We start from the raw sequence: 72,089 nt of genomic DNA on the forward strand, positions 1-72,089 counted from the left end.
GAAAATGACTCTTCTACCCAAAGCAATCTACAGATACAATGCAATCCTTATCAAACTACCACTGGCATTTTTCACAGAACTGGAACAAAAAATTTCACAATTTGTATGGAAAAACAAAAGACCCCGAATAGCCAAAGCAATCTTGAGAAAGAAAAAGGAACTGGAGGAATAAGACTCCCTGACTTCAGAATATACTACAAAGCTACAGTACCTAAGACAGTATGGTACTGGCACAGACACAGAAAACTAGATCAATGAAACAGGATAGAAAGCCAGAGATAACCCCACGCACATATGGTCACCTTATCTTTGATAAAGGAGGCAGGAATGTACAGTGGAGAAAGGACAGCCTCTTCAATAATTGGTGCTGGGAAAACTGGACAGGTACATGTCAAAGTATGAGATTAGATCACTGCCTAACACCGTACACAAAAATAAGCTCAAAATGGATTAAAGACCTAAATGTAAGGCCAGAAACTATCAAACTCTTAGAGGAAAACATAGGCAGAACACTCTATGACATAAATCACAGCAAGATCCTTTTGGACCCACCTCCTAGAGAAATGGAAATAAAAACAAAAATAAACAAATGGGACCTAATGAAACTTCAAAGCTTTTGCACAGCAAAGGAAACCATAAACAAGACCAACACACAACCCTCAGAATGGGAGAAAATATTTGCAAATGAAGCAACTGACAAGGGACTAATCTCCAAAATTTACCAGCAGCTCATGCAGCACAATCCAAAAATGGGCAGAAGACCTAAATAGACATTTCTCCAAAGAAGATATACAGACTGCCAACAAACACATGAAAGAATGCTCAACATCATTAATCATTAGAGAAATGCAAATCAAAACTACAATGAGATATCATCTCACACCAGTCAGAATGGCCATCATCAAAACATCTAGAAACAATAAATGCTGGAGAGGGAGTGCAGAAAAGGGAACACTCTTGCACAGCTGGTGGGAATGTAATTTGGTACAGCCACTATGGAGAACAGTATGGAGTTTCCTTTAAAAACTACAAATAGAACTACCATATGACCCAGCAATCCCACTACTGGGCATATACCCTGAGAAAACCATAATTCAAAAAGAGTCATGTACCAAAATGTTCACTGAAGCTCTATTTACAATAGCCCGGAGATGGAAGCAACCTAAGTGTCCATCATCGGATGAATGGATAAAGAAGATGTGGCACATATATACAATGGAATATTACTCAGCCATAAAAAGAAGTGAAATTGAGTTATTTGTTGTGAGGTGGATGGACCTAGAGTCTGTCATACAGAGTGAAGTAAGTCAGAAAGAGAAAGACAAATACCATATGCTAACACATATATAATGGAATATAAGAAAAAACATGTCATGAAGTACCTAGGGGTAAGACGGGAATAAAGACACAGACCTACTAGAGAATGGACTTGAGGATATTGGGAGGGGGAAGGGTAAGCTGTAACAAAATGAGAGAGTGGCATGGACATATATGCACTACCAAGTGTAAAATAGATAGCTAGTGGGAAGCAGCTGCATGGCACAGAGAGATCAGCTCGGTGCTTTGTGACCACCTGGATGGGTGGGATAGGGAGGGAGATGCAAGAGGGAGGAGATATGGGAACATATGTATATGTATAACTGATTCACTTTGTTATAAAGCAGAAACTAGCACACCATTGTAAAGCAATTATACTCCAATAAAGATGTTAAGAAAAAAGAAATTAAATGTAAAGTTGTGAGAGAAAAAAAAACAAAAATAATAAAAATAAAGTGACAGGGTAAACAAAACAAAACCAAAAAAAAAAAAAAAAGAATGGCAGAGAATGACCTGGCACCCAGTCATGGCCAAGTCATTGAACTAACCCAGGATCTGCAGGCTGACTTCCAGGATTCTCAGGTTATGCAAGATAATTCAATGACTGTACTGTTTAAGGAATCACACTTGGGGATTTTGGTACTGACCATCAAAGACTTACTGACCACCACTTTCCTCTACATTATCTTATTTGCTCATCAGTACACAGGTAGTTGCGACCATCGTATTAGGGAAGAGGAAGCAGGAGCTCAGGAAGTTGAAGAGGTTAGATGCCAGGACTAGTAAATAGTGGAACTGAAACCCCATTTATCATCTACCCTTCTCTGCCTGCTGGTATAAATTCATTCAGCTTTCAGATCCCCGAACTTCAGGAGCGATGTTGCAAATCTTCAAAGCTAATGTGTAAAAGTCCAATTCAACAATTCCAAAATATATCTGTGAAAGGAATGTCCCAACAGTTGGCTCATTCGAAACATGCTGCTATTATTATAAAGCTCTCCTAAACTTCTGCAAAATAAAACAAGAAAAAGAAAAGTGGAGAGATAAAGTGAGCATGCCAGGAAGTAACTATAAACTTCTTTGGTTTGCGAGCCAGGAAATGTCAAGGAAACAAATGTAGCTATGATTTATACTCCATCTCCAGTTGTGCCATGGGATTCAAAAATTGGCATTTTTATTAAAGCATACACCTTAGAGCAGTCCTGATAAGTGAAAAGCTGCCACAGAGGCCAAAAAAAGCTACATTTGATTCTGGGTTTTATGGTAACTTAACCAATATATATAGTTGATGGTAGGGAAGGAAAGGGCTTGAATTTTACCCTGAGTCTCTGTGTCTTTCTTGTTTTCAAACTGATTGGTCTGGAGAATGGAAGACCAACAGCCAACAATAAATCACTCGTAAGCTGAAAATAGTTTACTCTGAATACAACTAAATATTTCTTTAATTCTTGCATTAAAATTTTTGCTGTAGTAGAGCAGCTATTTTATTTACTCTAAAATTTAAGCTTTTGTAATACTGTAACTATAGGTATAACTAATGGGGGGGTTGATTACTGAGGCAAGCTCTTTAAAGCACTTTAAAAGCATAATATCATATGCTTGTTTTGCATGTATATTTTGGGGTCATACTGAAGATACTATTGTTAATGACTCTTGCTCAAAAATCTTGCTTTTATTTTCTGAAAACCATTTCTTTATTTTGTACCATGGGAAGGGTCTTTAATAATGATGAGTTATCATGAATATCCCTTTTTTGTAGCTTCTATATCTACATTATCAGGCACATCAGCCAGTCCCAAAGAAGTTATTTCACAGTTCTGTTCCCAATGGAACAAAAACAGTGGGTCCCATATTAACAGTGGCTTCTGTTGGCTTATTGTTTCCTTATTTTTTCTGACATTAAAGTTGTGTATGGTTGGTAAGGATTTCTATTCTCTGAAAACAAGCTTGTTGGTAAAAGGACAAGCTGCAGGCATCCTCACATACACAACTACTTCAGCACAGGCTGAAAGGATGCTTCACTGAGAACAAATTAGAACTGAAAAACATGTTCAAGTACAAAGGTTCTTTCTTTAAGAGATTTGCAGTTCATTATTTATTTGTCCTTCATACCGAAGAGTTTTCCTAAATTATCTTCACATCTATTTAAACCCAATTACCGACTCCCACTATGCACCTCCCATGAGTCCCCTCATCTCAGCCAGGGACTCTCAGGATCACTGGCCAGGCCATGCACATTTCCCATCCAGTGACATTTGTAAGAAGAATGGCTAGGAGCAGGAACAGATTGGTGCCCTGGGAAAGAGATGCCTTTTCAGAGGGACACTCAAACAGCCAGAAGCTGAACCCCAACTGCATTCATAGTGTGGCATCTCAGATGCTCCAAGTAGAGACTCCTCAACACCAAATTTGGTTAGCTAGTAGCACGAAGTGTTAAGATGTGTCCTATGCTAATGGTATAGCCTGCAGAATGGTATAGCGAATTTCAAGTGGAAATCCCAGGATTTCAAATTTTCCCTTCCCCTTACTAATGAAGAGGAAAGAAGTGCAGGGGGGGGCGGGGGAGAGGGGTATGGAGAGAGAGAGTAACAGAGAGGGAGAGAGAGGGGGAACACTCTGCCCAGTAACTCATTGGAAGCAGGATGAAGCCTCCTATGATCTGCATAGTTCAGGACTTGAAAATCTCAGCAGTAGCTGCTTTGCCAGGACTCCCCTCCTTATTAATGGACACAATTTGCAAGTTCCTTCTAAAAGGTTTTACTGGGATTTCTGATTTACTAAATCAAAGCTCGCAGTTTATTTTTTATTAAGTAAAAGTGGCCCCCCATTTGAAAGAACAGCCACAGTTATAGCACTAACAGGTAGAAAATTTACTGGCCCTCCATAAATCAATTCAACATCCTTGTCTCTCAGGATTTGCCAAAAGGTAATGGACTGCAATTATGAAAACAACACCAGGAGTTGCCAGCAGGGCTGCAGAGAGATTTCTAAAGTCTGCAGGCACTTTCAAGAGGAACATAGGAAATCATTTCATGAAGCAGCAATTTTGCCCAAAACCAAATTAGAAGAGATGTGATACTGGCTTAAATTAAAGTGACTAAGAAATAGGTATGGTGAACACAAAGGCATGGTACAGTCTTCTCCCATTCACCTTAAAGAATCTAAATTAACTCAAAAATGGATACACAGCTACAGTAATAAAGATCACAGCTGGGCACAGCTCAGGGGAAATGGTAGTAACAGCCCTGCCCATCCTCTCCTCTACCTTGAAACACTGTGGTGCTATTCATACTACAGTTGAGGATGCCCCTTTGGGGAGTATGCTTGCGACCTTGGGGTAGCTGCCTTTCCTAGGAAGAAGAGGATGGCTCAGGCAAGGGAGGCCAGCACAAACAGGGGCACTCTGGCCAGTCTACCACCACTGTTCTATGGGGAGGTGCCCTGCTGGAGGTTTTGATCAGCATGATGGGTGAGAGAATTGAAGTCCCAAATGTGGCTCCTGCTTTGAAGACACATAGCAGCAACCTTAACAGAAGTGTCAGAGAGTCTCATATGATGCTTCCAGCAAGGAAACTCAGCATCTGCTGGGTCCACAATGCCCAGGTGGCATCGCCTAGGTGGCGACGACCGAATCCAGAGTCTGTATTTTCTGGCCCAGACTGTTTTTTATTCCCCTCACCCTGCCAAGCTGATGTTGGCACCCCCTCAGGTCTGGGTTGCCCTGGGTGAGCGCTGAGCCCAAGCAACCCCAAGCACAGCACAACATCTCCAAGATGGAGCTGTTCTGAAACACTTTCCTGAGGGGCCGTAGGGTGGACAGGGCAGGTTGGATTGACCATGTCCCTTCAAGGGCCCGATCCAGGTTCTGACTGAGGTTTCCTGCCACCAGGAAACCGCCGGTCTGCTGGGGGCCCCACACATCTGCAGGTATATCAGCGTTGGGAACAGTAGCTGCTACCAGTGACAGAAGTCACCACACACTTCCCGCAAGAGCTTCTTCATTATCCCGGCACAGGTAGGAAGGCAGGCCCTTAATGCAGGCGGGAAGCCACCGGTCCGAGCGCACACACCCGTGGAGACTCGCCCCCAGATCTGTTATTTCAAAGCCCGCAGTCTTTCCTCTTCCTCCCCCTGCTCGTCCCCGAAACAGCCCTTCTAGGTTGTTTTTCACGTAGGCCGACCCTGAGGCTGGAGCAGGAACAGCAGGACCCCTCGGCCGCCAGCACCCGAGCCTCCCTCCCCACCCCACCCCACCCCCGACCCCGCGCAGGCTGCTCGGACGGACTCAGCCGCTCACGGCTGGCCGGCGGCCGCTCCGCACCGCGACGGCTCCCGGTGCACGGACAATCCCAGACCCATGCTCAGCGACTTACCTCGCGCAGCAGGTGCTCAAGTTGCGGCTCGGCCCAGGCGACCAGGGTGTCCAGCGACCCCGCGCGCCACAGCAGCTCCCGCTCTTCCTCGAGCGCCGCCACCTGGCCCTGCAGCGCGGCGGCCTGGACGCCCAGCAGCAGGCAGGCGACCGCTGAGCCGGCGGAGAGTGGCAAGCACAGCGCGCTCACCGCCCAGGCTGTGGCTGCTGTCGCGGGGTGCTGCGCACCGCCGCCGCCCGTCTGGCAGCCCTTCCGCGCGTCACCGCTAGCGCCCTGGCCTGGACTCAAGGTGAACTCATCGCGGGTGGACTCTCAGAGAGGACGGTGCACAGAGCCGGGGTCGCTGGCTGAGCGTGCTGGAGAGCCCGAGGAACGAGTTCGGCCCAGCGCGGGGCTTGGTCTCCAGGCAACAGCGGACTGTGGCGCACGCCCCCTTCCCTGCCACCAGCTCCTCCACAGCGGCCACTTTGGGCAGTTTCCTCTATGCAAATAGACCCTGCCAGAAGAGGGGCCGGGACCCACCCAGGGGAGGAGCGGCCAGGCCAGAACTGCGTGGCGAGGGGGCAGGGACGGAAACGGAGCTGGCTCCTCGGAGCCCCACAGCGCGTACCTGGCTGACCCCACGCGCAGCACGCACCTCCGCCCTCACCTGGACGCGGGGCTGCACCCACTCCCGCGCATGCACCTCTGCGACTCCGCAGCCCGAGTTCCAGCTGCGATTCCAAGTGGTCTGTGGTGCACCCAGAGACTCAGAGCGCCTTCTGCAGCCTACCCCCGGCTGCGGCATCATTCATTTGTTGGGAAAATTTCCCTCGACTTGTGAATTAACCTGACACTTTGAAGTGTCAGAAGTTTTGAAGTACGAAACTTCAAACCCTGTGGAAAACTTAGTGAATCCTTTCTAGATGGTGCCCTAGTGCCGCTTGGTGGTGGAAAGCGACCTCTTGTGCATTCATACTTACAGACGCAGTCAGGGTCGGGATTGAGCCTAGTGGAAGGATGCCTCTTAGAATATTTAATACTCTCACCATTTATTATGTGCCAGACATGCGGTGCTGGAAACAAATTGTAAGACCTTGTTCCTGACCTAGAGAAGTCTTTCATTTGAGAAAATTTAGGCTTTAACAAATGCAAAAGATAGGGGAAAAGAACTCCAACTTTTGATGAGCTGATGGCTTAATTCTGTAGTGGAAACACCACTTGGCCAAAAATAATCATCTAGTATGCACCACATTTAACCTATACTGCGATTCTGATGCAAATGCACACCCCAGGGGTAAAGTAGGAAAGCCTGAATGAGAATCAAATGGCCGGAACTGTCTTTTTCAAGAAAGGGGGGCAAGGCTGGAAGTCAAGCACATTCTCTGCTGGCTCAGATTCCTACCAGGCATATTGTATCCTAAAATGGGTCCCACATAACTCTCCCACTAACTCCAGTAATAATCAAATAAAAACAACAGACTTGCTTGGACCTTTGTAATTTGGGCAAATCCACAGCCGTTTTTGAAAACAAGACCTGTTATATCTTCCCACTCTCTGGGTATCTTTGGATTTATTAGCGTCTTTGGATAGATTACTTATCTCTTAACGCGGTTGAGGACCTTCAGCTGACATATTCCTCCTTAACTCCTGAATTTGGAGGGGAAAGTTACCTCCAAGATTGGAATAAAACAAATGGTTGGCATCTCACCTCTGCAACTTTGTAGCTGTGACCTTAGGTAACTTGGGGTCACAGTTAAGTGGTTATACAGTGATAGGTCTTGCTAAGATCTAGCATATGCCCAATAAATTGTCTGAAAAGTACTTGCTCAGCAAACTGGATTGTCTTCTTTGAAAAGAGGCCAACACCATGTTACAAGTGGGCACATCATTCTTGCTACAAACACATAGTTAAATTGCCCATCACCTGTAAAGTATTGTTCACCATATTCCAGAAGCTTCTGTGTATTAAACAAGCCAAGCTCCTTGGTCTCTTTGGCCTCTGCCCTTGCCTACAGCCTCACTATCTGGAATATCCTGCTCTCAGATCTTTGAGCAAGATCCTCCTTCAGGTCAAGGTCCTCAGGTCCTTAAACCTCACTATCTCCAAAAGACCTACCCAGACTGTCCAATCTAAGGAGGCTTCACTTGCAGTCCTCAGAAGGATTACTCAGGAAGTTCATTTATCACTGTTTGAAGTTACCTTTTTATTAACAAGACAAAGTTATCCATTTGTCTTGTTCACCCCTGTTTTCTCAAAGAGCAGTACAGGATCTGGCAAATATTTGTCAAGTGAATTACGGAAAGGCGAAAATAGGTTTACTGTCTACAGCTTAATTTAAAAGACAAGGCAGAAAATACTCTATTTTGTAAGCTGGGGTCCTGGAAGGAACAGATGGCATCCTCAGACTGAAGACAGTCTGATTGTAGAGACTGTCTACATGGTGGGGCAGATAAAGGGAAGTCAACAGGGGATGTTGAAGAAGCACTCTGGAGTATAAACAGTGGGAGGCCACTATCATCTCTAGCTACAGGGGGGAGAAGAACGAACTGTGTGGGAACCCTGTGAATGCTCGGAGCTCAACAAAGGTCAGCTCAACAGGAGCTGTGGCCTTTGGTCAAGGGATACCACCTCTGCAAAACCATGGCTTGGAAGGTAAGGAGCTGGGGTATAATCTCTCTCTCCTCTTACTCTCTGAACTGCTGGGCCTCCCACTGACCAAACCTACAGGGCAAGGGAGCCCAGATGATGCAATGCAAAGAGGTCAGCCTCATAAGGGCAGAGAGCTGAGTCAGAGTGGTGGAGAGCAGATCTGGGAGGTGGGCAGGAATCCACTGCATTCCCTAACATGCATATAGATTACCAAGGTCAATCTAGCTACTGCTGCCTCTGAAATGGCTAACCTGTCAGTGATAGGCACTAGTCCTCAGGGAGACCAACTGGCTACTTGGTGGCAAATCAACTACTTTGGACTCCCTCCATCCCAGAAGGGCCAGCACTTTGTCCCTCACAGGGGTGGATAGCTATACTAGGTATGGGCTTGTCTTCCCTGTTTGCAGAGCCTCAGGCAGCACCACTATCCATACAGATTCCCCATTCCACAGGTGTGGAGTCCTATATAACAGAGCATCTGACCAGCGAACCCTCTTTACAGCAGAGGAAGAGGGGGAGTGAGCCCATGACCATGGAATCCACTGGTTGTATTACATCCTGCACCAGCCAGAAGCAGCCAGCCTCACAGAACACTGGAACTGCCTTTTGAAGGCACAGGTGAAGCACCAACTCAGAGTATTCAGAGACAATATGCTAAAAGACTGCAGTGCCATCTTTCAGGATGTGGAATACGCATTAAATGAGGGACCTCGGGCTTCCCTCGTGGTGCAGTGGTTGAGAGTCTGCCTGCCGATGCAGGGGACATGGGTTTGTGCACCGCTCTGGGAAGATCCCACATGCCGCAGAGTGGCTGGGCCCCTGAGCAACGGCTGCTGAGCCTGCACGTCCGGAGCCTGTGCTCCACAATGGGAGAGGCCAAAGCAGTGAGAGACCCGCGTATCGCAAAAAAAAAAAAAGAAAAAAAAAGAGGGACCTCTACATGACCCTTTTTTTCCAATAATGCATGGGTCCAGGAACCAACGGGTAGAAGCAAGAGTAGCTCCAATCACCATCACGTCCCGTGACTCACTGGGGGATTTTGTGCTTGCTGTCCTCACAAAGCTGGGCCCTGCAGGATTGGAGGTCCTACTTCTCAAGAGTGTTACACTTGCAAGGGCACACAGCAGGGATCCATTCAACTACAAGCTATGGCTGCCCCCCAGGGCACTTTGAACTCTGTGTCCAGGGACCTGAAGTCTAAGAGTCACCATTTTGGCAGGAGTACCTGACCCTCAACAGTAGGGAGAGGAGGCTGCTTTTATACAGTGGGGACAGGGAGGAATATGCCAGGCACCTTCTGGCACTCCTTTGCCCATCCTAACTGTAAATAGCAAGTGCAGAAACCCAGCCTGATGTTTCTCAAGGGCTCAGACTCTTCAGAATAAAAGGGCATTATAAAATATTTTATTCAAAAAGCATTACTTGGGTCAGATAGGGTTGATAACCACTGTATAAGATTATAAATAATGTTGATAATGAAGAGGTTCAGACATATTCAAAATGCTCTGTTTAAGAAGGCAGGAGTACTTAAACATTTTTTTTTAATTTCCAACAAAAATGGTTCAAATTAAGCTTTAAGTCTTAAAAGGATAAGTTTCAATTACATGAGGAAATTGTTACTTAGAAAAGGCAGTATGATATTGTGGAAAAAGCGTCAGGTATTGATGTATAATGCCTAGATTCCAGTTCTGGTTCCACTAATAGCTCACAGCTACTTACTATTTCAGACCCCCAGTTTTCTAGTTTGCAAAATGGATATACCAACAGGGACTAGACTTACTCTATCTGAAACTAGAAAACTAAACAAACTATATGAAACGGCAGTTTTCAAGATACTAGACATCAGGCAATGAGGGACAGTGACCCTTGGGAGATGGTGGAAAAATGAAGTGAGCCCAAGGATTGTCCCACCTTACTCTATGGAGAGATGTTTTCAGGCCACAGTGCAGGGAGGGGGACCCAGGCAGAGCCACCCTAAGGTGAAGGAGCTGCAAGTCCAAAGAAGCTGAGGCAGTTAGAATTTGCAGGGTAGAGGACTGGAGAGCAGAGCTGCACACAGAAAGAGAACTCTCCGCCTGAGGTCATCACATTTGTGAGGAAACTACTGGGGCCAGGACAGAACCACTCAAAAGGATGAGACTCTAATTAGAGAGGAAGCAATCCCCACAGCCCACAGGCAAGGGAGATCTCTTCTTCCCACCAGCCAGCATGGAAAACCTTATAATTCAGAGGGCATTGGGTAGAGTACTCAAAAGATTTTGCATCAATAGTGGGCATAAACTAGCCCTAGACTAAATGCTGCTCTCGTCCTGCCTAATAAAGCTTAAACCCCAAACGTGAAAAGATCAAAATGATTCAAGTAATTTAATCATGTTCCATAATAAAGCTCAAGTGAATATAAAAATACCCAATAACCAACAAGGTAAAACAAAAAGCCAAAATTACCAGGCACACAAAACAGCAAGAAAATATGACCCATGATAGGAGAGACAGCAATCAATCAAAACCACCTCAGAAATGAAAGAGATGATAGCATTAGCAGATAAGGATATTAAAGGTTATACCTGTATTCTATATGTTCAAGGAACTAAGAGGAGAGACTGAACATGTTAAGTAGAGACACAAGATTTTTGTTAAAAGTCTAATCTACAGGCTAAAATGACAATGTTGAGATGAAAATTAAACTCTATGGGATTAAAGGTAGGTTAGACACGGCAGGAGGTTAACAAAGTTGCAGTAGATGGGACTTCCCTGGTGGCTCAGTGACTAAGAATCCACCTGCCAATGCAGGGGACACAGGTTCAAGCCCTAGTCCGGGAAGATCCCACATGCCATGGAGCAACTAAACCCGTGCATCACAACTCCTGAGCCTGCGCTCTAGAGCCCATGAGCCACAACTACTGAAGCCCGTGCACCTAGAGCCCATGCTCTGCAACAAGAGAAGCCACCGCATTGAGAAGCCCGCACACTGCAACGAAGAGTAACCCCCACTCATGGGAAATAGAGAAAGCCCATGCACAGCAATGGAGATCCAACACTGCCAAATAAATAAATATATATTTTTTAAAAAAGGAAAATATAGCAGTAGAAACTATCTAAAATGAAACCGAAGGAAAAAGCTTGAAAAAAAAGAAACAAAAAGGAGATGTATTATCTCTTTAAAAGATAATAGATGGTTTAAGGCAAAAATAACAATGTATTGCAGGGTTTTAACATATGGCTAAGTAAAATGTATGGCAAAATGGTATAAAGCCCAGGAGGGGAAAATGGTAGTTTACTGTTAAAAGATTCTTTTACTGTATGTGACATAGTATAATGTCAATTACAAGCATACTGTGATAAGGATGTATACTACAAACTCTAAAGCACATGCTAAACACACACACACACACAGACACACAAACACATACACACGGTTTAGCTAATAAACCAGCTAATAAAGTAGAATTATGAAAAATACTCAGTTCAAAATAAAGCAGAAGAAGGAAAATGGGAAGAAATGGGAAAAATAGAAAAATAGGAAGATGGTAATCTAAACCCCAAAATATCAAAAATCCCATTAAATATAAATGGTCTAAACACAACTAACAGGCAAAGATTGTGGCACATATATATAATGGAATATTACTTAGCCATAAAAAGAAATGAAATTGAGTTATTTGTAGTGAGGTGGACGGATCTACAGTCTGTCATACAGAGTGAAGTAAGTCAGAAGGAGAAAACAAATACCATATGCTAACACATATATATGGAATCTAAAAAAAAATAAAAAATGGTCATGAAGAACCTATGAGCAAGATGGGAATAAAGATGCAGACCTACTAGAGAATGGACTTGAGGATATGGGGAGGGGGAAGGGTAAGCTGGGACAGAGTGAGAGAGTAGCATGGACATATATACACTACAAAATGTAAAATAGATAGCTAGTGGGAAGCAGCCACATAGCACAGGGAGATCAGATCAGTGCTTTGTGACCACCTAGAGGGGTGGGATAAGGAGGATGGGAGGGAGGGAGACGCAAGAGGGAAGAGATATGGGGATGTATGTACATGTATAACTGATTCACTTTGTTATACAGCAGAAACTAACACACCATTGTAAAGCAATTATACTCCAATAAAGATGTTTTTAAAAAAAGATGGTCAGATTAGATAAAAATGCAAGACCCAAATATATACTTCCTACATAAAACACTTCATAGATAAATAAATAAATAAATGGATGGAAAATAGATGTACCATGGTAACATACAAATGGAAATAGTATCTATTTGTGCTCATTTCATATGGTTCCTACAGGACTAAAACCAAAAGGATAGGAAAATCATTTATAGACTATAGAATACTGTATAAATCAAGAATATAGGGTATAAATCAAGAAATGGTGAAAATAACAGCTACTTTATATAAATTACCTTATTTAATCCTCACAACCACTCTTGGGAAGTTAGGTATTAGTATTTCAAATCATAGATGAGACTACAGAGAATACCTAATTTGTCTACCTATACAGGGAATCCCAGGGTCTAAATTCAATCTGACTCTGCAGGCAAGCATTGTCACACAAGTCATATTGTTCTCACATGTGCAATTATTGTGAGGACACACAACATAACTTAAATGTTCCTAAAAATAATGGGAAAAAATATTAAAAAAATAATAGCAAGATCTTTAAAAATTAAACTCCTCTATTAATGACATGCTCTAATCATTTAGGCTGGTTATTATCAATCATTCTCAAAACTGTACCTACCCATGTTGCCTTTAGTTAAGAGTAAATCCAGCAGCGTTGAAAAGCACTGGGTTTTTTTTAAAAAGGTATCTAAATTGGAAGGGAAGAGGGAAAACTGTCATTATATGCAGATGACAATGATACTCTACATAGAAAACCATAAAGACTCCACACAAATGCTATTAGAACTGATAAATGAATTCAGCAAGGTAGCAGGATATAAGATTAACATACAGAAACCTGTTGCACTTCTTTACAGTAATAATGACATATCAGAAAGTGTAAGTAAAAAAAAGCAATTCAATTTATAATCACATCAAAAAGAAAAAACAATAAACAAAAAACCTAGGAATAAACCTGACCAAGGAGGTGAAAAACATATTTGCTGAGAACTGTGAAACATTGATAAAAGAAACTGAAGATGACTCAAAGAAATGGAAAGATATCCCATGTTCTCAAAGTGGAAGAATTAACATTGTTCAAATGTCCATACTACCCAAACCAATCTACAGATTTAATGCGAGCCCTATCAAATTACCCATGACAGTTTTCACAGAATTAGAATAAATAATCCTACAATTTATACAGAACCACAAAAGACCCAGATTTGCCAAAGCAATCCTGAGGGAAAAGAACAAAGCTGGAGGCATAACCCTCCCAGAATTCAGACAATACTACAAAAGCTACAGTAATCCAAACAGTGTGGTATGGGCACAAAAAAAGACATGGATCGATGGAACAGAATACAGAGCCCAGAAATAAACCCACCCACTTATGGTCAATTAATCTTCGACAAAGGAGGCAAGAATATACAATGGAGAAAAGGCAGTCTCTTCAGCAAGTGGTGTTGGGAAAGCTGGACAGTCAGCTGCATGTAAATCAATGAAGTTAGAACACTCCCTCACACTATACAAAAAAAATAAACTCAAAATAGCTTAAAGACTTAAATATAAGACATGACACCATAAAACTCCTACAAGAGAACATAGGCAAAACATTCTCTGACATAAATCATAGCAATGTTTTCTTAGGACAGCCTCCCAAGGCAAAAGAAATAAAAGCAAAAATAAACAAATGGGACCTAATCAAACTTATAAGCTTTTGCACAGCAAAGGAAACCATAAACAAAACAAAACTACAACCTATGGACTAGGAGAAAATATTTGCAAATGATGTGACCAACAAGGGCTTAATTTTCAAAATATACAAAGAGCTCGTACAACTCAATAACAAAAAACCCAACTACCCAATCAAAAAATGGACCTACATAGACATTTCTCCAAAGAAGACATCCAGATGGCCAACAGGCACACACAAAGATGCTCAGCATTGCTAATTATTAGAGAAACGCAAATCAAAACTACTGAGGTATCACCTCCACCAGTCAGAATTGCCATCATCAAAAAGTTTACAAAAAATAAATGCTGGAGATGGTGTGGAGAAAAGGGAACCCTCCTACACTGTTGGTGGGAACATAATTTGGTGCAACCACTATGGAAATCAGCATGGAGGTTTCTCAAAAAACTAAACTAGAACTACCATATGATCCAGCAATCCCACTCCTGGGCATATACCCAGAAAAGATGAAAATGAATTCTAATTTGAAAGGATACATGCACCCCAATGTTCATAGCATCACTATTTACAATAGCCAAGACATGGAAGCAACCAAAGTGTCCATCGACAGATGAGTGGATACACACAGACACACACACACACACACACACACACACACACACACACACACACTAGAATATTACTCAGCCATGAAAAAGGAATGAAAAAATGGCATTTGCAGCAACATGGATGGACCTAGAGGTTATCATACTCAGTGAATAAGTCAAAGAAAAATATCTTGATAACACTTATATGTGGAATCTAAAAAGATGATACAAATGAACTTATGTACAAAACAGAAATAGACTCACAGACATAAAAAATAAATGGTTACCAAAGGGGAAGTGGGGTAGGGATAAATTAGGAGTTTGGGATTAACAGATACACACTACTATATATAAAATAAATGACAAAGACCTACTGTATAGCACTGCGAACTATATTCAATATCTTGTAGTAACCTATAATGGAAAAGAATCTGAAAAGGAATATATATATATATATACACACACATATATATGTATATATATTACTGAATCACTTTGCTGTATACTTGAAACTAATACTTCAATAAAAATAAAATTCAAAGCTCATGATAAAAAAAAAGGAGCACTGTTTTTTTTAAGTTAAAAAAACCTTAATTTTCATTTATATTTGTAATGGGAAACACTTTAAGTCACTGGGAGGAGGGGGTGCATGGGAACTCCTCCAAATCTACAATTAATCTTTAATCTCATTACATGTAACTGCTGTTGATAGTATCTAAAGAACTAGACCTATGAGGTGTCTGCTCCTTTGCGATATTTAGGATTTAGGATTAAATATCCCAAAGGGACAACAAATTGTCCCTTTACAATTAAATCTATGCTAAAGTCTTTTAATTATATATAACTTCTCCCCAGAATTGCAACGTTTAAAAACAAACTAAAACCAGGAAAGGAGTGAATATAAGAAAATATATCTGAATTGTTGACCATTCTTGATTGGTTAAAAAAAGAAAAATTCTTTGAAAATTCTATTCCCCCTTCCAGTTTCAGTGAAATGTCACAATAAAAACTGCTATGATAGAGAGTCAAAAGTAGAATTCTTGGGCTTCCCTGGTGGTGCAGTGGTTGAGAGTCCACCTGTCGATGCAGGGGACGTGGGTTTTTGCCCCAGTCCAGGAAGATCCCACATGCCGCGGAGCGGCTAGGCCCGTGAGCCATGGCCACTGAGCCTGTGCGTCTGGAGCCTGTGCTCTGCAACGGGAGAGGCCACAACAGTGAGAGGCCCGCGTACCACAAAAAAAAAGAGAAAAAAAAAGTAGAATTCTTGATAGTTTTGTAATTCCTGGTGCCCTAAAGAGGAACAACCAACATTACTGGGAAAATTTAAAAAACATGAAGTCACCTGGGTTAAAGCATTTATAGAAAGCAAAGTAACTGCTATTTACTAGGGGTTAAAGCATTTATAGAAAACAAAGTACATAACTGCTATTTACTAGTGGGTCAACTAAAAGCCAGGTAATCTGCTAGACTAAAAAAAAATTAAATTTCTGGCAGTGTTGGGTCTTTGTTGCTGAGTGCGGGCTTTCCTAGTTGTGGTGCACGGGCTTCTCACTGTTGTGGCTTCTCTTGTTGCAGAGCACGGCCTCTAGGTGCATGGGCTTCAGTAGTTGCAGTGCGTGGGCTCAGTAGTTGTGGCGCACGGGCTTAGTTGCTCCGTGGCATGTGGGATTTTCCCAGACCAGGGATTGAAACTGTGTCCCCTGCATTGGCTATTAGATAACAGATATTATCCCTCAGTAATTCCAAGTAAGGAAGTACAGTTTTTAAGGTAACTTACTCCTCCAAACACAGAGAAGGCCTAGGACTAAAGTTGAAACCATGCTAGTAAGAAGTCTGAGCTCTTTTAATTCATTGAACTGCTACCCCAAAGAATTAACAGACAGGTAAGAAATGAACAAAAAGGGTTGGGATGTTTATTTATATTTCAATTTCAATCTACAGGCTTGACTAGATCCAAATTCAATGTTTTTGTTTTAAAGGCAGTGATACCCCACAGGTGCTGTGTATTTCCTATTGCATCACCTCAGACGCATATCAACACATCTATCTGGTTGCCAACCTGAGGTTCAGCCTGATCCCTTCATTTTAAAGTTCTCCATCAGTTTTCCCCTCATGGTTTTAGCATCCACTGATGATTGGTGCCCAAATATAATATTTCATAAAGAGTAGCAACACAGTGTATTTCTAAAATCCCTTCTGTATTTATCAGAAGGAATACTATTAAAAAAACTTCACTAACTATCAGTTTACAGGATAAGTGGGGACTAGAGGAAAGGACACCACTGCAATGAAATATTGAATATGGGAAATTCTCTAAAGACAAATGACCAAGTTTCAATTAGCAAAGAAATAAAAAGAGGAGAAAAAGGCACATAGTGATTAAGAGATCTGAGACAAATTAGCTATGTGTGGACCCTGACTCGGTACTGATTCAAACTAACTTAAAATAACTCTTTAGACAATCATGAAACTTTATACACCCTACCAGATAAGGAATTATTTTGTTAGGTGTGATACTCGCATTAGAAACTCATGGTAAAAGATATACAGTACAGAAATATGGATGAAATGGTATCTGACATTTGTACTTAAATGCAACAGGAAAATAAGTTGGGGAACTGATGAAACAAAATTTGCAAAATGCTTTTGATTTTTTAAGCTGGGCTATATATATTTAGAGGTTCATTATTCAACTTTTGCATGTTATTTTAAAAAATCACTAACATAAAACTGTTCGCAAAGGCTAGACTGGCCAAGGAGTTGTAAAGCCAACCTGACTTAAAACTTTACCTTCCCTCTATGAAATATGGAAAAAAATAAAACCAATTAACCAACTAATTGGATCAACTCTTTTAAGAATTAAATTTGTTTCTACCTATTTATTTGCAAACGTGCAATCTACTAAGCCAACAATTACTGACGCTATTAATACTGTTAATGACTCATGAATTCTTCTGTTCTATTTGAAAAGGTTGCCTTTTTTTGTTGTTGGCTGCTTGGCATGTGGGATCTTAGTTTCCTGACCAGTGATTGAACCAGTGCCCCCTGTAGTGGAAGCAGAGCCCTAACCACTGGACCACTATGGAATTCCCTGGAAATGCAGCTTGTTAAACGAAGTACTAGATGTTCAACTTTACAAATTTTTTAAAACTTATTTATTTTTGGCTGTGTTGGGTCTTCATTGCTGTGTGTGCTCTTTCTCTAGTTGCGGTGAGTGGGGGCTACTCTTCGTTGCGGTGCGCAGGCTTCTCATTGCGGTGGCTTCTCTTGAGGAGCACAGGTTCTAGGCATGCGGTCTTCAGTACTTGCAGCACATAGGCTCAGTAGTTGTGGCTCTCGGGCTCTAGAGCTCAGGCTCAACAGTTGTGGCACTCCAACTTAGGTGCTTCTGCCATGTGGGATCTTCGCGGACTGGGGCTCAAACCTGCGTCATCTGCATTGGCAGGTGGATTATTAATGACTGCACCACCCTGGAAGTCCTTGGATGTTTAAATTTAAAATAACTTACTTGCACCAAATTTTGTGGGAATCAGAAATTTCAAACTGGAAATGAGTTAAAAAGCCAGGCCACTAACTGACAAAGTGTTTCTTCATTCCAGGATGTCAAGGTAAGTTTAAATATAGGTTATCTGCCTATCTACTTAAAACAGAGTATATTTTCAAATTATCATACCATTTTAACCATTTTGATGGTTGAAGCTATGTATCAACTACTAAAGAAAAACGTGAGAAAAATGGAATCCAAGTAATTAAACTATTAGCCATTACATTCATTTCATCCCATTTCACAGAACCATGAACAAGAATCAAACTGAAGTTTTTAACTCAGTAAGGTGTATTATCACAAGAAGGCACAATGCTAGAATCTAGGATACATGAGTTTAAGTCACAATTCAGCCGCAATTATCAGGAGTCGTGGCTGAGTCATTTCTAATTTCTCTAGCATCAAGCCCTTCAAGATTATTCAGAGGAATAGTTTTCAGTTGTACAAACTACAAAACTCCACTGGGTATTTTTCTACTGTCAACTGCGTAAGTCAATTTTATTCGTCTACTCCAAAAATTTTGATGAATGCATGGATGAGAACACCTGAGCAAATAAGCAGTAGCAGAAAACACTGGAAATAACCTATTTAGCTGCACTTTTAAAACTAGGTTTGACGTCAATGGAATTTCTAGAAATAGTAAATTATGAGACATCAAATCATGAGGGAAAATACCCAGTTACAAATGATCCATATTTATACACTGGCCATTCTAAACCTTTCCTGTTAGTGCTGTAGCTCCCAACACTGTCAAATAAAAACCTGGTGCTTTCAGAAACTGAGTCCAGAAGTACAAGGAAAAAGGCAAATAAGAGTAGGAACCTGAGAGTTCACAGAAGATGGGAAGGAAGGTTAGCAGGAGACACTCATATGATACCAGAGGTACCATCCTCACCACTAAACTTTTCTTCTATCCTACCTAATTCACTGAAGTTTCACTTTAATTCCTAAACTTCCATGAATTGGGCCTGGGAACTAGCAAATGCCCTTAGTGAAGAATGTAAATACTTTTCAGCAGGGAAAGGGGTTAGCAATCATTAACTTCTTAGTAAGAAAGAGTGTGGATAGTTTTCTTTCCTCCTATATCCTGAGATCAGCTACTCCAAAGGAATGAGTTTCTGATGGGGGAGAAAGTAAACATTAATTTGGGAACCTGGAGCACTTGTAGGGAAAGGTCAGGAGGCTTCGGTAGTACAGTGGCACTAGCAGTATGGAAATGGAGAGGAAAATAAAGGATGGCTGACTTCTTAATCTCTATAACGAGATTGCTGTGTTAAGGAAAAACCTTTTCTTTACATCAAATGCTCCTTTAAAAAAAACCTTATAACATATAACATAGTTGAACTATATGTGGACTGCATCAGAGGCCTAAGAATAATTTAGGCAGTGATTCTATGGCAAAACTTATTTCGCTTTCTTAAATTCCTAGTCAACGTCAGGAACATAGCTTTACTATATGTGCAAATGCTACCAGCGGATCACGTAGAGAAACCCACTTGGTATCACCATTTGTCATACCAAAAAATTACATGCATCTTATGTTCAGAATGCAGATGAAACTCAAATTTTTGGTAATGCACTTCAGAAATGGGAATACTTTTAACAAAAAACTTTATCTGGATAAGCAATCATGAATTCTACAACAAAAAATATTTTTACCTGGCAGACTGATCAATAGTTTTGGGTTTTTTTTTTTTACTAAATTAACATTTACCATGTAGTTTTGTTTGTTTGTTTGTTTTTTGTTTTTTGTGGTACACGGGCCTCTCACTGTTGTGGCCTCTCCCGTTGTGGAGCACAGGCTTCAGACGCGCAGGCTCAGAGGTCATGGCTCACAGGCCTAGCCGCTCCACGGCATATGGGATCTTCCTGGACCGGCGCACGAACCCGTGTCCCCTGCATCGGCAGGCGGACTCTCAACCACTGTGCCACTAGGGAAGACCCTACCACTTAGTTTTTCATGTGTAAATAGGTAAGCAGAAAAAAATACCTACAGACAAACAAAAAGTTCATTATGTTAACCAATCAGGGTCTGGAAACTTCTGCAGTTTTCTTCCCAAGTGTTCTCCGATCAAATCATCTTTTTTTTTGTTTTCCTGTAAACAGTAACATAAATACAAATTGTTTAATAATAACCATAAAGTCTCAAAGGCTGAGGTTTAAGTATTTATACTTCATATGGTAAGGAGACAGACATTGGACAATTTCTAGACTCCTGAAGATTTGGCATTAAAAACAAAAACCTCAGTCATCAGAATTCCTATTTCTACATTTGTGACTAACTACATAAATAACCATTGCAAAACAGGACTTTCCAAGCTAACTTTCCAGTTAGACTTTAATCTTAAACGAAGTGTGTATGTGGTTTTATTAATCTATTACGATGCACAAGTTGGATGTCTTTCCATGAATGCTACTTACCACCACTGACATCAACCAATGAAACAGAACACAATACTTACAATTTAATGAAATTCCAACAGCAAACAGTTCCTATGCGTTTTGGTTTCTAATACCTGCCTACCTAAAGTTAATAATACTTATTACCTGTTCAACAATTACAGAAAAATCTTTTAAAGTTAAGGAAAGTTTGAGGTAAATAAAGAATATTCATTTAAGAATGAAGTAGTCAAGATTTCCTTTTACTCAAAAAAAACAAAAAACAAAACACAAAAATCACTTCCAAGAGTCAACCTCCATGTACAAAAAAGCAAGATCAATCACTAGACGCAAAGGATATTCCAAAGGTCTTTAAAAATGGTAATTAATCTCAAAAAAGGAAAATTAATTTTAGCTTTTATATTTCATTCATTATCAAGACCATATTTGCTTAACAAGATAATTATGCAATTGATACAAAACATACAGCATTTACACTTAACTGTACAAAATAATTTAAGGTTTATAAAAATATTAGAATGTTTAGAGTTGACTGACACAGTCTTAAATAATCTCTTCTAGAGAAGTATAGTAAAACCACTGATTTCCATTTTATTTCTTTTTTAATAAGTCAAAGAAAGGATGCTGCAATGCTTCATCCAAGGTAATTCTTTTCACTGGATCATATTCTAACATTCTTTGAATCAGGTCAAACAGTTTCTCATGTTCTTCATCATGACAGAGCATAAATTCCTGAGGGGAGAAATGACTTTGTTTAAGAAAGACAATAAAAAATAGTTAAAACAGGTTTTTTTGGTTTTTTTTTGTTTTACCTTTAATGGTTTGCAGTGTCTCGTAACATATCTACCAGCAGAACTATGTTCCTCCCAATCTAGCTGATTATGATGAAAATACTTCTGTTTCCTATAGGAAAGAGAAGTCTGGATTAAATTTTAAGAAAAAAAGAAACCCCAAACCCACATTCTTACCCTGCCCCAAACAGGGGATTGGGGGAAAATATGGAACCATAGACATCTCTCTATATATACATAAACATACAATTTCTAAAAATCTCAGCAATAATTATATTGGATACCTTATATGGTATTTTTCCTAATCTTGTACCCTCTGAAGTTTTAGTATCCCACCTAAGTTGTACCATATGTGAAACAATGCCAGCTTCAAAAACAGAGGTTCCTAGATCCATTCCTGTAAATTCTGATTTCACTAGATCTGGAATGGGGCTAGAAATCGTTAACAATTCCCTGGATGACTTCTGCAGTGAAGCTATGTTTTGAAACCACTTATAGTATTCTTGTCCAAAGACGTACATGTGGTTTGCAACAGTCTGGAATTCAAATTTAGATAGGACTCCAAAATCAAGCTCGTTTTACTACTCTATGTATTATTTTTAAATCAACCTAGGAAAACATTTATGCAAAGGTTAACCTGAGTATAAAAACACCACTTTATTTACTGGATCACAAAGTAAATATTGCATTACTTTTCAAAAACTTGACTTCATGAAAAATAATTCAAAATCAACAGTCTTTGGAATAAGCAATAACAACAAAGATGGGTTTTCTATAGTTTGAATATAGGCCACTGCATGTACACAATAAGGACTTTAATCTTAAAAAGCATACCTTGTTTTCTGAATCATGTGTGTTGGTATGGGTCCTAATATATGTTCCATCATTGCCAGGTGTTCTTTATCATCATTAGTCTAAAAAAATATGAAAAAGAAACTTAGCACTTTCCATTTCCCTACATGCACATAAAAGGATAACACAAGAAAACAGTGTGTCCGGGACTTCCCTGGTGGTCCAGTGGTAGAGAATACACCTTCCAATGCGGGGGACGTGGGTTCGCTCCCTGGTCGGGGAACTAAGATCCCACACGCTGCAGGGCAACTAAGCCTGCCCACCACAAGAGAGCCCACGAGCCACAAACTACAGAGCCCACACACTCTGGAACCCACACACCACAAGTGGAGAGAGAAAACCCACGTACCGCAACAAGAGAGAAGCCCACGTGCTGGAATGAAGACCCAATGTAAACCCCCCAAAAAAGTAAATAAATAAATGTTAAGAAAAAACCAAGAAAATAGTGTTTCCATAAAAGGACTAGATTAGACATCTATACAATTTATATTACACTCTACTTCAAAGATGGAATAAAACTGAATGAGCTACACTGATTGTCTGATTTCTGAAATGAATTGGTAAAGTTTGTATAGCTGATTGAGGAACAACTTTTTAAGTATATTTTACTGAAGTACAGTTGATTTACAATGTTCGAATAAGTTGTTTAATGTAAAACAGAACAGTTTTTCCTTATTTGTATTACTTGCACTGTTTAACTGAGGGATGACTGGGAAGATTACCAAAAACCTGGCTACTCATTTTATCGGTTGCTTAACTAACCTCCATTACCCAATGGATAGCAACTTTGTAACACTAATCCTAGACAATAAAAATACAGTCCCAATAACTCTTACAACAACCTTGAGCTAGGAATGTGGGAACATAAATTTCAAAGAGGTTAAGATACTAGCTCAAGCTCATATAGCTCATCAATGAGGAAACCTGAGCTGTGAACCCAACTCAAAACTCATATTCTTAAATTACACAGTAACAGAGCTTTGGCTAAAGTAGAATAAATTGTTAAACTAAATGGTAGACTCCTAAGCGGAGGCTGGAAAGCTTCTTCTATAAAGGACCAGATAGTAAATATTTTAGGCTTGGATGGTCACAGATGGTCTCCACCACATATTCTTTTTCATTTTTTAAAGCAGGCATCAGATAGGATATAGTTTGCCAATCCTTGCTCTGAAGAGCAGAGTCTATGTGCAATGCTTTTTAAATCCATTAACTACTGTGCCTAGCACACTGCTTTCAAAATGTTCTTAAGTCATGACAGGAATAAATAATACAAGCTCCATTATCTTCAAAAAGTTCCTTAGTTGAAGACTATTTTGGAGGGTGGAATTAAAATATAAACCACATCTCACACCAAAGTTAATAATCGACGCTTAAGATCTCAGAATGATTTACAATCATAAAACCATCTGAAGGATTTTATATGTGTCAGAATGAAGAAAGCATGCACTGTGCTCAACTTTTTCCTTGACCCTATAGCTTACTACCACAAAACCAGACACCACCCCCGAGAAATGTCCGACAGCTACGTTCTAGATATCAAACTTGTCTACAAACTCAGAGTACTTTTAACAGATCTCTACGGAGTAGACAGAAGTTTGGTGAGGTGCCCCATAGCAGTGAACACATATATTCTGCAACAGCCACCTAAGTGACTTATAATTCATCACAGCTTCCTCCCTCCTCATCCTGCATTGCCATAACCTCAAAGCAACCTTGACAGTATTAGCCAGGAACTTCCTAACCACCCTCACAACATCCAACAACACACCTTGATCAAATCACAACCCTCTTAAAGTTCTCCAATGGTTACACCACTTGAAGCTTTCAAGACTTTTAGTTTTCCGACATAAGCAAAATTATGAGGAAAACAAGTAGAGACCTAAATAACATTTTCTCCTTTTTGTTCTGCCAAGTAAGCCAATAACTATTATCATTTCATAGAAAGAACATTTTAATACCAAAAAAAAAGAGGAGAGATAATTTCTAAATGAAAGCCAGAACGGCAACCCTACAAAATCATTTTCATTTTAGACCGGTCTACATTTGGAAACCACTGACTCCTAGGATAAAACAAATACCTTTCTATGGCAAACAAGTGCACTATGTATCAGTACTTGCCTACTGACACCATTTTCCTATTTATCCAAGACACTCCAGCAGCACTAATCATCCTTCCTCAACTAGAGTAGCTTCCTTTATGCCTCTTGCATTTATGAATACCATTTCTTCCTGATATGGCCATCACACACTCTAGTTTTCTGACAAACTCTTACTCTTCCTTATAGCTTGGATTAAACTCCCTATTCCTCAGTGATGCCTTCTCGAAGGAAACTTAACCGTTCACCTTTTCTGGGTTCCCTTCTACATTGTTCCATTATAGCAAGTATCACATTGTACTGTACGTTTTCCCATGTCTATCCTGTGTATGTCTTCCTTGAGGAGAGAGATGCTGTCTTTTCATTTTTATACACATAGTGCTTAGAAATGTGCCTAGGGTGTCATACATGCTTAATACAACTTACTGTTTCTGAATTCTTTTAATAAAAGTGCAACATAACCAGAGCTGAATTAAAACTGACCATAGTAACACTAATGTAAATTTATGAAGGAGCATCACAATAAAATGGATCATATGAAGTCAATATGAACCACGTGTTTAAAAGCTCCACATGCAGAATGAATTATGACCATTCACTGAGAGTATTTCATTCGACTATGGTTTTAGAGAAGGATGACTATTTTGCACATGGAAGTTTACATCTTAAGAATAATGACACTATGGCAACTTTCCAATATGGAAACAAAAACTTTAACATGCCTTTAACATTAAAGCTCATTATGAATCAGTAAGTAACATTTACTAAATACATACCTGAAAGACTGTGAAACCAAGGTAATATTCAATAAGAATGCAACCTATGCTCCAAACATCACATGGCTGAGACCAACCTAAAGCTATTTAAAAACAAAACCAAACATTTTATTATGCAACCATTTTTAATTGCCAATACACAATATCTTTTCCTATGTGGGTGCTCTCTTTATATAGCCCATTTAGGAGAATATGATAGTAAATTCAGGGTTTACATTTTTAGTTTTATACCAAACATTATTCAGTATGCTTTCAGAGTCCTCCATATCCTTGTATCAAATTACAGTATTTTAACCTGGGGGAGGGGGCATTTTATGGAAAGTAAGAGGGGTTAGCAAATATTCCATAGTCTCTGAATTGCTTGTGCAATGAGGAGCACTGTTATACCCACTTAACGGTTGTTCTATGAAATTTTACATTTTATTAGTGCAAACATAGGTCAATAATTATCCTCAGAGTGTAATTACTAACCCCTTATCAATTACCATCAGCTTGATATCTGAGTTTATTTCTTCCATTAAAAGAAATAGTAGTGTCACATAAATTATGTAAGAATTATAATGGATATTATAAGCAGTGTCACCCATAAGCAGAATTATACAGATATTTAAAGTTCACATAGAGAGGTATCTATATATGTACTTTCAGGTTGTCTATACATGATCATATATTTTCTCCTTCAGAATTCTCAATAGTAACATTATTCAGAAAAGAAAAAACACCTAGCCTTAAGTCTCTATCTATTTAGAAAGGAAAAGAGTAAACCTAAACCATACAGATGTTTTAACCTTTTATAGATTAAGTTTTTAATAAAAAAATAATGTACAAATAAAACCTACTTTAAAAGACATTTCAATTACTTTCAGTAACATTACTGAATTTAAAGACAAGGGAAGGAACAATATATTCAAGGAACTTGACTATGATTTAGCCATTTTTATTAACCCTCATGGTACTTATCACTTGAACAAAAGGATAATGGAGCATGGTTTCTACTTACAGTAACACATACAAAATCTGCAAATGATAGAGCTTGGATCTAAGATGAAAGTTTTCTTTTCCAGCCACTCCTGTCTCCCAGTCCAGCTTTCTCCCAAGTGACTGTAAACTACCTCATTCTCTTATGGCTCAGCTCTCATACTCTTTGGAATTTCACATCTTTCACTTTTACCAACTTCTGTTTACTACCAACACCCAAGTCATGAGACCAACTGTCCTCCTCAGTGGTGGCACCTGACAACATCTTCCTCTTCAACCTAATTCTGCCTTAATCCTCAGGAGTAACACTTCACAAACACACAAAGAACCCTTCTAATCTTCCCATCTGTTCATTTCTTTTCCTAAACACCAATAACCCCAATTTCAGATTTATATCAACTATCCCCAGCCTGGCCACACATGGGACTGTATTATTACTAGGAATCACTGTATCTTACACAATCTAGGAGGAGGCCATTAACTAACTGTAAGATACACCACTGTTTTGTGAACCAATAACCAAGAAAAAATGCCGTTTTGTCCTATGTTTCCTCACATGTTAAAATGTGGAGAAAAATCTTCTTAAAATTGATAAAACACAGCAAGTTATCTCTTTTTAAGCTCTGAAAATACCTATCTGTCCACAATCTCCTCCCACACTCTTTTCTTTTACCTTCATTGCAGCCTTCAGACCTCAACCATGAATACACTTTCTAAACTACTGCAACATAGCAGCTTCTTTCAGACCATACTAAGCAGAAATCCTAGTAACATCAATCTCAAAGATGAGCTCCAAACCTGTGCTATCCTATGTGGTAGCCACTAGCCACATGTGGTTATTTAAATCGAAAAGTTTAATTAATTTAAAATTCAGTTCCTCAGTCACACTGGCTATACTGAACGTACGTACACAGTAGTCTACGTGTGGCTACTAATGGCTACGATGTTGGATAGTGCAGATATACAACATTTCTACCATCATGGAAAGTTCAACTAGCCAGCACTACAAACTATTCTTAATTTCCTGTCCCTTTTACTAATTCTTTACTCTAGGTAAACATCATTAGTTTGCTCTCACACTCATATTCTCAACTACCAAGTCCTCTTAGACAAAAGGTAAAAAGTGGAAAAGACTGATTCCACAAAGATGTTTTACTATCAACCTCGGTTGAAACTTACTTTTGGCAAAGTAATATGCTTATACCATTTACCTATCTCCCAATATCACCTGATCTGAATTTTTCCCACTGTCTCCAAGCCCCCAAATCCATCCCTGACTTCCTTGCTCTATCAACATGACTCGGTCTCGAACTTTTAAATTTTGAGGCATAAGATGTGCTCTCCCTCACTGAGTTCCCTTTTATTAATATTGAAAAACCCTGCACCTTAACTAATTTTCCTTTCCATGCTTTCCCATGTCAAAGATGATCAAAGAAGCTCTCCTCTTAGACTAGCCCCTCTTTCTTCTCCTCTTAACCTCCATCCACCCTACATCTAGATGTCTGCCAGCCAAATCTTTAGCATTTTCCCCAGCACCATGCTTTGTGATGAGACGAAAAGAGGTGCCCACATCGCTTCAAAATCACACTGCTGTCATGGACTTAGCCAATACAGCTTGTTCTCTTATGATCTTGTAAGACTGACTTGTTCAAAAAGAACCACCACCTGGAATATCTTTACAGATGATATCACATTTTTCCCACTCAGGAAAAATATTTATAGCAATGTCCAGACAGCTTTCATGAAAACAGAAAACATTTTCTGTACACTGCTAAGAAAATTACAGCTATCTCCCAACTACCTGCCCCCCAATAAAAGCTATAGAGAACAAAATATCTCTTTTTCAATTAAAATATCAGGAAGTCTGGTATCTACTAACCCAAAATGACCTCTGGAGCTCTGTAATGCCGTGTAGATACCAAAGTGCTATGATGTTCATCATCGTATGTTGCACTTCCTAAGTCAATAATTTTGATATCTGTGTTTTGCAGTGTGCGTTCATCACGTTTCTAGAGATACAGTTAAGTAAACACAAAGATCAATAAAGATATGAAATATTTTATAGCACTATCCAAAAGGCTTGCACATGAATTCTCTTTTTGATTTTCAAAATAACCCCATGAGAAAGGCAAAGGATTACCCTTTTGGGGTTAAACGTCAGGATATAATAAGCCTCAAAGGTAAAATTCCTCATCCAAGGATCACCAAGTTAAATTAATTTTAAAGACAACTACCAAAATTAAAACAAGTGTAACTTACCATTTTTGAATTATACTTGACTACATAGTCAGACTCCACAAATAAAATATTTTCAGGCTTCAGATCTGTATGGGTTAATTTATTATGATGCAAAACTACAAAAGAACAAAAAGACATTATTAGTTTCACTTACAAATTTAATCTGTACCGGGGGAAAGGAGAATTAGTAGTAGAGGTAGGGATCAAAAGTGGTTTCATCTTTACTTGCAACGTGCATTTTTAGTGACAATGGTTTGATATGTTGCTTGTCCAATAAAACCTTTAATTTACTGGTATTTAAAAATTTAACAAGTATACTTACAATTTATTGACTGACAGATCTGATATGCCATTTGCCTGATATGGTCAATTTGAAATGGCAGAAAGCTATTTTCTTTAATGAAATCATAGGTACTAAGTCCCAGGAGTTCGAACACAATACAAATATGACCATGATGATCAAACCATTCTAGCATCTGGACACATCGGCTGAAACAGATCAGAATACAAATAATTCAGTTCACAGAATTCTGATTATTTCATGTAACATAATGGATCACAGTTCCAAGTTTCTTACTTACAAGACATTATTGGGATCAGTACTATTTAAATATTCCAATACTTCGATTTCTGAATGAGCTGCTTCACGATATTGTCCCACATTTTTTATGATTTTCATTGCGACATGTATGCCACCCCTTAAAAACAAAATGAAAATGGTAAATGTACAGAAGCGCGTTGAAGACATGTATCCTCTAGAGCAGCTGTCACCAACCTTTTTGGCACCAGGGACCGGTTAAATGGAAGACAATTTTTCCATGGTTGAGGGGAGGGTGTGATGGTTCAGGTGGTAATGCAAGCTATGGTGAGCAGCAGATGAAGTTTCACTCACTCGCCCACTGCTCACCTCCTGCTGTTAGGCCCAGTTCCTACCAGTCCACGGCCCAGGGGTTGGGGACCCCTGCTCTAAAGCATCATCTTGTTAAGTACCAATCACTCTATGCTATTTTCCTAAAATAATCTTTCAGGGTATATTATAGCAGATCTATAAACATTTTTTTCAAAACATTTTGACAAAATATACATTATACAGAGTGATGATTTCTCTTAATACTTATGAACGTTAATGTTTGTTTCCAAAAGTTAAAATTTACCTAGATTTTATAAGTAGTTTTTTTTAAAAAAAAGGATAAAAATATAAACCTTGAACATACTACTGCTGAAAACATTCACTCATTCGCCAGGCTAGACCGAATGTGCCAGATGTTGCATTGGAATCACTGTTAGAAAGAGCTTGTTCCATGTACCTCACAGACTAATGGAAAAGACAGACACTTGAACAACTTATCATTAGGTTAGAAGTGCCTGGTATAAGGAATAGAGAGAAGAAAGAACCTAACCATCAGAGTTAGGGGAGCTCAGACTTCTTCAGAGAAGAAAGACAACTATCAGTTTGTTAGATAATTCTGGCAAAGGAGACACCAGCAATAAGTCATCAAGCCAAAAAAATGTTTAGTGCATTCACGGATGCGAATAGGTATAAATAGCAACAATGTAGGGTAGCGTGTTTTAGACCGGGGCATCTGTAGTACTTCCTAAAAAGTACAGAGGGAATTCCCTGGTGGTCCAGTGGCTTAAGACATGAGCTTTCACTGCCGTGGGCACAGGTTCAATCCCTGGTCGAGGAGCTGAGATCCCGCAAGCCATGTGGCGCGGCCAAAAAAAAAAAGCCATAAATGATTTTGAGGAAAAGGATTTCCAAATCTTCAGCTTCCTTCGGTCCTCTTTTCTAAACCTGATCTTCTTGAATACAAGCCAGCAGTCAACCCTGCATTTTTCACTATGGCCTTCCAACATTACAAAAGAGAACCCCATGCACGTGAAATTAATATGGCAAGGTTTGTGCACCAGGCTGTTTATAAAAAAGAAAGAAAAAATTCTTTGAGGCAAAAATTTTTCTAGTGGCTGGATAGCAAACCTATTCCAAACTCATTTCTTTTGACAAGGTCCCAGTGAAGTTGTGGTCTGATATATAATCATCAAAATAAATTTTTAATGATTTATCTCCCTATGATGTATAGCATATATGTCCAGACTTAAAAGAATTACTATAAAACTGCTGTGACAAAACTTCTTCTAGTCTCATCTATTTCATCATATGGACAAGTTTTCTAACTGCTAATAAGCTATAAAAATGAACAGTGCTAATAGCTATAAAAATGAAAAATGGATAATGGTGTTAGCTAATGCTACTATAGTAATCATATTGCAGTATATAAATGTTCAAACCAACATTATACACCTTAAACTTATAAGCTTACATATTACTTGTCAATTAAAAAAAAGAAAAATGGAAACTTAATGTTAAAACAGTAAGATTTATCTATGGACACAGGAACTCATTTTTCAAAGGCCCCAACCATCTCAATAAAAGATATATTTTCAATTACATTGTATATTTTAGGTCTAATAAGTATCAAAATTTGTAACAGATTTTTACTTGATCAATTGAATACTATTCATTGGAATATCTCAAATACTCAAGTCTTGGAACTTCAAGAAATTTTTAAAAGACCTAAATGGGACAACTAGTGAAATGTGAACCAGGTTGTAGATAAGCTGGCAAAACTTGAAAATGCATATAACATGTAAATATAGAGAATGATTAAACACTGTAAAATGTTAACATTTGTGGAATCTGGGTGAAGAATAGATGGGAATTCTTAGCAAATTTCCTAAGTCAAAGTATTTCAAAATATCTTAAAATTTTACTTTATGTTCACATTTTTGTCATAGAGAGGAAAGGGTGATAATAAAAGACACTTAGGATAATATTCTTTATGAAAAGAGAAGTAAAATTTAAGTTCAAGATAAAGCATTTCTAAGTATTCAAGAAAAGTTTGTTCATGGATGACAGGAGGTATCAAGCTACTGTATTTAGAGTCCCCCAAACATATTTAGAAAGAGAGATATGTTTTTTTTAAAAAAAATCTCCATTTACAATAAGCTGGAAATTACATCCTCAACTATTTTATGATGAAAAGTTGAGATGTCAATTTAGAAATGTGCAGTTTCCACTAAACTGTTGTAAGACGTTCACTTACAAAAAAATTTGCAACCGCAGAATAGAGATCCTAGAGGAAAACATGAAAATGAAGCAGAGAGGGTCAAATAACAAAAAGTTTAGTATAACTCGTTAAAGAATCTGGACTTTATTCTGTAGGCTTCAAGTAATATAATTTATTTATAGTTTGAGAAGCTAACCCTAACGTGCAAATATTATCCTTTGGAAATAAAAGTTTCTGAACCAAGAAGATTAGACATGCTAATTTATTGTCTCTGCAATTCAAAAGTAGGGTAAAGCACTCCAAATCTCTTATAGAAAGCTAAGGACCTAAGTTCTGGGAAAGTCTTCACTTGAACACAGACATTAATTTCAATGAACTCCATCTGATAAAAATTTTCAACATTCTTGGTCAAAATCCATACTTATGGTAAATAAATCATACACAGTCCAAGAACTTTTGAATACTTATACCTCCCAGGAAAACACATAGCTACCACTTAAATTCCATTTCATCTAAATTATGGATCCTTCTCCACCAAAAATATCAGAATGTTCAAAAAAGAAAAACAACAAACTTACATGCCATGATCAATGCACTCTACAACTCTGCCAAAGGTCCCTTCTCCCAAAGTGTTCACGATTTCATCTAAAGTGAGGGGGGAGAAAGAAGTGTAAGTACCTGAGTACAAATTATCAGTTATTCAAATAATGAATGCTTAAGTGTGGAATTTTTTCAAATGCTCTCTATTAAAGCATAATTAAGGTTCCAGCACTCAAATTATTTTATTTTCAGCTGCTACAAAAATAATTTAGATAGAGCTATCTTTCTTGCTCTAATCTCAAATTCCACTGATTATTTTGGAACTTTAGAGTAGAAATATTTAAACTCTATAGAAAAGAAGAAATACAAAAGAACAACAAACAAACCCACAAAAAAACAAAAAAACAATGAAGAGTTCTTTAGCCCCCCGCTGACAAACTATTCTTAAAAAGATTATTCTGTCTGCAAAGTTTAAAAAGTGTTGAAAAATATTCTATACATCTTGCTTTTAGAACGTCTCCACTTTGACAGATAAGGTAACCCTCTTCATCATCTTCTATACTCCTGGATCTTTTCCTTTGGTGGCTCTTCTGGAACGGCAAGTGGGCAGCACCAAGATCGTCCTGCCAATCAATATAGCAGAGTGAATTCAGGGCAGAATACGCAATTCATTCAGCGGGGAGATATTCAGGCATTCAGATAAGAACCAGGCCACGAACAGTTGGCAGGAGCAATTTCAAATTCAGTCCCCAGAAATTCACAGGACACAGTTTATGTTACAGAAGAAAACCATGGCAAGATTTTCAGATAAGTTACTTAAAGTGGCAATAGAAAAAACAACACAATTGTCTCTAAAATACTGACTTAATTGAAGTCTGAAATTTAAAGAATGCAATGTCATGATCTATTAATCTCGTTATAAAATAGCCTATGCTGTGAGTTGAAATGTCTAGTTTGGCAGGAAAATGTTTTAAAATGTCAAGATTAGTACAAATTTATACTTAGCAATATTTTTAAACATACTTATTAAAATAAAAGGGGAAAATAAAGGCTAATGTCAATGTTTGATCTAATCAATGATAGTTCTAGTGAAGAAAACTTGGGGAGGAAAATAATAATTCATAGTTTACTGCAAACAAGTGAAGATTCATGAGTGTAAAAAAAAAGGGCAGGCTTTCTGGACAATAATTTCCCCTTCAGCACCCACTTTCAGAACTCCAATGGAACTAATTGCAGATTGTGCTATACACAGGGTAAGTATCCACCAGTGCAACTTTCTACATTTGTCTCCAAGTACTGGAAAAGGGGTTTCTTTTAAAGTAAAAAATGTTTAAGATGAAGGAAAAGATGGGTGCTTCATCTTTTCATATGATTATGTTATAAAAGATAAAAATATTTTTAACATTAAAATCAAGAACCTCATGATCTGGTCTGCAGAAAATGAGTAAATGTGGGCAAATGAGGACTAACTAATAAATGCAGATAAGTTGTAAGAATTTGGAAGTTTCCTTTAAGGATTCAAGTAATATAAACACAATTATATTCATATAGTATTATAAACTTTTTCAAACTTATTGGCTCAGTAAGAGCTTTTACACACAAATAAGTATCCACCCAAAATAAAAACAAAATCAATCATACCGAACGTGACTGATTACTTGAACAGTGTCTATTACACTTCCTTTTAGGACTGCTTCTCCAGCTTCGGACTGAAGATTTACTGCAGTGAATTCGATAACTGCTTTCAACATCTGTGTGATAACGTCTAGGAACATATGCTTTGCAGTAGTCATTTCTGTATTCATCAATGTTAGGAACATATCCTTTGCAGTAGTCATTTCTGTATTCATCAATGTTAGGAACATATCTTTTGCAGTAGTCATTTCTGTATTCATCAATGTTACGAACGTATCTTTTGCAGCAGTCATTTCTGTATTCATCAATGTTACGAACGTATCTTTTGCAGCAGTCATTTCTGTATTCATCAATGTTACGAACGTATCTTTTGCAGCAGTCACTTCTGTATTCATCAATGTTACGAACGTATCTTTTGCAGCAGTCACTTCTGTATTCATCAATGTTAGGAACGTATCTTTTGCAGCAGTCACTTCTGTATTCATCAATGTTAGGAACGTATCTTTTGCAGCAGTCACTTCTGTATTCATCAATGTTAGGAACGTATTTTTTGCAGCAGTCACTTCTGTATTCATCAATGTTAGGAACGTATCTTTTGCAGCAGTCACTTCTGTATTCATCAATGTTAGGAACGTATCTTTTGCAGCAGTCATTTCTGTATTCATCAATGTTAGGAACGTATCTTTTGCAGCAGTCATTTCTGTATTCATCAATGTTAGGAACGTATCTTTTGCAGGAGTCATTTCTGTATTCATCAATGTTAGGAACGTATCTTTTGCAGTAGTCATTTCTGTATTCATCAATGTTAGGAACGTGTCTTTTGCAGTAGTCATTTCTGTATTCATCAATGTTAGGAACGTGTCTTTTGCAGTAGTCATTTCTGTATTCATCAATGTTAGGAACGTATCTTTTGCAGTAGTCATTTCTGTATTCATCAATGTTAGGAACGTATCTTTTGCAGTAGTCATTTCTGTATTCATCAAAGTTAGGAACGTATCTTTTGCAGTAGTCATTTCTGTATTCATCAAAGTTAGGAACGTATCTTTTGCAATAGTCATTTCTGTATTCATCAATGTTAGGAACGTATCTTTTGCAATAGTCATTTCTGTATTCATCAATGTTAGGAACGTATCTTTTGCAGTAGTCATTTCTGTATTCATCAATGTTAGGAACGTATCTTTTGCAATAGTCATTTCTGTATTCATCAATGTTAGGAACGTATCTTTTGCAGCAGTCACTTCTGTATTCATCAATGTTAGGAACGTATCTTTTGCAGCAGTCACTTCTGTATTCATCAATGTTTGGAACGTATCTTTTGCAGCAGTCACTTCTGTATTCATCAATGTTACGAACGTATCTTTTGCAATAGTCATTTCTGTATTCATCAATGTTAGGAACGTATCTTTTGCAGCAGTCACTTCTGTATTCATCAATGTTAGGAACGTATCTTTTGCAGCAGTCACTTCTGTATTCATCAATGTTAGGAACGTATCTTTTGCAGCAGTCACTTCTGTATTCATCAATGTTAGGAACGTATCTTTTGCAGCAGTCACTTCTGTATTCATCAATGTTAGGAACGTATCTTTTGCAGCAGTCACTTCTGTATTCATCAATGTTAGGAACATATCTTTTCCAGCAGTCATTTCTGTATTCATCAATGTTAGGAACATATCTTTTGCAGCAGTCACTTCTGTATTCATCAATGTTAGGAACGTATCTTTTGCAGCAGTCACTTCTGTATTCATCAATGTTAGGAACGTATCTTTTGCAGCAGTCACTTCTGTATTCATCAATGTTAGGAACGTATCTTTTGCAGCAGTCATTTCTGTATTCATCAATGTTAGGAACGTATCTTTTGCAGGAGTCATTTCTGTATTCATCAATGTTAGGAACGTATCTTTTGCAGGAGTCATTTCTGTATTCATCAATGTTAGGAACGTATCTTTTGCAGGAGTCATTTCTGTATTCATCAATGTTAGGAACGTATCTTTTGCAGTAGTCATTTCTGTATTCATCAATGTTAGGAACGTATCTTTTGCAGTAGTCATTTCTGTATTCATCAATGTTAGGAACGTATCTTTTGCAGTAGTCATTTCTGTATTCATCAATGTTAGGAACGTATCTTTTGCAATAGTCATTTCTGTATTCATCAATGTTAGGAACGTATCTTTTGCAGCAGTCACTTCTGTATTCATCAATGTTAGGAACGTATCTTTTGCAGCAGTCACTTCTGTATTCATCAATGTTTGGAACGTATCTTTTGCAGCAGTCACTTCTGTATTCATCAATGTTAGGAACGTATCTTTTGCAGCAGTCATTTCTGTATTCATCAATGTTAGGAACGTATCTTTTGCAGCAGTCATTTCTGTATTCATCAATGTTAGGAACGTATCTTTTGCAGCAGTCATTTCTGTATTCATCAATGTTAGGAACGTATCTTTTGCAGTAGTCACTTCTGTATTCATCAATGTTAGGAACGTATCTTTTGCAGTAGTCATTTCTGTATTCATCAATGTTAGGAACGTATCTTTTGCAGTAGTCATTTCTGTATTCATCAATGTTAGGAACGTATCTTTTGCAATAGTCATTTCTGTATTCATCAATGTTAGGAACGTATCTTTTGCAGCAGTCACTTCTGTATTCATCAATGTTAGGAACATATCTTTTCCAGCAGTCATTTCTGTATTCATCAATGTTAGGAACATATCTTTTGCAGCAGTCACTTCTGTATTCATCAATGTTAGGAACGTATCTTTTGCAGCAGTCACTTCTGTATTCATCAATGTTAGGAACGTATCTTTTGCAGCAGTCACTTCTGTATTCATCAATGTTAGGAACGTATCTTTTGCAGCAGTCATTTCTGTATTCATCAATGTTAGGAACGTATCTTTTGCAGGAGTCATTTCTGTATTCATCAATGTTAGGAACGTATCTTTTGCAGGAGTCATTTCTGTATTCATCAATGTTAGGAACGTATCTTTTGCAGGAGTCATTTCTGTATTCATCAATGTTAGGAACGTATCTTTTGCAGTAGTCATTTCTGTATTCATCAATGTTAGGAACGTATCTTTTGCAGCAGTCACTTCTGTATTCATCAATGTTAGGAACGTATCTTTTGCAGCAGTCATTTCTGTATTCATCAATGTTAAGAACGTATGTTTTGCAGCAGTCATTTCTGTATTCATCAATGCTAGGAACGTATCTTTTGCAGCAGTCATTTCTGTATTCATCAATGTTAAGAACGTATCTTTTGCAGCAGTCATTTCTGTATTCATCAATGTTAGGAACATATCTTTTGCAGTAGTCATTTCTGTATTCATCAATGTATCTCCGGTCCCGATAATATCTCTCAATCAAGAACCTTGCTTCTAAATAATGACTGCAAACACATTAAAGGATTTAAAATAACTCTCTTCATTCTAGAATGCTTTAACGTTTAACCACATTTTAACGTGGTTAAAATAAAACATTCTCTCAAGAATTCCTGGTTTCAACAGCTAACTCAATAAAAGAAAAAAATACAAATTGATGAATTAGAATTTATACTTAACTCACAAAACTTAACTAATTTTACTTTAACCAACAAGCAAATGGGTACATATATCTCTATTAATATATACTGCTATGAAGGAACAAACCTTGGGTCAAATCATTCAACATATTCAGTGTTTACTTGATTAAGTGTCCCTTTACCTTCTGGTGAAAGTTAAGACCAAAAATTCACAAAACTGCTCTTCTGAAATTCATCAATCTTATGATATAGGCATCTGTAACTAAGCTCTCTTCCTTTTTGCAGAGCCACACACAACATGAGGCAGGCAAAACAGGATTCCTTTCCTTCTTAATGTAAGTTAGGTATCTCTGGCACACAGAGTTCTTTCACAAAAGGTGTATTAGAGCTAAAAGGAATCTTAAATATATTTCAGGCCTTTCATTTTACAGATGACTACACTGAGATCCCTAGAAGGAAAACGATTTGCCATGGTTGTAGAGCACATTCTAAATCCTATTGTATGTGCCAGTATTATTATACACACCACCTATTCCATCTCCTCTCCTCTATTTCGAGCTTCCTGTATCTTTCTGAGAAATAGGCAACACAGTTTTTGAAGGCTGCTTCATGTGCCAAAAATATCCAAAATATATGCCCCTCAAATGAGAAAAGGTTCTTGTCATTGCTTGCTTAGGATTTCCCAACCCCCTACTTCCCTTTGCATTTTGAATTTCCTGTCACTCCTGCTTGTGAAATAAACAAGAATTCAGGGAAAACAGCATCATCTAGTGCCATAGTGCTTACCTTCTTTTTTAATTTTTATTATTTTTTTTGCGGTACGCAGGCCTCTCACAGTTGTGGCCTCTCCCGTTGTGGAGCACAGGCTCCGGATGCGCAGGCCCAGCATCCATGGCTCATGGGCCTAGCCACTCCACGGCATGTGGGATCCTCCCGGACCGGGACACGAACCTGTGTCCCCTGCATCAGCAGGCGGACTGTCAACCACTGCACCACCAGGTAAGCCCCATAGTGCTTAACTGATGAATCTACAGATCCCTTTGAAAATCTAATTGAGAGGTATGGACCCTCTCCCCTAAGAAATGCACAAATGCGTAAACAAAACTTGGCAAGGAATTTCAGAGATCATGGACCTCAGGAAGTCAATGAATTCCAGTTAAGCAGCCTTGATTTGATGGAAAGAAAAAGACAGAGTCAACTGAACCAGTTTCCTGTACCCCTCTCTACCTGGGATGAGTATCCTTTCCAACAGTGGGAAGCTTCAAGAGGGATGCACGTGGAGCACTGAGGGAGAGAGGGGACACCTGCCCAGTCAGACACACCAGCTAAAATAATCCTGACAAGTAATGGAGTGACAGATGTTAACTAGACTGCCCTCACTAACCTCGTTCTTTTTCCCAGAATATGTTGTCATTCTTTTTTCTCAGGAGGCTGGTTTATGCAAAAATAAAGGAGAAGCATCTCTAAAACTGCTACTCAACAGGGCTGGCATCAAATCCAGGCTGGGGAGATGCAGAAACCCCCTTTCCCCAGTGTCAGCCTTAAGTTCTAGCCATTGGAGAAACAACTCAGGATATTAGGGTCTAAATCTGGGTCTAAGTCAGGGATCTGATCAGTTGCTTGGAACCGTTAAGGGAGAGACCTACAATACGTCAAACTAGAAATTACCATACTCTAAAGGGCATCTGTTTAATTCTGTAAGACATCCTTCCCATAAAAGTCTAAAATGTATCGGAAAACTCTAACACTAATAATCCTTAGCGGGACTAGTGCATGAAATTAGAGCTGCTGATAATCCATAAATAATCTATAGAATAACAAACATGGAGTGAAGTAATACTATGAGGATAAACTAAAAAGATGACGACCTCTTCAGCCTACAACAACCGAGCCTTAGAGATTATATAAACAAAGTCTACAGAATTATAAAGGCTATATGGACAGAGTGAATAGGATGAACAGACTGATTGAATTTCTAAAAATAGTCACTGAATGTCCAGTGAATATTTCACTGTAGTTCTTTAAAACAGCCAAGACTAATGAGGCTATGGGCATTCGTTTCTATTTCCACACAGGTCCTGTGGAAGATAAAAAATATATGAGGCAAAATCCCTGCCAACAAATAACTGTTCAATTTGAGATTACTCACACAAAAATAAAACAAAACTCAACCATGCAGGAAATGCCGAAAGCCTGGATATGAGTGCTTAGGAGAAAAAACTCATAATGCTTAAAATGGTCAGGGAAGATTTCGTGAAAAAGAAGGGAAGAGTTGCATCTTATAGGGACATCAGGATTTGGATAAAGTAGGAAGTAGAAGAAGTGCCAGGAAAGAAAAATGGCATATGACCATCTTACATTTATAGAGTACTTTTAGCCAGAATGGTTTAGAGATGAGTTTGTCTACATGTTACTTAGGAAATAGTAAGTAGACAATTTCAGCAAGAGCAATTTTCACATAGGGGAACATAGGCAAATAAATAAGCTGGGAACAGATCATCCAAAATCTTGCATGCCAGGCTAAAGGGCTTAAAACAGTGTTTCTCAAAGGGTGGTCTGTTTATTAACAATATCGAAATACTGAATTTTTAAAAATGAAGATCCCTGGACCCCAGGTCAGACTCACTGAATAATCTGGTAATATGCATTTTAAACATACCTCCAAAGTGATTCTATTCACACTAAAGTTTGAGAATCACTGGTTTAAGGCTTGATACTCTATGTTACAACAAGACATTTAAGGATATAAAATGTGTTCACAGTGTTCACAGCCACATCAGTCTTCCTGTGTAGAATTAATTGATTAAGCTTGTAGGAAGGGAGCAATTCACAGGCTACTTACAAATCAGAAAGAAAAGACACTCTGAAATATATAGGAAAAAAGGTAAGATAATTGATATACAATAAAAGCGCTGATAAATCATAAGAAAAATATGCTTTAATAGAAAAAATAGGCTAAGAATACAAAAATAATGTTCACAATCAACTAGACTTCAATTAAAAAAATATTCAAGTGTTCAATAAGCACATGACAGAGGACAAATTCAGCAGAAATTTAAACATTCAAATGAAAAGAAAACACTATTCTTGGCATTTCAAAATACACAAGACTAGTGACAGCATGTCGTAGGGAGTGTAACTTGGTACAAACTTTCTAGAAAAATATGTGGAAAAATATGTGAATATGTAGCAAGAGCCTTATAAGAGGTCACACCCTTTCACTTGAAACTGTCCCTTCTTAGAACCTATTTTCAGGAAATATTCAGAGGCAAAGATTTGTATACAAAGATATTTTTCAGAAGAAATAACTTTACATCCAAATGAGGGACTAGCATCCTACCAAGAGTACCTTCTTTATATGCTTCTGTATTTTTCATTTTTTTTCCAATAATTTTACAAAAGAAAAACTCTTATGAAGATTTGAATCTTGAAAAAGACTATTAGATTACTCCAGATTACGGAGAGCAATTACCACCAGACATCTCTGGTGCCAATATCAAAGAAGAAACTATTGGCCTAGTGGTTATTGCACTGACTCAGTATCATCTTGATGTGGTTAATTGTGAATATGAATAACTGTTCATCATTCATATCACTTCCTTTCGACACATACAATGCATAATAAATCCATGAATGGTTAGTACTATATGTTAAGGCTTACAGAGTATTTTGTAGTTATCATAATATAGGGTACAGATATTCTTGTATAATACATCAATTAGCTCAGGTCATTGAAATCCTGGCATAGATTCTCCCTCTTCCCTCCATATGATAGTGTGTGAAGAATGATTAGTCTGCACTGATTAACAACAAGCTCACTGTTCTACAGAACAAGTCTGTTTTGCCATGGAGAAGGAAAAAAATTGCATACTGTTTTTTAAATAACGCCAGTTGGCTAATTTAGAAAGCAATCTGGCAAACAGTCCCAGTGGAACATCTGCACAAAACAAGGAGAAAACATAGAACCACCAAAAACAAATGAGAAAGGGAAATTAACGGAGGACAGAATGAAAGAAACTCTATTCACCTAGGCTTTGTTTAATCATTTAGGAACTTGAAAAATTCCTTCAATTCTATATAAACGTAGTACCTCCAAATTTTACACTGGTAAGAATACAACAGAACAGGACACATGCCATTGGAAATTTTTAATGAGGTCCTTCTTACAACAGCCAAGCTTCTAAAAATCCCAAACATATCCACTGGCCTTATCTACAAATATAACCTGTAGAATACAGTATAAGCAACTAATCCCCAACACACTTTAACATTCTCACACACCACATGCTATTTTTCCATCTGGATGAACTCTTCCCGACCCTTCATTAGCTCTCATTTGTGGAACCCTAAATAAGTGCCCCAATGTACAGCTCTCCCTACTACATACAAGTTAAAGGCACTCACTGGTCCTTTAATCACTTACTTAACTTTCGTGTGTCTCATTTCCCACAACTATATTACTGGCAGCTGGGACTCCAGCAACTGTTTCCTACAGCTCCCAAATGTACACAGATATGTGAGAGTAGGAACTCTGTTCTATTCACAGCAGTGTCTAGCATATAAGAGGCACTCAGTAAATATTTTCTGAATGAGTATTTGTTGACTGATTTATAAAACAATCTGACAGATGAAAGCTATATAAGCTAATGACAAGTCATTACAACTATTAGTGTTAAAATGGTACTAGTTCAAGCGTAATTTACCAATAAGATTCTTTAAGCTGGTGATGTGGTTTACAATGTCTGTTCTCTTGTGTACTACTGTGGGATCTCCTTTTCCGTTTGTGACTTCCACTGTAGCTTTCATGTCCCCAGCTTTCTCTGTTATCCCAGTCAGGGCAGTGAGTTCTTCTGGAATGCCTCATCTGTTAATGGAAATGAAAAGTGAGTTGTGGAATTTACAGACGGTTATATTTAGTAAATAAAATATTTCACATTAATATTAATTAAATAGAAAAAAACCAGCACATGGGGTCATACAGGTTCTAAAATCTTCATAGGTAATGGTTCCCAAGGCATGGAGGCACTATCCCACTGGTATGTCAGATGATTCTAAGTGGCATACACACCTAGTACTAAATGATAACACTGTGAGACCTTAATGCATTTTCTTTTCATTCTTCTGGATAAATTCTCAGCTTGGTGCATATCTTCAACTAACACTTGCTAACTGCCATTTTTAAAAAAAGAGTCAGGATTCAGGCTTACAGCCTTCAGTAGACAACAATATCTAGCTAGAAATTAATAACTTTTTTGGTTTTATTTTTATCATTACCTTCTTTCTATGGTAAATTATTACTAATCTCTTAAGTTATTGATATAGTCAAATTATTAAGTTATTGATGTTAACTTTAAATGTGAACTAATTTAAAACAAATATCGCAAGTGTCATGCAGCTTTGTTGAAATACTGTGATACAAATAACTGAAGTCAGAGAAACACTTAGGGATAGAATATAGGAGATGACTGTTTATTTTCAGATCATCCTGCAACCATTCTTAAAATTAAACATATTTGTTGTAGATCTGGGGTGACTGAAGAAATGAACCTATAAGGATGAATATGGTCACACTGAAATCAGATAATTGTGACAATTCCTTGGCTCCAGCTACATCCTCACAGGTTCCATTCAGGATCAGGATCTGTGTTCTAACAATGTCATCCCATTCTGCCTCTTCAAATCTTAATTCTTTCACAAAGCAGTCAAGTTTTTAACAGTGATGTCCAAACTGTTGAAGAGGGTGAGGTTCACAACTCAGCAAGGAGCTGAAAACAGGTAAAATGGAGCAAAACCAACTTAGTTAACCTCCTTCAGTTAGCCCAAATGACTCAGTAACAAGCAAACAAATTCAAGTAAAAAATTTAAAAGATTTCAAATGAATTAAAAGACTTTAAAATGAGGCATCTCCTGGGAGGTATTCCCTAAGAAAATGTAGGTATCATGCCATCAGGGACCGAAGCCACCAAATATTTAGATCTTTTAACTCACTTCTCTTGTTGATTCTTAGGTCCAACAAAAATCCTAAAACTCTAGTCAGGGTTCTCACTGGAAATTGATAAGTGAGCAGTCTGATTTACATAGTCATTTGAATATGGGAAACTGAAATAAATGACATTACAAATTAACCTGAGCCAAAAGACCATCAGAAAAGCCATCAAAAAAATTATATTTCTAGTGGAATTCTTCTAACCCTTCAATTACCCAAATTATATTTTAACCACATAGGAACTCTTTAAAAATGTTTAGTTAAGCATTCTTAAATCATAGCAAGCAAAATTACAACATCTGATGACTGAGGTTTATTACTATGATTATTATAATGCATTTCTTGCAAAACACGTGTGTCTGCTTCAGTTTTGTTTTTTTCCTTCTACTATCAGTAGGCCATAACTAGCTCACCAAGGCAGAATTCTTAAATAACCACAGTTATCAATATGCAAGTATTAAAATAAGCATCTTGGGAGAGCCAAAGGTTTTTATTTCTCTAGCCAAGTTCATTACTTTAAATTTAATTCAGCTGTTAGGAAGCTGTCCCCCCACCACCACCACTACTGTTCAGAGATATTTTCTCAGGGGGCCAAGAGAAGAATCCCAGATCCAGGTTATACAGATTAGGTTCCTTCGCATACAAAAAAAAGAAAAACTATCTAGAATTATCACACTATTTCTTATTAACAAAGAATCCTACATGTTAGAATCATTGGACGTCCTTCAATAAAAACATCAGATACAATAAACATCAGATGTTTATATCCATCTTAGAAACCTGATTCTCTACTGCCCTTTAACATCCTATATTACCCAACAATTTGACGTTATCTATATAAAAATATCTATATAGGTTAAAGTTATGATTAGATGGCTCCAAGAGTACTGTATGTAATGGATAACAAGAAGCCTGTGGGTGTATGTATGGAGCACAATCATACAAAGATACCTATAAAATAAGACCAGGTGGTTGACGTGGTCAGTTTGGAGCGCTGTTTCCTAAGAATAGTATAAGCATTTCATGGTTACTTAAGTAATCAAGGACAGGGTGATCCAAAAGTATCAGAAATGCACATCTGATGCAACAATACTATGCTCCACTTTAGGAAAAAAACAGTTTGCACAAAGGATGAGCCTCTCCGTATTGACCTCTCACAAGCACGAGCTAAATTCCACCACCTGGACTTGCAAACTAGCAGTTCCTCAGACGCCCAGTCCCCACCCCCTGCCTCTCCACCAGGGCACCTGGCCAGGGCCTTTGGCGCACTCAGAGGCAGAAGTCTGACCTCGGAAAATCCCAGAATGCTACAAACGGCCGAGGCCAGGGACCCAGAGTAAGGCTTGATCTAGGACAACACTTGCCCCAGGAGGCTCTTGCAGGGTCTCACTCTGATCGGCGGGACGGGTCATGGGCCTAAGGAGCCATGATATGAGTGGCCTGGCCTCTCTGAGACGAGTCAACGGCAGAGCCGAGGCCTTTCCGCCCTTGGATTTTAAATCTACCATGACACCGGGGCAACTTTAGGTTTCAAATGCCACGAGCAGAGCTGTGCCCCGAAGAAACCCCGGTCGCCGAGGGCCCGAATCCCGTCGTTTTTCTGACACCTAGCTTTCGAGACCTAAAAGACTGGGAAACCGCCCAGCCCAGAACACCCTATCCGAAACCTTACCTCCTCAAAAGCAAAAGGCCCTTTGGTAAACTGTCACCAAACCGCCGTCTTCTCTCCCTGTCGCTGCAACAAACACCCTACAAAATGGCGGCAAAACCATCTCCCCAAAACCCCACCGTCGGCCTCTAGCGCCACTTATATAGGACGAAGGCGCCTATGTAACAGAGCTCCCGCGCTCACGCCCCTCCCCTAAGGGGCGGGGTCAAGCGTGACGTCAGGGCCGCACCCGGCCCTCCACCGCGCTGCTGCGTGGGCAGAGCAGTCCCGGCCCCGAGATGTGCTGTGGCTGAGGCGACTCCTTAGATTGTTTTCGTTGCAGGAGAACCTGGGTGAAGTCAGGAGGAGACGACTTAAGCCTGTGGCAGGTGTCTGCTGCTACTCGAGGAGTTACTCTGAATGCAGCACCTCTCAGCAGAGCCAACCTTAGCTCCGTTCCCTGCTCTCCCGCCCCAGTGGGCCGCAGCACGGCTGAACTGTCAGGCAGAGCCACCGTGCAATAGACAAACCCCTAACCGGCTCGGTGCTAGGCCCAGGCTGGTGCTGGGGTTAGCTCAGTGAACGCGATTGTGTAGTCCAGCCCGCTTGGAACGTCCTGTCTAAAAATGGATTCTGATAAATAAGATGTCTTAGGAAACAAGCTCAGAGGTGCTTATCTTTTTAAGGCCTGTGTTCCTGATAAAAACAAAAAAATAAGTTTCAGTTGAGACTCCTTACAAAATTTTTCCTGTTGTGGTCCCTGCCTCCTGGGCAGATTTGGTAGCTGGAAGTTTCCCTAACAAACTTTTCCCCATTATTTATTCCTGTGAGTCAGTTTTATTTAACCAATGCAGAGTAATGTCTGAGAGCTAGTGAGCCCCGTTAAGGGGCTTGCTTACCTCAAATAAGGTATTTCACAGTTCTAAGGATCCCCAGACAGTTTCCCTTTGTGAGCGTGTAGAGTGAGAAGAGAGAAGAGGGCCAAAATCTGAGCCCTGGGGAGCACTTAAGGGACAGAGGAAAAGAGCCTGAGAAGGAATGATCAGAAGGAGAGGAGAACCAAGAGTTTGGTGTCAGAGTAAGCGAGAGAAGGGTTTAAATGAGGGAAAGGCTGACAGTGACAAATGCTGGGAAGGAGTCAGGTAGGGTTGGTCCTGAAAAGTGTCAAGGGGATTTTGTGTTCTGACAAACATTCAATGGATAAAAGAGAAAGTCAGAAATCAGATTTGGGAGGGCACGGTTGGACTCTTGCAGGCATAAATCCAATAGCATGTGGGTTTGTACCTTGTACCTTGTTAGGTGAAAGGAGGGCCCTGTCATTTCATGATCTAATATTGTAGAAAACTTGTGCCACCTACTTTGGATAAATTGAATTGTTATGGAGATTGTACCCCATGTTAAGAAGTGAAGAAGTGAAGTTGAAAAGATAATTGGAAAATTGGAAGTGAAAATCCTTTATGCTGTAAATGAAACAGACGTTATTCTCCTCACCTGGAATAGCCACCATTTATGCATCTACAATTGTAAATCTTACCCATCCTTTGAGGTCTGTCTCTAAGATGCTATCTCTGACTACATGAGTTCCCACCCATCTCCCTGCTCTTGACTACTCTGGTTAGAGATGAGGTCCTTAATCAGTTGGCCAAGGCACACTGGTGTGCCTGGAACCACCAAAATATGATGACCAATTTTGCCCATAGTGTGAAATGTATTGGTTCTACAGTTGATTACACCTACTATTTCAGGGACATCTATCAGTTGGAATGTTTATCTGAGTAGACTGGGCCATCTTGCGAGGTAAAGTGGGACTCAGCTTGAGGCATATAGAGGCATAAATTAAGCTGGCAGCAAAGAAAAGTTCCCCTTTTTTCCTGGCACATGAAGGATCTTTGTCTTGTGAGGCTAAAAGAGAATGTGGTCAGGACAGTGCACAGTTTTGCTCAAACAACAATATAAAGTTAAAAGACAGCCAAGTGGAAAGGCCCCCTACAGAGGGATTTATAGACATCACAAAACAACGTTACCCAGTAGTGGAGTCTGCTTTGTAGTTGCTGCTATCTTATTTTAGTGTCATTTTGAATATTCAAGTTTGTCTGCCACTTAAATATTAAGGTCTAATATTTGAAAGTGTGTCATGATCAGGAGGAGGTCGACATGTATGGTGCTCCTATTTACTCTCTGTGGCTTATGTGCTTTGACTGGAGACAAGGACCTGATTTATACTCTCTTTGGTATCTCAGTGGTACAACCCAGTACATATTTGTAGGTTGTTTATGGAAGCTGCTTTTGGTTGTTTTGCTCAGTTGGGTTAAGTTGGATTAAATCAAAGGTTGAAATTTACTCCCAGAATCCCTGGGCCAGTTGGCTTAATAATCTTACCTGGCACCTTAACCCTTTCTATTAAGTCAGTTACCTGGAAAATGAATACCTTGTATCAGAGGATTTAATAAAAAGTCTGTCTAATTTCTCAGAATCTACTACTAACACCCTAAAAACTGTCTAATCTGGTAACTTTGTCTTAACACAAGAACAAGTATGTCTAAGAAATCCTTAAGTTAAACCATATATAAAGAAAATCTTAGCTTTGAAGAGCAACCAGAGGAATATTCTTATCATATATTCTAGCACAGACATTCTACAAGTTTAACTTCAGATATAGGAAACAGTCACCTCTGAAAGCAGAGTTCCAGAGTAAAAGTCTAAATTGTTGTGTAAATTACGTTTAACAAAAGACTGTCAGCTATATGGAGAAATCTTTACAAAGGTATAAACCTTTATGGGTTTATAATTTCTAAGTTGCTATTACTGATAATTACCAATCTGTATTTAATTAGATTTTTTGTGTTTTTAGCTATCAATTAAATACTCATGATGTGCTAACTACTTTGTATACATGATCTCATTTAATAATCTAAACAACACTGTAAAGTGATCATTGGTTACTTGCTTGCAGTCAAGTTATCAAGTACCAGAACCGAGATTCAATCTCAGGACTTACTTGCTCCAAAGCTCTTGTGTTTAACCCGTTCTACTGGCTGCTTCAACTCATACAGCAAAGTACAAAGCAACTTACTTTACTTAGTCATTAGGGAAACCAGGCTGAGTTCATCTTTCAGCAAGATCAAAGGAGTTCGTCTTAAAAAAAGCACTTTTCAAGGTGATATATCATCAAGGGCTCCTCATGATGAAACAATGACTCAGTTTATCTCCAGCACACCAAGGTCATCAAAGGTCCCAGGGTGCCTTATTCACTGTTCAACAGCAAGTCACAAAGGGTCTCCCATGCATCCCATGCTGCCTAAGATGGATAACATCCCAGGTTTCTCCAATATTTCCTGAGACTGGTTGTGAGGAGAGTCACACAGCACACCATGAAGCAGGATCTAATCATCAAACAGTGCCAGAAACATTCCCTGATACACAGTGCACTTTGCAGTGTATCAAAGGTGGGGAATGGAGGGGTGCCAGGAGTGATTTAATTCAGAGGTTCTTTTGGGAATAGGATAAGCTGATCTTTCCAATCTCCTTGTCAATTTTCACTACCTCTAGTGAAAGGGCTTTGGAACTAGGTTAATAAATTAGTTTCTCAACACCTGCTACCAATAGTCTCAACTACCAGCCATCCAGTGAAACCACTGAAGGGAAAATATATTTGCCTAAGTAAATTCCTAAGTTCTAAATTTCCTATGAATATTGTAGAATCCTACATAAGCATATGAAAACATGTAATATATATTTGTCTCCAAATCTTCTGGGGTTACCTTTTATTTTAATGTATAAATATCAAGCTCCTATTTCATGTAATTGTAGGAAGTACAGTATCCTTCAGAGTATTCTGATGATTTCTATAGAGGTGTTAACTTCTCTGGTGGCTTCCTGTCACCTCTCACTCTAAATTCCCATTCCTGGCTCTATCCCTCAGTTCCCTTATACCATCTCATCTGCAGTTGCTGTCCTTGCTTCATAACATTTTGTACCAAGTATTGACACAGTCTTCTCCTTGATTCTCCAAAGACTAGGTACCTTTTATGAGGAATAGGCTTAAAATTTTGAGAATACCAGAGGGTGGGTACAGCACAGAAACAAAAAGAACTGAAATTTTGTATCAGAATTCACAATTCTGAAGGTCCCAATCATTTCTTATCACAGATAATTTCTTACTGGCTTTCATCTCCTTAGGACTCAACTAGGGGAATGGATATAAGTAAAATGGATATATACTACACATTAGTTAAAAGCAATGAACAATTTTGCTAAATTTATGCTAAATTGACATATAGCAATATAAATAGACCTAAAAAGTTAATGCTGAATGAAGAAGAAAATGTGATTTATAAAACAATATCATTTAGGCAGATATTTAAAAACTGCAACTACACCACATGTTTTCGAGGATACGTATATATTTAAATAAATGTTAGAGAGTGGATTGGAAAGACAATATATTAAATACACTAGAGACGTGCTTCTCAGAGTTCTGAACTTTAGCCTAGGAGACCATTTAGGCTATGCACTCAGTTTACTTTGTAGCTTTGTTGCCCTGGGTCTAATTTTCAACACAGTCTTCCCTGTGGCTACAGGAGACAGCTGAGTCAATAGTGTGCCTTAAGTTGACAGCTGGCTGACCTGATCTTCTCAGTTTCCATTTTCAGAGCTTTTAAAACAACTGACCAAAGGCAGACAACTCAATAACTCTTACAACTGCAATTGTCCCCATACTATTCAAGTGCCTCCAGCTATTGCATAAGCTGATGTTTCACTTCCATCTGAACCTCATCCCAGTTCACCACCAGTGAGGGTTTTTTCCTGGACCCAAAGGGCTATGTTCTTTATTCTGTTTCACCACCTTCTCTCTCTTAGAAGCAACAATAAGGGACATCCTTGCCTTATTCCTGTTTGTAAAGGGAATGCTTCTAAAGTTTTAGTTAAGTTTCATGTTGTAACTTTTCTTCTAAATGTATTGTGGAAATAGGTCATGCCAATTAATACTTATATATAACCAATCCTCATTATTGATGGATTCAGCTACTCATTAAAATTTATTTGTAACCCCCCAAATCAATACTCATAGTGCCTTCATGCTTATTCATGGGCATGAGCAAAGCAGCAAAAAATTTCTCAATGTGTACATTCCCAGCTGAAGTCAAGCAAGGCAATGCTCTGCCTTCTTTTCCAGTTCTCATACTGAAAAGAAGTGCCTTTTTCACAGTCTATTTAATAGTACATTTTTGTGCTTTTTATTGGTGACTTCCCTGTTTAAAATGGCCCCTAAGTGTGGTGCTGAAGTGCTATGTAGTGTTTCTAAAAGCAAGAAAGTTATCATGCACCTTATGGAGAAAATATGAATGTTAGATAAGCTTCATTCAGACATGAGTAATAGTGCTTTTGGTCATGAGGTGAATGTTAATGAATCAACAAGGTTTATTAGATAAGGTTTGTTTGTTTGTTTGTTTGTGTTTGCGGTACGCCGGCCTCTCACTGTTGTGGCCGCTCCCGTTGCAGAGCACAGGCTCCGGACGCGCAGACACAGCGGCCACGGCTCACGGGCCCAGCCGCTCCACAGCATGTGGGATCCTCCTGGACCGGGGCATGAACCCGTGTCCCCAGCATCGGCAGGCGGACTCTCAACCACTACGCCACCAGGGAAGCCCTAGATGAGGTATTTGTCAACAGAAAACCACATTTCAAAAATTATGGGCTGATTGGCTGATGAAAGTATTGTGAACCAGAGGCTCACAGAAACCCAACCTTATTTCTCCTAGGAGTGATGAGTAACTAGTCACCAATTCAGTGTTTTCAGCAACATTATAAAACCTAATTCCTGCAAATAACGAGAATCAACTACATATATTAAAATAAAAGAAACATTACATGGGACATACTTCTACTACAAAATAATTTATTGTTTATCTGAAACAAACTCTACATATCTAAATTACATCTCTTTAATTATGTTTCCCTGATGGTTTGGATCTCAACAGTTCCTGGTTTTGTAGAATTTGCTTAGACATTTAATGCAGTTATAATCTGTGTTCCATTTAAATTGTACATAAACTTTCATTTTTTTAAAGTTTTTTTAATGTGGACTATTTTTAAAGTCTTTATTGAATTTGTTACAATACTGCTTCTGTTTTTGTTTTTTTTTTTGGCTGCAAGGCATGTGGGATCATAGCTCCCCGACCAATGATTGAACTTGCAACCCCTGAATAGCAAGGGGAAGTCTTAACCACTGGACGGCCAGGGAAGTCCCTTATTTCATTCTTTTGTCCACTACTATTCTTTAGTGAAAAAAGACTCTCATAATCAGCATTATGACCCACTATACTGAACATGTGTTGGCATAAAATTGATAACTGAGAATTGACCTTCCAATTTGATTTGTTGAAGTGCATAATACTATCTTTAAATTCTTCAGTATTACTTAGCATCCCTTCATCAAACTCTAGGTAAAAAAAATAAAGTTTTTCAAGTAATAAAATCCATTTCAAAAGATAGTCATGGCAATTTCATAAAAAATACCTACGTCAAATGAGAAATCCTTTTCCATTTTTATGAGGTCCCTCTTAAAAAGTGTCTTGACACTTAACTCTCTAACACCATACACAAAAGTAAGCTCAAAATGGATTAAAGTTCTAAATGTAAGGCCAGAAACTATCAAACTCGTAGAGGAAAACATAGGCAGAACACTCTAAGACATAAATCACAGCAAGATCCTTTTTGAACCACCTCCTAGAGAAATGGAAATAAAAACAAAAATAAACAAATGGGACCTAATGGAACTTCAAAGCTTTTGCAGAGCAAAGGAAACCATAAACAAGACCAAAAGACAACCCTCAGAATGGGAGAAAATATTTGCAAATGAAGCAACTGACAAAGGATTAATCTCCAAAATTTATAAGCAGCTCATGCAGCTCAATAACAAAAAAACAAACAACCCAATCCAAAAATGGGCAGAAGACCTAAATAGACATTTATCCAAAGAAGATATACAGACTGCCAACAAACACATGAAAGAATGCTCTATATCATTAATCATTAGAGAAATGCAAGTCAAAATTACAATGAGATATCATCTCACACCAGTCAGAATGGCCATCATCAAAACATCTAGAAACAATAAATGCTGGAGAGGGTGTGGAGAAGAGGGAACACTCTTGCACTGCTGGTGGGAATGTGAATTGGTAAAGCCACTATGGAGAACAGTATGGAGGTTCCTTAAAAAACTACAAGTAGAACTACCATATGACCCAGCAATCCCACTACTGGGCATATACCCTGAGAAAACCATAATTCAAAAAGAGTCATGCACCAAAATGTTCATTGCAGCTCTATTTACAGTAGCCCAGAGATGGAAACAACCTAAGGGTCCATCATCCAATGAATGGATAAAGAAGATGTGGTACATATATACAATGGAATATTACTCAGCCATAAAAAGAAATGAAATTGAGCTATTTGTAATGAGGTGGATAGACCTAGAGTCTGTCATACAGAGTGAAGTAAGTCAGAAAGAGAAAGACAAATACCGTATGCTAACACATATATATGGAATTTAAGAAAAAAAATGTCATGAAGAACCTAGGGGTAAGACAGGAATAAAGACACAGACCTACTAGAGAACTGACTTGAGGATATGGTGAGGGGGAAGTGTAAGCTGGGACAAAGCAAGAGAGTGGCATGGACATATATACACTACCAAACGTAAGGTAGATAGCTAGTGGGAAGCAGCCACATAGCACAGGGAGATCAGCTCCGTGCCTTGTGACCACCTGGAGGGGTGGGATAGGGAGGTTGGGAGGGAGGGAGATGCAAGAGGGAAGGGATATGGGAACATATGTATATGTATAACTGATTCACTTTGTTATAAAGCAGAATCTAATGCACCATTGTGAAGCAATTATACTCCAATAAAGTTGTAATAAAGTTGTAAAAAAAAAAAGAATTCCTGATTGGAACGTATGACTAATTTGTTTATTGATAATTTTCACTTGAGGTAATCAGTTAGATATCCTATCTTCACTAGGTGACTAGACTCTGTAGGAAACTTCTGCCTGACCTCTCCTGAAACCAAGTTTCTACAAGCACATGTACATCAGCACAAATAACAGCAGTTTCATTCAGAGATGATGAATCATGTCTTCAGGCAAATAAGGACATTGGGAAGCTTGTTCCTAGATGTTTCTTTGAATTATCTTGCTCCTGTTGTCTTATATTATTTGCCTTCATTAAAAGCGTTATATGATTATGTTCAAAAAATTAGAAATAAATATATTTTAAAAATAAAATTAAAAAATAAAATTAAAAGATAAAAAAAAATTAAAATGTAAAAATTTCCCTGGTGCCTCCGCTATTATTGTCCTTGCCCCCACAGAGAGCTACAGTCAACCCCTGACTCCCCAGGAGGCCCTGAAAGACCTCTAGGTAGGTCTCTGGACCTGCTTTGTCGGACCCACCTCTGCGTGTGTTCCTCTCACCAGCTTCTGCTCCTGAAGCTGGCCTGGAGCATGTGTGCTAGTTTAAGCCATCTGGGGTGCAGGCTCCCATGGGCATGGCCACAGGGGACGGCACAACCCACTGGGACCTGCATGGCCAAAGGAGGCTTTGGAGGGGGATGGCTCACAGCCCACTGGGGCCTGCATAGCCAAAGGAGGCTTTGTCGGGGGCAGCACGCAGGTCACCAGGACCTGTGCAGCCTGGCGGAGGCTTTGACTGAGGTGGGGGTGGGGTGTTCCTGTTATTTGTTTTGGATATATCTCATATCTTTTTTTGTGCCTCTGTCCTCTTTTACTTTCTTCTTTTGTGTTAAACAGATATTTTCAAGTGAGGAATAAAATATGCATTTTAAGTTAAAAAACAATTTCAGATTAATGTTAACTTAATTCCAATATTACACAGAAACTGTTCAAATATGTTTCTCTTCCTACTCCCCCCTTTGTGCTATTTTCATGTAAAGTATATCTTTAACATTATGAGCCCAACAATGTTTTATAATCGTTTCAGGATATGTGCTGCTGAAGTGAGCACTATAATTATTGTTTTATGCAGTTGTTTTTAAAATTATTTGAGGAGAAAAGGGTATGCATCATATCAATAGAATAAAGGATAAAAACCACTTAATCATTTCAGTAGACACAGGCATTTGACAAAATTCAATGTGATAAAAGCACTCAAGAATCTATGAATACAGCTTCCATTGTGGTGCAGTGGTTAAAAATCTGCCTGCCAATGCAGGAGATATGGGTTCCAGTCCTGGTCCAGGAAGATCCCACATGCTGTGGAGCAACTAAGCTCATGCACCATAACTATTGAGCCTGCGTTCTAGAGCACGTGAGCCACAACTACTGAAGGTCATGTGCCTAGAGCCCATGCTCCACAACAAGAGAAGACACCGCAATGAGAAGCCTGCACACCACAGCGAAGAGTAGCCCCTACTCACCACAACTAGAGAAAGCCCATGAGCAGCAATGAAGAACAAATGCAGCCATAAATAAATAAATAAATAAATAAATAACTAAATAAATAAATAAATAGAAGGAAACTACGAATACAGGGAAACATCCTCAGCCTGATAAAGAGCACCTATGAAAATTCATGGTTAACATGATCCTGAATGGTAAATGACTGGATGATTTCTACCTAATGTCAGGAACAAGACAAGGATGTCTGTGCACATCATTTTCCTTCAGCATTGTACTGAATGTTCTAGTCAGGGCAATTTAGACAGGGAAAAGTTATAAAAGGCATCTGTATTGAATAAGAAGAAGTAGAACTATATCCATTCACAGATGACATGAAATTATGTACAGAAAATCTCAAGGAATCCAATAAAGCATTATTAAAACTAATAAATGAGTCCAGCAAGGTCATAGGATACAAGATCAATAAATAAAAATCAATTGTATTTCTATGCACGTTAAATGAATAATCTAACAATGAAAATAAGAAAACAATTCAATTTATGATAACATTGAAAGGAATCAAATTCTTAGGTGCAAATTGCACAGTTTTTGTGGAAGACTTGTATACTGAAAATAACAAAATATCATTGAAAGAAATTAGAGGGTCTAAATAAATGGAAAAATATCCCATGTTCATCAGAAGATGAACAGTATTGTTAAGATGACAGTACTCCCCAAATTAATCTAATGATGCAATGGAATCCGCATCAAAATCCCAGCTGGCTTCTTTGTAGAAACTGACAGGCTGATCCTATAATTCATGTAGAATTGCAAGGGACCTTGAATAGCCAAAACAAGCCTGAAAAAAAAGTTGGAGGATCCATATTTCTCCATATAAAACTTACTACAAAGCAATGGTAATGAAGATGGGGGAAGGGTAAAGGCATACAGGTAGATATCTAAAACAGTAGAATAGAACTGAGCATTCAGAAACTCATAGGTCCATACTCAACTGATTTTTGACAAGGGCATCAAGGCCATTCAATAGAGAAAGAGTAATTTTTTCAATAAGTGATGTTGGAACAACTAGATTACCACATGTAAAAGAATAAAATTGGACCTTTACCTCATAACTTATACAAAAATTAACACAAAATGTATCAAAGACCTAAATGCTAAGAGCTAAATCTATAACACTCTTAAAAGAAAACATGGGGGTATATCTTCAGGATCTCAGATTTGGCAATATATCCTTAGACATGATATCAAAAGAATAAGCAATAAAAGAAAATAAATTGGGCTTCATCAAACCTAAAAGCATTTGTGCTTCAAAGGACACTATCAAGAAAGTGAAAAGGCAATCTCAGAATGGAAGAAGATATTGGTAGATCATATATCTGATAAGGGCATTGTATATAGAATATGTAAAGAACTCTTACAACTCAATAATAAAAAGGCAAATAACCCAATTAAAAAATGGGTGAAGGATCTGAATAGACATTTTTTCCAAGGAAGATATACAAATGACTGAGAAGCACATCAAAAGATACTCCACATACTTTCAAGATTCTCTCTTTGTCCTTTGGCAGTCTGACAGTGATGTGTCAAAGTGTTGTAACATTGATTATATCCTATTTGAATTTCATTGACTCTTGGGTGTGTAGATTAATGTTTTTCATCAGATTGAGAAATTTCAACCATTATTTCTTCAAATATTTTTTCTGCCCATTTTTCTCTTGCTTCTCCTCTGGGACTTTCATTACATGTTGGTTGATATGCTGAATGGTATCCTACAAGTCTGTGAGACTCCATTCATTATTTTTTTTTCATCCCTTAACTTTCTGTTCTTTAGACTGAATAATCTACATTGATCTACACCAAATTCAGCTGATCCTTTCTTCTGCAGCCTCAATTGTGCTGTTGAGCCCCTCTAGTAAAATTTTCATTTCAGTTATTTTACTTCTCAACTCCAGAATTTCTATTTGGTCGTGTGTGTGTGTGTGAATTTTTTGTCAAGCTTTCATTTAACTCTTTAAATATGGTTTCACTTAAACATATTTCTAATACTTATTTGATGTCTCTATGAATTGTACCCAATATCTGGGCTTCCTTAGGGACAGTTTCTATTGACTGCCTTTTTATCCTGTGTATAGCCACACTTTCCAGTTTATCTGCACGTCTTATTTTTGTTGTTGAAAACTGGACATTTTAGATAATATATTGTTCTGATACCACCTCCTGGGGTTGTTGTCATTTCTGGCTTCCTAGGGATTACCTTGGGTCAGCATAGCTAAGTAGTCAGTCAGATTGAATGCTGCTGAAACCACACTCCTTCTTGAATGTGACTTGAACTCAACCAAAACTCAGATAGGGACTTGAACCCATGAGGAGAGGACTCAAACCCACTGTCTTTTAATTGAAACTGCTCACCTGGTGTCAGGACTTATTGAAGCTCAGGTTCTTTTTTCTCAATGCAGAAAGAATTCAGTGTGAGGCAAAATGTTTGGCAAAGAGTGAGCTTATTAGCATAGGATGCTTGACAAATGGGCAGGCAAGGGAGCACAGCAGCCCCAAGAACAAAGCAGGCTATGTTTTTATAATCAAAGAAAAAGTGGGGAGGGGAGACGACCACCTTCTTCCTCATTTTGTGGTAGCTATCAAGGCTTACATCATTAGTTCCTCCTTTGGCCCTATATGGTCTAAATGGGACTGTCATGGTACTAGTTAAACATATGTATATTAGCAGAGGGGTGGTGACATATACTAAAATATGGTACTTCATATCAGGTTTCAGTATAATGTCCCCTTTCACCTAGTATTTTTTTTCCCCTTTCACCTATATTCCTGCCTTGGCCACATGCAGAAATGCTACTCTTCAAGAACCATTAACTCCCTGAGTTCATGTAACAAGATTCAGAACCCATATCTACTGTCTTGCTTTTTAATTATCAGGACTTGTGGCTTGAATGTGCCTGGTGCTTGAATGTGCCTGGTCTTCCTTCAAGGAGTGTAGATTGTTGCTAGGTTACTGGATTCTTTTCTTGCATGGTCATTAGCTTACAACAGTCTTGCAGACTCACTTAAAATTCTCTCTCTGTCTTCAATCCTCCAGTGGGATATTCAAATTAACCATTTAATTACCCTACTCTATCACTTTGAGTTGGTTAGGCTTCCATTCAGTGCAAAGGTGATCTATGTATGGGTTAGGAAATGCATTCAAAATTCAGGGAGTTAACAAGTCTGCCTGGGCTTTCACTTCTTGCTTGCACAGGGTCTAAATGTCAGTCAGATATGAACAGTAGACTGGGGTCCTCTCTGGTGTTTCCTGTGTGTAAATGTAGGGCCTACCCATGTGCACAGCGTTCCAAATCAGCAGGAAAAAGTCAGAGTTTTCATATCCTTATTTCAACTGTCTTATTCCCTCCATTTTAAATGTTTGGCTGGTCTCTTGCTTGCCTCAATTGTTATTACAGCCTTAGGCAGCTTCCATGTTGGCCTTTGACTGTTTGCTACCAAGCACTATTGTTTTTAACAGAGCTGTGGACATGGGGCTTTTCCTTGGAACTCCAAATCATATGAATCCCTTCTGGCACCAGCAAGGCCTATAATACCATGTTGCTGAGTCGGGGAAAGTGAGGATGGAACAAGTTCCAAGTTAAAATGTCACAGAACCTATTGTTCTTACCGAGGCTCAGTAGTTTTTCTTGAATAAATGTTTCTCAACTTGTATACGTTTAGTTAATTTCCAGAGTTCTGAAATGGTTGTTTCCAGTAATTCATCAGTTTTTTTTAATAACAAATTTAATCAGTTATACATATACATATGTTTCCATATCCCCTACCTTTTGTGTCTCCCTCCCACCCTCCGTATCCCACCCCTCCAGGCGGTCACAAAGCACCGAGCTGATCTCCCTGTGCTATGCGGCTGCTTCCCACTAGCTATCTACCTTATGTTTGGTAGTGTATATATGTCCATGCCGCGCTTTCACTTTGTCACAGCTTACCCTTCCCCCTCCCCATATCCTCAAGTCCATTCTGTAGTAGGTCTGAGTCTTTATTCCTGTCTTACCCCTAGGTTCTTCATGACATTTTTTTTTCTTAAATTCCATATATATGTGTTAGCATACAGTATTTGTCTTTCTCTTTCTGACTTACTTCACTCTGTATGACAGACTCTAGGTCTATCCACCTCATTACAAATAGCTCAATTTCATTTCTTTATATGGCTGAGTAATATTCCATTGTATATATGTGCCACATCTTCTTTATCCATTCATCCGATGATGGACACTTAGGTTGTTTCCATCTCCGGGCTATTGTAAATAGGGCTGCTATGAACATTTTGGTACATGTCTATTTTTGAATTATGGTCTTCTCAGGGTATATGCCCAGTAGTGGGATTGCTGGGTCATATGGTAGTTCTATTTGTAGTTTTTTAAGGAACCTCCATACCGTTCTCCATAGCGGCTGTACCAATTCACATTCCCACCAGCAGTGCAAGAGTGTTCCCTTTATTCCACACCCTCTCCAGCATTTATTGTTTCTAGATTTTTTGATGATGGCCATTCTGACTGGTGTGAGATGATATTTCATTGTAGTTTTGATTTGCATTTCTCTAATGAGTAAAGATGTTGAGCATCCTTTCATGTGTTTGTTGGCAGTCTGTATATCTTCTGTGGAGAAATGTCTATTTAGGTCTTCTGCCCATTTTTGGATGGGGTTGTTTGTTTTTTTCTTATTGAGCTGCATGAACTGCTTATAAATTTTGGAGATTAATTCTTTGTCAGTTGCTTCATTTGCAACTATTTTCTCCCATTCTGAGGGTTGTCTTTTGGTCTTGTTTATGGTTTCCTTTGCTGTGCAAAAGCTTTTAAGTTTCATTAGGTCCCATCTGTTTATTTTTGTCTTTATTTCCATTTCTCTAGGAGGTGGTTCAAAAAGGATCTTTCTGTGATTTATGTCATAGAGTATTCTGCCTATGTTTTCCTCTAAGAGTTTGATAGTGTCTGGCCTTACATTTAGGTCTTTAATCCATTTTGAGCTTATTTTTGTGTATGGTGTTAGGGAGTGATCTAATCCCATACTTTTACATGTCCCTATCCAGTTTTCCCAGCACCACTTATTGAAGAGACTGTCCTTTCTCCACTGTACATTCCTGCCTCCTTTATCAAAGATAAGGTGACCATATGTCCGTGGGATTAACTCTGGGCTTTCTATCTTGTTCCATTGATCTATCTTTCTGTTTTTGTGCCAGTACCACACTGTCTTGATTACTGTAGCTTTGTACTATAGTCTGAAGTCAGGGAGCCTGATTCCTCCAGCTCCATATTTCGTTCTCAAGATTGCTTTGGCTATTCGGGGTCTTTTGTGTTTCCATACAAATTGTGAATTCTTTTGTTCTAGTTCTGTGAAAAATGCCAGTGGTAGTTTGATAGGCATTGCATTGAATCTGTAGATTGCTTTGGGTAGTAGAGTCATTTTCACAATGTTGATTCTTCCAATCCAAGAACATGGTACATCTCTCCATCTATTTGTATCATCTTTAATTTCTTTCATCAGTGTCTTATAATTTTCTGCATACAGGTCTTTTGTCTCCTTAGGTAGGCTTATTCCTAGATATTTTATTCTTTTTGTTGCAATGGTAAATGGGAGTGTTTCCTTGATTTCACTTTCAGATTTTTCATCATTAGTATATAGGAATGCCAGAGATTTCTGTGCATTAATTTTGTATCCTGCAACTTTACCAAATTCATTGATTAACTGTCAAAAATTAAACACAAAAAAATCATATTAAAAGCAGCAAGGCAAAAACAACAAATAACACACAAGTGAATCCCCATCAGGATAACAGCTGATCTCTCAGCAGAAACTCTACATGCCAGAAGGGAGTGGCAGGACATAATTCAAGTGAAGAAGGAGAAAAACCTGCAACCAAGATTACTCTACCCAGCAAGAATCTCATTCAGATTTGATGGAGAAATTAAAATGTTTACAGACAAGCAAAAGCTGAGAGTTCAGCACCACCAAACCAGCTTTACAACAAATGCTAAAGGAACTTCTCTAGGCAAGAAACACAACAGAAGGAAAAGACCTACAATAACGAACCCAAAACAATTAAGAAAATGGGAACAGGAACATACATATCGATAATTACCTTAAATGTAAATGGACTAAATGCTCCCACCAAAAGATACAGATTGGCTGAATGGATACAAAAACAAGACCCATATATATGCTGTCTACAAGAGACCCGCTTCAGACCTAGAGACACATACAGACTGAAAGTAAGGGGATGGAAAAAGATATTCCATGCAAATGGAAACCAAAAGAAAGCTGGAGTAGCAATTCTCATATCAGACAAAATAGACTTTAAAATAAAGACTACTAGAAGAGACAAAGAAGGACACTACATAATGATCAAGGGATCCATCCAAGAAGAAGATATAACAATTGTAAATATTTATGCACCCAACATAGGAGCACCTCAATACATAAGGCAAATACTAACAGCCATAAAAGGAGAAATCGACAGTAACACACTCATAGTAGGGGACTTTAACACCCCACTTTCACCAATGGACAGATCATCCAAAATGAAAATAAATAAGGAAACACAAGCTTTAAATGATACATTAAACAAGATGGACTTAATTGATATTTATAGGACATTCCATCCAAAAACAACAGAATACACATTTTTCTCAAGTGCTCATGGAACATTCTCCAGGATAGATCATATCTTGGGTCACAAATCAAGCCTTGGTAAATTGAAGAAAATTGAAATTGTATCAAGTATCTTTTCCGACCACAATGCTATGAGACTAGATATCAATTACAGCAAAAGAGCTGTAAAAAATACAAACACATGGAGGCTAAACAATACACTACTTAATAACGAAGTGATCACTGAAGAAATCAAAGAGGAAATTAAAAAATACCTAGAAACAAATGACAATGGAGACACGACGACCCAAAACCTATGGGATGCAGCAAAAGCAGTTCTAAGAGGGAAGTTTATAGCAATACAATCCCACCTTAAGAAACAGGAAACATCTCGAATAAACAACCTAACCTTGCACCTAAAGCAATTAGAGAAAGAAGAACAAAAACATCCCAAAGTTAGCAGAAGGAAAGAAATCATAAAAATCAGATCAGAAATAAATGAAAAAAAATGAAGGAAACGATAGCAAAGATCAATAAAACTAAAAGCTGGTTCTTTGAGAAGATAAACAAAATTGATAAACCATTAGCCAGACTCATCAAGAAAAGAAGGGAGAAGACTCAAATCAATAGAATTAGAAATGAAAAAGGAGAAGTAACAACTGACCCTGCAGAAATACAAAAGATCATGAGAGATTACTCTAAGCAACTCTATGCCAATAAAATGGACAACCTGGAAGAAATGGACAAATTCTTAGAAATGCACAACCTGCCAAGACTGAATCAGGAAGAAATAGAAAATATGAACAGACCAATCACAAGCACTGAAATTGAAACTGTGATAAAAAATCTTCCAACAAACAAAAGCCCAGGACCTGATGGCTTCACAGGCGAATTCTATCAAGCATTTAGAGAAGAGCTAACTCCTATCCTTCTGAAACTCTTCCAAAATATAGCAGAGGGAGGAACACTCCCAAACTCATTCTACGAGGCCACCATCACCTTGATACCAAAACCAGACAAGGATGTCACAAAGAAAGAAAACTACAGGCCAATATCACTGATGAACAGAGATGCAAAAATCCTCAACAAAATACTAGCAAACAGAATCCAACAGCACATTAAAAGGATCATACACCATGATCAAGTGGGGTTTATTCCAGGAATGCAAGGATTCTTCAATATATGCAAATCAATCAACGTGATACACCATATTAACAAATTGAAGGAGAAAAACCATATGATCATCTCAATAGATGCAGAGAAAGCTTTCGACAAAATTCAACACCCATTTATGATAAAAACCCTGCAGAAAGTAGGCATAGAGGGAACTTTCCTCAACATAATAAAGGCCATATATGAGAAACCCACAGCCAGCATCGTCCTCAATGGTGAAAAACTGAAACCATTTCCACTAAGATCAGGAACAAGACAAGGTTGCCCACTCTCACCACTCTTGACATATAACATCATGTAAGTTTACGTTGTACAATGTGATGATTGCTACAAGTATATATTGTGAAATGATTGCCACAATAAGGTTAGTTAACACATTCATCACCTCATATAGTTACCATTATTTTTTGTGCAGTGAGAACATCTAAGATCTCCTCTCTTTGCAACTTTCATGTATACAATATGGTATTGTTAACTACAGTCACCATGCTGTACATTAGGTCCATAGAACTTATGTACCTTATAACTAGAAGCTTGTACCATTTGACAAACATCTCCCCATTTCCCCTACTTCCCAGCCCCTGGCAACCATTAAGCTACCTTTTCTTTTCTGTGAATTTGGCTTTTGTACAGTCCATATAAGTGAGATCATATAGTGTTTGTTTTTCTCTGTCTGACTTATTTTACTTAGTTAATGCCCTCAAGATTCATCCATGTTGCAAATGGCAGTATTTTCTCCTTTATTACAGCCGAATAATATTCCACTGTACATATATCAAATTTTCCTTATTCATTTAAATTTTGAAGGACACTTAGGTTGCTTCTATGTCTTGGCTATTTTGAATAATGCTGCAATGAACATGGAGGTGCAGATATCTCTTTGAGACAGTGAATTCATTTTCTCCAGATGTATACAGAGAAGTTGGATTTCTGCATTATATGGTAATTCTGTTTTTAATTTTTTGAGGAACATCCATAGTGTTTTCCATAGTGGCTGCACCAACTTACATTCCCACCAACAGGGCACAAGGATTCCCTTTTCTCTATATCCTTGCCAACACTTATCTCTCTCACTCTCTCTTTTTTTGATAACAACCATTCTAACAAGTGTAAGGTGATATCTCATTGTAGTTTTGATTTGCACTTCCATGATTAGTGATGTTGAGTACCTTTTCGTGTACCTGTTGACCATGTATATCTTCTTTGGAAAAAAATATCTTTTCAGGCCCTTTTCCAATTTTTAAAGTGGATTATTTGTTTTTGTTTTTTTTGCTGTTGCATTGTATGACTTCTTATGCATTTTGGACATTAACCCCTCATCAGATATATGGCTTCAAACATTTTCTACCATTCAGTAGGTTGTCTTTTTATTTTGTTAATTTTTGTGTGTCTGGTGCAGAAGCTTTTTAGCTTGATATAGTCTTATGGGTTTATTTTTGCTTCTGTTGCTTGGTGCTTTGGTGTCCAATACAAAAACTCATTGCCAAGCCATGCCAGGAAGATTTTTCCTATAATTTCGTTTAGAAGTCCTATGATTTCAGATCTTACACTTAAGTCTTATTTCATTCTGTGTTAACTTTTGTGAGAAGTGTAAGAGGGGGGTCCGATTTTATTCTTTTGCATGTGAATATCCAGTTTTCACAACACCCTATTTTGATGAGACTATCCTTGCCCCATGAGTGTTCTTGGCTCTCTTGTCAAATATTAGTTGATCATATACATGTGGGTTTATTTCTGGGCTCTTGTTTCTGTTCCCATGAGTCTCTGTGTCTGTTTTTATGCCAGTACCATACTGTCATAATTACTATAGCTTTATTAGTATAGTTTGAAATCAGGAAGTGTGATGTCTCCAGCTTTGTTCTTCTTTCTCAGGATTTCTTTCGCTATTTGGGGTCTTTTGTGGTTCCCTATGAATTTTAGGATTGTTTTTATCTATTTCTGTGAAAAATGCTATTGAAATTTTGATAGAAATTGCATCAAATCTATATGGCTTTAGGTAGTATGGACATTTTAACAATATTAATTCTTCTGATCCATGAGCATGGGATATTCTTACATTTATTTGTGTTCTCTTCAATTTCTTTCATCACTGTCTTATAGTTTTCAGTGTAGAGATCTTTCACCTCCTTGGTTAAACTTATTTCTAAGTATTTATTTATTTATTTATTTTGGCTGGGCCTCGTGGCTTGTGGGATCTTAGCTCCCAAACCAGGGATTGAACTCGCACCCTCGGCAGTGAAAGCACAGAGTACTAACCACTGGACCACCAGGGAATTCCCAATATTTTATTGTTTTTGATGCTATTGTAAATGGGAGTGTTTTATTTGATTATTTTTAGCTAGTTTATTGCTAGTGTATAGAAATGCAACTGAGTTTTGTATGTTGACTTGGTTCTATAAATATTATTAATAAAATACATTACATTTTTTAAAATACTGTCTTTGCAATCTGATATATATTTTACACTTACAGCTCATCTTAATTTGGATTAGTCACAATTTAAGTGTCTAATAGCATATTGGATAGGGGCTACTATACTGAGCATGCAGCTCTAACATTTGTTACAGTAGAGAAAAGCAATTGATTTTTAATATCAATCTTATGTCTGGTCACTTTGTTAAACTCTCTTGTTATGTCTAATTTTCTGTCTTTGGATTCTTTTAGATTTTCTATATATAAGACCATATCATCTGCAAATAATAATGGACTTGGTTCACCTGTTCCAACCATTACACCACTTATTTTTCTTCTGTTCCTGTGATGTATAAGACAGTTATAAATAGAAGCAGTACTAGTGGGCAACACTGTCCTGTCTTATTTTATAGGAAAGATTTCTAAGATTTTGCCATTAGGATAGATATGTATAACAGGTTTTTGGTAGCAACTTTTCACTAGATTAAGGTGGTTGCCTTCTATTTCTAATTTGCTTAATTTACAGACACACACACACATTCTTGGTAGGCATTTAATTTGCTCTTTATGATTCTTTTGACATGGTCATATGCTTTTTATAGTAATATAAAAATTATATTTATATATTCTCTAACTTAAGCTACCTTTGCATTTCTGATAAAACTTTCATATCTATACATTTTGGTCATTGTTGTTGTTTGCAAACTTTTTTTAAAAGGATTTTTGTATCTGTGTCCATGAAATATATTGGGGCTCTCTCTACTCTCCTTTAATTCATTATCCACACAGAAGTTCTAGTAATCTTTGAAAACTATTAAACTGATTACTCTATATAAGGCTATCAATAATTTTAAATTTTAATTAAAAACAAATCCAAATTCATTACTATGACCTATAAGGCTTTACAAAATCTGGCTGCATCTTATGCTATTCTCCATTGCCTTAAGCTTTTTTCAACACTACTCAATATTTTTCTGGAGATCCTAGCACATCAAAGCAAGAAAAAGAAATAAATGAATTTCAAAGGAAGAAACAAACTATCATAATTGTGGATGTTAGTGTATATATGTAGAAAATGCAATATAACCTATAAATTATGAACAAGTCTGATGGATGTAAAATCATGCAAAAAATCAAATATTTCTATATGCAAGTAACAAATTGTTGGAAAGTTAAATTTGAAGGATGCCATTTTCATTAACATAAAAAATCAGGTAGCTGAGGGACTTCCTGGTGTTCCAGTGGGTAAGACCCCATGCTCCCAATGCAGGGGGCCCGGGTGTGATCCCTGTTTGGGGAACTAGATTACACATGCCTGCCGCAACTGAGTCCGCATGCTGCAACTACGAGTCGCATGCTGCCACAACTAAGAAGTCTGAATGCCACAACTAAAGATCCTGCATGCCGCAACCAAGACCAGGCGCAGCCTAAATAAATAAAATAAGTAAATATTTTTAAAAAGTCAGATAGCTGAGTGTAAACTTAACACAATATGCATAAAACCTCTATGGCAAAAATGATAAAAACTTTACTAAGATACCTTTGAAAGACCTAAATAAAGATATACCAAATTCACTGGGTGAAGGACCCAATATTTTTTTTTAAAAACTGTCAGTTCTTTAAACATTGACCCATTAGGTTCAAAGCAGTCACAAGCAAAATCAGAATGAGACGTTTTTTGTACACTGACAAGCTGATTCTAAAAGATCTATGAAACTACAAAGGGCCCAAATAGCCAAGTGACTTGAAGAAGAATAAGGTAGGGGACATGTTCTAATATTATAGTAAGTCTATAGTCATTAACAGAGTATGGTATTAGCACAAAGGTAGGTAAACCAATGGAACAGAATAGAGAGCCCAGAAACAGAAATCTATACGTTGGGTCCCCCAGGAAACAGACCCTGAGACTCTGAGATTTGTGGCAAGAAGTTTATTAAGGAATGTTTTGGGGCATAACACCTCTAAAAATGTAAGAGAAGCAGGGTTGGGTGGAGTTGATCTCCAGCTGATCCTCTTAGGAAATGTAGTTCTGAAGTCACCTTTCACAGTTGTCCCAGTTGAGTCCAGATATTTATGTTCACACACTGACTAGCCATTAGAAGTAGGCTGACACCAGGGAAAGCATGTAACTTCAGATAAGAAGCTTCTTTTGGCTGAAGGCATTTTCTGGAGAGTGAATGAGTTATAAGCCAGCAAAGCCCAGACTTTCTAGCAGCTGGAGGAACGAGTGCCTTGGTCCTGAAGTGGGATCTGGGTAGCACTCTATCCTCTTCTACTACTCAGATCCACCTCCTTCATATAAATCCACTCCATCCAGAACAACTCTTCCAGGATTCTGGTTGTTCTCTTCTCCTGAGGAATAGAGGTAGGCTAGTGGGATGAAGTATATATAGCACCTTCCACTACAGCTGGTTCCCAAGTCACAGCTGGTAACCATGTTCTCCTTCTTCCACAACTGGCTGAAGTGTTTCAGTGCAGCTGACTTTTATGACTCATGTTCACATTGTTCACATACCAGGTAGGAAAATAGAGATTTCACCAAGGGGAAAAGAAAGATTCTCTTCGTCTTTGGCTAGCTCCTTTACTGATCTTGGTGACTCACCTGGTGAAGTAAGTCAGACCTTCAACCCTGTGTGGTCTGAGCCCCTAGTCACTGTGTCCTTCTCAGGTCATTGCCGCTATACTTGTCCATTTACTGTCAAGACTGGAAAATAGAGTCCCAGGAGCACCAAGTGGATCATCTCAGTGTCTAACATGTTCTTCCTTTCTCCATCGTGTAACAGCAATCCTGCCTCCTCCTAATGGTCGGGGTCAGTGTTCTGACTCACTCCTTTCCCTCTTGGCACAAGCAGCACAAAGGGAATGGGCAGCAGTCGTAGCTTAAAGTTTTATGGGACTCTTTCTGTGTCCATGTGGGAGCACTCTCCCTCTGAGAATGAAGACCTCTGGAACAACGGAGCATAGAGTTGTGGGGAAATAGAGCACAAATTCCCCTCATAGCATATTTTTCCCCACCACAGATACCTCTAATACCAATAGGTCAGCCAGCTTGTATAGCCCAAGTGGCAGGGCTGTGTACACCGAAGCCTAGACCTACTACATAGCCATTTCCTGCTCTGAGCTCCATTTCTGAATAACTTCTTCTATGGCAGTGCTGTCACTGGAGGATATTCACCACTGAGCTTCTTGGTGATGCTGGTGACCCTCTCAATAGCACTTCTCTTATCACTTTAGTAAATGCAGCATCCTCCAGGCCCTCCTACAACACGTAGTCAGCTGATGAGTTTTCTGGTCTTATAGAATATGTTCCCTCTAGCATGCCCACTTCTGGGTCTTTTGATTCCTTCCTCTACCATTTTCCACAGCATTTCCAGCATTTGTACTTTACATAGTGTGAATGGCACTTTTTCTAAGCTTCTAAGAGCAATTCTAGAAGCATACTAGATTTGTCTCTCAGGGTCCTTGCCAGGATATTAAAATCCTGTGTGACAGGTGAGTTCTCCCATATTGATAAACTCTCCCTCTTCCAAGCTTCTGTTTCACCGACCTGCTCACCCTGGCCTCTTTATCTAGTACCTGGAGGATCCAGGTCCATATATACTCTTTCAGCTCTCACCAGTATTTGTTGGCAAGGTCCTGGAGCTTATTTTTCCCACAGTCCCTTTCTTCACTTAACAGGTCTAGGACTTCCCTGGCCGGGTTAGTTGTTGGTCACCTGAGGGGAGGTGTGGGAGGACCCTGAGTAAGGCGCATGCTGACTTGTGAAGCAGAAGTCTCAGTATCTTCAAGCATGGGGGGCAGCACTGGCCTTTTACAGGGAAGAGTAGGCTACTTCTGCATGCCCAGAAGGCTCAGAGCATTCTAAGAATTCAAGATACTTGAGTGCATCAACTCAGATAGCCTTATTCCAAGTGTCAGGTCCTACCCCTTCACACATAGGGTCCTGACCACGGCATAGAAGACTTACTGGGGTTGAGAAGTCAACCTCTGAATTTCTACTACTCTTATAATTAAGTCCTGTGAATGTTGGCTATGCACTCTTTCTGGACTTAGTGATTGCTTATGTATTTGCCTTGTGAGTTTTCTTTACCCTGGGTATGGGCAAACTATGGCCAGGGTGGCCAAATCCAGCCTGTTTTTTGTAAATAAAGTATTATTGGAACAGTCCCATGCCTGTTCACTTACATATTTTCTATAGTGGCTTTTGCACTATAACTGCAGAGTTGAAAAGCTGTGACAGGCTGAATGATCCACAAAGACTAAAATAGTTACTATCTAGCCCTATACTGAAAAAGTTTGTCAACCCTGCCTATACATTTCTTTTTTTTTCTTCCCAGATCTTACATTGGCTTTTATACTTATTTCATTGATTCTGTGATACATTTTTTGTTCCAATTTGGGGATATGATTTTTTAAAAACATAGCAATAATCCCTGTAACTAAATAATTATACATTGGTCAGATTATTTCCTTGGGATAACTTCCTGGAAGTGGAATTCCAGTAGAAGTGTGTACACATTTTTTAAGACTTTCTGATACATACCCCAAAAACTTTATATCACAAGATGATATTTTTTATGTTTTCCCAGTCAATAGGCAAAAAAATATACCTTGCTTTAAAATGAACATATCTGTTACAACTTAAAAACCCCAAATATTTCAAAAACCTTGCTTATACTTTTCAATATGTTCTTTTCTGTGCATGCATTATATCTCACAATTTAAAATGAAAAAAAAACCTTTCCATTATCTACATAATCTGAGAATGTATATATTACATGCCATTATTATGCTTTCATGTTAATAATTCTTTGTTGTATAAAACCATCCTAAATATTTACAAATGCCCTTCATGGTGGAGACATCACACAATAGCCTATAATTTGGTCTTGGGAATTACTTGAGTCATACTAGAGAAACCTGGACCTCATAAATCTTGTCTCACTGTCTTACCCCTTTTCACATTGCTGCAGGCTAATTCATCAGTCCAAGGAGCACCACGAGATAGCTGTCTGAGGGCCATCAAAAGTGATCTGAAAAGTTCTTTTCTGTATCTGAGACATGACCTTGGGAATAGGGCAACACTGGGGAGAGTTAAACGAGGTGACTTGTTCAAGGGAAAGGTGATATGTGTTTACCATTCAGGGGCATAATACCTTTTTAACATGGGAGTGTAGGCATGTAAAAGAGCAGATGGGTCACTGGAGATCTTTACCTAGACATGAGAAGATTGAATAGGTTTGTGCATGAACATATTCACTAACACACAATTCTGGTTATGTGTCTAATACAGGGGTGGATTCTTTGGGGAATCATAAAGAGGTGGTAGCTACAGCCCCCTCCTCCATGTGTGTGTGTGTTTGTGTGTGTGTGTGTGTGTGTTTAATGAAGGGGGAGGGATATGTCATGGTAATGCATGAAGATATTTTACAAGGGTGATGGGAAAACTGGCCTTTTTTTGCATCCTTTTTGCTGTGGTAGATCTATATTCTTTTTTTCTCCCTGCTCCTCTTCCCCCTTCCCTGCTTTGTTATAAATATTGCCTTTTTAAACAGCTGAGAAGGAGGGTGAGGGTAGTGTCATATTTTGAGCTGAATCACAGGGAACTCAGGCTCTTAGGTACATATGGAAGCGGTGGCATTCTGAGAGATTTAGGGATAGGATATTTCAGATGGGGAGTTAAGGAATTCAGTGAATGGAAGCTCCTGAGAGAAGTTTTTGAGCTGGCTGGTGACAACTTTAGGTCTTCTTGGTCTCAATCAGGTTGAAGCTACCTTTTTGAGCCAACAGCTCACTTTTCCTTATTTTTGTTCTCTTTCGTATAGGGTAGAGAGTATTTTGTGGAGAAAAATAGATGATAGAACTGCAAAATATAACCGCAAGAATGAGGTGTAGTCTTCCCAACTAGAATAATAGGAGCCATATCTGCATCTAGTGAAGGGATGGGTCCCATTCTTGGTTAACATCCTTAATGTGAAGTTGCATTATGTCACTTTCATATTATTTTTCTTAAATAAGAAATGTGGCTGCTTTTGGCCAAGAATTCTGTTAATGCTGATGCTTTTGTTCATGTCTTCATGTGCCATGTAGTTGTCTTCAGTGACCATATTTTTCCATAACTTCTGATTTCTTAAGCCAATCCCAAGCTGGGGAAAGTTTACCAGAGAGACTTTTCAGAAAAATTAGATCAACACAAGAATAATGATTTTTTTATTAAAGATACATGTTCTCATTTTATTCCAATGTAAAATGAACCTAGGAATAGTAATATTATATTAATTTTCAGGAGCTATAGTGGAATGTTCTGATAGTAGGGGTTCATTTTCCCTTTTAACTGATATTCATTTTTTAAGTTATTGAGGTATAATTGACATATAATATTATATTAGTTTCAGGTGCACAATGTAATGATTTGATATTTGTATATATTGCAAAATGATCACAAGAAGTCTAGCTAACATCCATCACCATATGTTGTTACACATTTGTGTTTGTGTCATAAAACTTTTAAGATCTATTTTCTTAGCAACTTTCAAGTATGCAATACAGTATTAATAACTATAGTCACCATGCTGTATGTTACATCTCCATGACCTATCTATTTTATAATTGGAAGTTTGTGCCTTTTGACTTCTTCACCTATGTTGGCCTTCCCCCCACACTGTGTTTCCCCCTCCCCACCTCTCACCCCACCTTCACCTCTGGCAACCTCCAATCTGTTCTCTGTATCGATGAACTCTGTTGTTTTTTTTTAAACATTCTACACGTGAGATCATATAGTACGTGTCTCTCTCCCATAAAAATAGCTTACTGATGCAGGGAATGCTAATTGTCCCTAAATCTACTCTTTCCTACTTCCTCAGTAATAGTTCTCCTCCCCAATATTTAGCAGCTGATAGTCAGACTAAAGACTCTATTTTGCCAACTCTGTTGCAGATTGGTAAGGCCTTGTGAACAAATTTCAGGCAATGATAAGTAAGTAGAAATGTTCCTAAATGTTGAAGGTATACATTTCTATTCTCCTTCCTCCTCCTGCTGGCTGTGATGCAGATGTCATCACATCCACTAGAGCAGGAATCCACAACCCGTGGGCTGGCTGGCTGTTCTAGAAACAAGGTTTTATTGGAAATCAGCCTTGCTTATTTATTTACATATTGTGTATAACTGCTTTTGTATTACAAAGATGGAGTGATAAGTTATGACAGAGACCATATAGCCAGCAAAGCCTAAAATATCGAATATCTGGCTCTTTAAGCAAAGTTTACTGACTCCTGGGCTAGAGCATGAATTGCCTTCTTGGACCACAAAGACACTGAGAAAACAGTACGTTACAACTTAATGTTCTTTTATCTGGGGATTTCTTTTAATATATAATGTTATCTATGTACCTATTTTTAACTGATAGCTTGATGAAGGGGTCATATCACTAATTATAGTTTATAATATTTTCTGTGCATCTTAGCCATGAACGTTTTATTAATATTTGATTGAACTTTTAATTGGTTTTCTTATTAAAACTAATGTAAAAGTAAATTTGGTATTAAGACCTGGGAAGTATATACATTCCAAAGTTCCATCTGGGTGATGGTTGGAGGCACAGGCATGGACAGTGTCAGTGGACGGACAATGGAGGGACATGGGCATGGGTGAGGATGGAGTCCTG

The 72,089-nt window shown here is 38.4% G+C and overlaps 1 pseudogene across 1 annotated transcript; it reads right to left on the reverse strand.

The window, feature by feature from the left end:
- Nucleotides 1-21,242: 21,242 nt before the first annotated feature.
- LOC308611191 (dual specificity protein kinase CLK4-like) lies at nt 21,243-42,042 on the reverse strand (annotated as a pseudogene). The gene is made up of 14 exons: nt 41,850-42,042; nt 41,018-41,083; nt 36,916-37,014; nt 33,642-33,765; nt 32,500-32,590; nt 32,039-32,105; nt 28,974-29,090; nt 28,715-28,881; nt 28,414-28,508; nt 28,034-28,163; nt 25,177-25,259; nt 22,287-22,366; nt 21,474-21,564; nt 21,243-21,393 (listed from the first exon to the last, which is right to left on the reverse strand). The product of its transcript is annotated as a dual specificity protein kinase CLK4-like (transcript).
- Nucleotides 42,043-72,089: the final 30,047 nt, after the last annotated feature.

The sequence above is a fragment of the Mesoplodon bidens genome (genome assembly GCF_964165515.1).
Source record: "Mesoplodon bidens genome assembly, contig: HAP1_SCAFFOLD_227, whole genome shotgun sequence".
Lineage (NCBI taxonomy): Eukaryota > Metazoa > Chordata > Mammalia > Artiodactyla > Ziphiidae > Mesoplodon > Mesoplodon bidens.